The 72089-nt window shown below is 40.3% G+C and overlaps 1 protein-coding gene and 1 long non-coding RNA gene across 3 annotated transcripts; both read left to right on the forward strand.

The window, feature by feature from the left end:
* The first annotated feature begins 17726 nt into the window (after positions 1 to 17726).
* LOC130465869 (uncharacterized) lies at positions 17727 to 19965 on the forward strand. Of its 2 annotated transcripts, XR_008925885.1 has the most exons (6): positions 17727 to 17945; positions 18049 to 18193; positions 18361 to 18430; positions 18699 to 18781; positions 19172 to 19274; positions 19697 to 19965. It is a non-coding gene; the product is annotated as an uncharacterized lncRNA (long non-coding RNA). The 2 variants fall into 2 exon arrangements; XR_008925884.1 differs by lacking the exon at positions 18699 to 18781 and having other exon boundaries at positions 17735 to 17945.
* An 18283-nt stretch (positions 19966 to 38248) lies between these two features.
* On the forward strand, positions 38249 to 39745 carry LOC130465870 (uncharacterized; the record flags this gene model as incomplete). The annotated part of the gene is made up of 1 exon (XM_056834690.1): positions 38249 to 39745. A coding segment is annotated over exon 1 (1308 nt), but the record flags the coding sequence as incomplete, so codon positions are not given.
* Between the last annotated feature and the right edge of the window lie 32344 nt (positions 39746 to 72089).

Genomic DNA, 72089 nt, shown 5'->3' on the forward strand with positions numbered 1-72089 from the left:
TCACATACACACACATATTGGTTTATATTTTGTGGTGCTTGTATGTGATGTGATAAAATGCTTCAGAATGAAAATAAAGGAATATCACCTGCTTCAGAAAAAGAAGAAAACATACAAGTCTCTTGATGTCAATCCTAAGCTACCTGATGGGTCGAATGGGAAAAAAAATTGTCACTTTGCTTAATCCCCTGAAGGCAAATAAAGCTGTAACACTTGAGATCCCATACATAGTAACAAAATCTCTTGAGCCATTCCCATCGGAAATTAGCCAGTCAGAATCTCAGTTGGTTTATTATCGTGATAGTGCGATATCTTGTCGCCATATCACATTGAAAAACAGGCATTTTCTACAAGGACTGCAAGTACTAAAGTGGAATCATACACAAATTTGGAGCCCACTAACCGTGCTGGTCATGAGTTGAAACAAATTGATTATAAAAGCTGGCCCAAAGAAGATTTTATTCGACACGAAGTATCGTGAAGCTATGTAAGTCGGGGTTAACAAGCTTGCTGATGTTGTTTCAGTGACATTAGAACCCAAAGGTATATAAACAATACACCTTATACTTTACTTTTCGTTGCCTTAGATGTTAGACATGTTATCAGTTTGCTTCTTGTTAGTTCTTGGTAGCCGAATTAGATGAATCGTAGGTGTGTATTTGAATGTCGTTGATTGTGGGAAAGGTCAAGACGGGTGTTTATTTTTGAGAGACCGATATTACATTGTACAGAATAGGGTTGGTTAGTTCATGAATTGTTAATTATGCCATAGTAACTGAAATTTGATTGTGTAGAGGACAACCATTACTTCTTGTCCAAAAAGTAGTGAAGACAGTTAAGCTAAACATACTAGATGTTCTTATAGAAAGTATAAGAGTAAGTAGCTTAGTGAAAATGTGCGACCATGTCGTGTTTTCAATATATGTAGTATTTAACAACCTCTTGTTAGAACTAATGATGTGGCATATTCAATTTTGGATGTTAACTCTCATGCAATTGTAGAGTTTCGGTATCTGGAAGTAGATAGAGGGGAACATGTCATGGTTTCTCTTATTGTATTTATTACTACCAGTCTATGATTGCTACAAGATTTCCTGACTGTAAAGCTTTCTATGTGTAGACACCTACTTTTGTCCCCATTCCCGAAAGGGAAGGTTCGATGATGAAAGCATAAATCTCCACTTGACAACGCATCTCCTATAAAATAACGAATCTCGATCACCCCTTTTCATTTCACCCGAAACCTGCTATTTATAGAAACCTGATATTTATGGAAACCTGCTAAAAATAGTAACTGCCGTAATGGGTAGTTGTTAAAAGTGGCAAGTCATAAAAGATAGAAACCTGTCAGAATTAGGTGTTGCACTCCAACATAAATCCTAAATGAGATAGAAATTGCGAGAGAATCCTATTCCTAATATGATTCGAAAGTAAGAGTTACGTATTAATTAAAATCCTAACGAGCCTAGAGTTCGTAACGGGCCCAGACGCATTCCGTCACAAAAGTTAATACGCACTAAAAGACTCGATTAAGTCTCAAACACTCCGGATTCTAGGAATCCGAATCTGACTAAGAAAACAACCCAGATCATATTTTCAACGCCTGGCTCTGGGCGCCGAAATCTTCGGCGCCCAGGCCTGGGCGCTGAAATTACCTGGGACGTGTTCTTTCCTAATTCCCCGTGGATTAGAGCTCTACAATTCTATCTTTCCACGAACTCTTTTTTATAAATATAGCCCAAGTTCGACGTGAAAAAAGAACACACAATTGTTATTCTGAGTATTGACTCTAAACCCCTAAGCCTAAGCCTCACGCTGCAAAACTGATCACGCGTTCTGTCGCAATCGATCCATAAATCGAACAGAACGTATCCTGTCCCATAATTTGAGATTCGTTAAATAAAAGGAGAAATAGCAAAGTCAAAGTGGTTAGTTTTCTGAGAACCGTGACGCACCTCTCAAGGGTGCGTCGTAATGTGTCCCTTTTCTATGATTTAATTGCTTTCCTCGCCCTTTTATGAACTGTTAAACTAACTAAATCTGATTATTCGATCACGCCTAATAAATATGATATTTTTGGGAAATTGGATTATCAGATAATCGCGCTCGATCTAGTACTATATGTTGCATATTGTTCAAATTAACTCAGATTAGTTTAATAGTTAACACATGTCCCTTCAATTATTTATGCTGAGCTAGTAAGGATATCCTGCCTCTGGAGTTATCGAAGAGCGAGTACTCCTCTCGGTAGTTACAGTCCACCGAACCCTCAATCTCTACCTTGCGGGTGTATGTTGAGAGATCCCCACACCAGGGATCACAAGGGAACCTACGGCCGTCGTGGTCAAACATAATTGCACTCCCTTTATGTCACGATAACCGGGTTTTGTCGGTTTTTCTCATTGTCGTTAAAAACTGAATGGCGACTCCTATATTACTAGTCAATTGGGTGTAAACTCACAGGAAATCCAATTACACTTGATTTGACAAAAAGAAACGTCACACCCACGAGGGACAAGTTCACGCATTAGCCTCGTGCTTTTTCGAACCCCTCACACTATGATGTTGCCAATCCCCATTATCATCTACTTTTGTCAATTTATGCACATTTATGGCTAGTTCGATCCTAACATGTAATATTTTGTCTAAAATAGCCGTTATCGTTCCCAATTATCAACTAAAGAACTATAGTAGGAATTCTTAACCCTTTGCATGTTTAAAATACTTATTATTAGGTTTCCAATACCCATTCTCATCTAATTTGGTCAATTTATGCACATTTATGGCTCGTTCGATCCTTACATGTCATGTTTTGACTAAAATAACAGTTTTCCCTCCCAACTCTCAACTACATAACCAAAATATGAATTCTCAACCCTTTATATGTTTAAAATACTTAGTATTAGGTTGCCAATCCTCACTCTCATCTACTTTGTTCAATTTATGCACATTTAAGGCTCGTTCGATCCTTACATGTCATATTTTGACAAGAATAGCCGTTTTCGCTCCCCATTCTCAACTAAAGAACTAAAAGACGAATTCTTAATCCTTTACATGTTTAAAATACTTAGTATGAGGTTTCTAATCCCCATTATCATCTACTTTGGTCAATTTATACACATTCATGGCTCGTTCGATCCTTACATGTCATATTTTTACTAAAATAGCTGTTTTCACTCCCAACTCTCAACTAATGAACCAAAATAGGAATCCTTCACCCTTTATATGTTTAAAGTACTTAGTATTAGGTTTCCAATCCTCATTCTCATCTACTTTGGTCAATTTATGCACATTTATGGCTCATTCGATCCTTACATGTCATATTTTTACTAAAATAGCCGTTTTCACTGCCAACTTTCAACTAATGAACCAAAATAGGAATTCTTAACCCTTTACATGTTTAAAATAAGTAATATTAGGTTTCCAATCCTAATTCTCATCTACGTTGGTCAATTTATGCACATTTATGGCTCGTTCGATCCTTACATGTCATATTTTGACAAAAATAGCCGTTTTCACTCCAAATTCTCAACCAAAGAACCAAAATAGAAATTCTTAACCCTTTACATGTTTAAAATACGTATTATTAGGTTTCCAATCCTTATTCTCATCTAATTATGTCAATTCATGCACATTTAAGGCTAGTTCGATCCTTTCATGTCATATTTTGACTAAAATAGCCGTTTTCGCTCCCAACTCTCAAATAATGAACAAAAATAAGAATTATTAACCCTTTACATGTTAAAAATACTTAGTATTAGGTTTCCGATCCTCATTCTCATCTACTTTGGTCAATTTATGCACGGTTATGGCTCGTTTGATCGTTATATGTCTTATTTTGACTAAAATAGCTTTTTTTGCTCCCAACTCTCAACTTATAAACCAAAATAGGAATTCTAAACCCTGTGCATGTTTAATACACTTAGTATTAGGTTTTTAATCCTCCTTCTTGTCTACTTTGGTCAATTTATGCACATCTAAAGCTCGTTTGGGTCGTTATAGGTCATATGTAGCCTAAAATGGCATTTTCGCTCCCCACTTTCACAAAATGAACCTAAGAACTCATTATTAACCACTTATATGTTTAATATTATTAGTTTAAGGTTTTTGTTATCCATATATGACTATGAATGCACATCGAAAGCTCGTTTAAGGCGTTATAGGTCATATGTAGCCTAAAATTGCATTTTCGTTCCCAACTTTCAAAAACCTAACCTAAGTAAACATTCTTAACCATTTAAATGTTTAATATGATTAGTTTAAGGTTTATAATACTCATTACAAGCTATATATGTACATCTAAAGCTCGTTTGAGTCGTTATAGGTCATATGTAGCCTAAAATGGCATTTTTGCTCCCAACTTTCAAAAAACGAACCTAATTAAACATATTTTGACTAAAAAATCTGTTTTCACTCCCAACTCCCAACTCTCAACTAATATTATATTTAACTTAATTTAATTTATTAGTTTGCATGTTGTTCTATTAAAGGTTTTCAATACTCCAAGGGAGAAACCCTTTGCCAAAGAGGAGATGCATGAAGTTCGAGACAAGTGGGCTACTTACTTCACTGATTGTGAAATACCCTCGTTGTAAATAGAACAAGATAGTAGTTATCCATGACTCTAAAATTAATTTGTTATTTATTGATTTAATTAAATTTGAATTAATGTGGTAATATTATTGTAAACTTGGAATTTATCTAATTTTTGAGGAATGTCAACGTGATGTTTGGTGAAAGAGTCTGCTATAAATTAATATGTATTGGAGAACTTATTTAAAAAAAAAAAAAAAAATTGAAATTATATTGCAAAATTGTTTTTTTAAAAAATAAATAATCACAAAAGTGGCGCTAGCTTATACCTTTGAGCTTCACAAAGGTGGCGCTAGTTGGTAATAAGCGCCACCTTTGTGAATTGGCCAAATGTGACAATGCCATGTGATGCACTTGTAAAGTGCCACATATACCCATATTTTAAGAGTCACCTTTGATATTTTTTCTATAAGGTTATGAACAATATAAACAATATAATTCATGCGAAAAAACCATAAAGCCAGGAATCCAAATTCATTGCCACATTGTCAATTAGCATAATTTAGGGTACATACAATTTGATACATGCCTTCCCTAGCTGCTCCCGAACCGAACAAGAACAAGTCTTTATATATAGCTCCAAGTGTCGCCCCTCCGAAGATAGACCACATCACGTTTGGATCCGCCTTAGGTTCAACCAACTAGGTTATTATAGGGGGTTTTTTCGTACACATCTTTTTTGTATTTTCCCCTACGGAAAGGATATGTATGTTTTTGGATTTAGAAAGAGTCGCCACCAAACATTTTTAAGGGTCCCGTTTGGAAAGACCAAAGTTGATTCTTTAGTGGATAAGGCATTGAATCTTAGAAACGGATGGGTGAGATCCGGGCAAGGAAACAAAATGCTTATTCCGCGAGCTTTAAAAATTGTATTCGAGTGCATGGCAAAGAGCATTTTCGAATAACCCTAGTCATGACACTATGTGGGTTTGAACTATGAATTTAGCACATATAATTTCTACTTGTATTGTGACCACTTCGCTTTAAAGTTAATTTGAGGGAACCTAAGGCCGGTTTGTCCAAGAAATTATCTTTGTTAAGCGTGATGTAACTTTGCATTTTATTGTATTTAGCATGCGAGGTGATGAAAGCAATAAAAAAGTAAACGACCATCACAATAAATAAAGGAATTATTGAAAGTGCGTACAAAACCACATCATCTCAAAATGAGATGAGTAAAGAATGCGGAATTTAAATAGCAATAATAAAGGTGCAAAATTGAAGTGCAATATTGAAAGGTGTTATTGAAACTGCGGGTATTGAAGTGCATTATTGAAAAGGTGCGATATTGAAATTGAACTATTGTATTTGAGATCCGAACGCCAAACGACTACTTAATAATAAGTGCGTCTGACACGGATTCAAGTCTAAAAATCTCGACTTTAGGACAAGTTGCTCATCCAATAGTGTCTTAGATTTTGGACATAGAAATTGAACTTGAAATATTGAATCTTGAATATTGAACTTAGGAGTCTTGAATCTCAAAGATTAGACCTTTTAATGTTAAAAAGGTTTCACCTTTGATATGCTCCATAACTTGAAAATGATTCTAGTTTAAAGAAGTGATTACAAACAACCTTAAACATCATAGAATCTTGAAAATGAAACTTGTACTTGAATATTGAACTTAGGAGTCTTGAATCTCAAAGTTAGACCTTTAAATGTTGAAAAGGCCTCACCTTTGATTTGCTCCATAACTTGAAAATGATTCTAGTTTAAGGAAGTGATTACAAACAACCTTAAACATCATGGAATCCATAACTTTGTACTTGAATCATAGAAAGTGTAGATTTTGTAAAATATGTGATTGTTGTAAGTGACACTTTTGAGAGCAAAAGTGTCAACTTTACTAATCATTTTGGAAGAAAAATTGAATCTTGCATGGTTTAATTGAAATGGTGTCTTTGGACAATTATTTGGAGAGGGTTTTAAGTATGAAACCTCCCCAAAGATGACACCTTTGAATGGTTTTCCTATTTACCAAAGGTATGAACCCTAAATGGTAATCTCATGCGATTTTTGTATTAGAAATGTGGGAAAGTAAAACACATAGTAGATTTAGGTAGGGATTAGGAATTACCTAGTTAGGGTTAGGTTGGAATTCCTTTTAGATCTCCCAATTGCTTGAACACTTGAGATTGTATAGGAATTTGAAGATTGAATGTTGATTTTGGGTTTTGATTTTTGAGATTGAATTTCAGAATTATGACGTTCTGATTATAATTTGGTGCCCTAAAATGCTTATTTATCAGGGTTTAAATAGAAAATTAGATGGCTAAACGCCAAATGCCAGCTGCGCCCAGCGCAGAGGCTGGCATCTGGTGCCGCTTACGTGGCATAGGAAACGCCAAAGCAAGGACGATGACACCGTCCTTGCATTTGGCTTTAGTGAATGTACCTTTGCACGAAATGTACGGACTTTGGCATGTAGAATTTTCTTAATGGGTAAGGATTTTATTTTGCGGCTAAAAACTAGTCGTTTTCGGGTTTTTGAATTCAGTTTTACGGGACGAGGCCTGGCTTGCTCGGTTTTGGGGGTCAGCGCCTGAATTTGGATTGCTTAGTGTCATTTCGACTGGAAAAGGTCTTGTAAAACCAATGGAGAGGTCCATTGGGTGAGTTTGTATTTGTATTTTGAAATTGATTTTAGGAAATTGAATTTTGTACCGAGTTCCGTAATGGGAACGAGCTCGGGAATTGGACTTTGGATCTTGGACTTTGGAATCATCGTTTAGCAATAGGGACTTCTGCACGGAGTTGCACCAACCACCAAAAAGAATAATAGTATCGTCATCATCCCATAAGGGAGACACGATTTAGGTGTCTACAGAAGCCCCCACTTTGACTGAGCTTCTGGTTAGGAAAGCGCAAGTCAAAGTTTTCGAATAGGGACGGAGAATGGTCAAGATGTTCTGCAATCAAGACCATTCTTTGTACGCCGGTACTGAAGGAAATAATGCCCTTGGTCCAAGTATGCATTCTATGTTAAGTCTAATAAATGCGGTTCAGTATTAATTAACAAGTTAATAATTCAGTGAGATCAAGTGAGCTGAATGCCTAGCTAGAGGCCGCTTCAGTTCAAGTGGAATTAATGATATTAATCCACAGCTTACTCTTGACTGAACCCGTAGGGTCACACAAATAGTACGTAAACGGATCAAGTATTTAATGGCATTAGATACTCCATCTATGGATATTCGGAATCGACGGATCTTGGTTTCAGTGGGAGCTGAGATCGTCACAGGCAAGAAATGAATACTCCGGAAACGATGATATTGCCGGAAACGGAAATATGGATCGTATCGGAAATATAAATATTATCCAAGTCGTAGATGTTGCCGGAAACGGAAACATGGTACGTATCGGAAAATATTATCGGAAATGGAAATATTACCAGAATCGGAAATATTGCCGGAAACGGAAATATTGTCAGAATCGGAAATATTATCGGAATCGGAAAATAATTCCGGAAACGGAAATATTAAATATTTGTTCGAAACGGAAATTGATTCCGGAATCGGAAATATTAAATATTGTTCGTATCGGAAATGAATTCCGGAACCGGGAATTTAATCGGAATCGTATCGTACGAATTAGCATCGGACGAGGCCTGCCGGACGAAGGCCCAGCACGAAGTCGGGCCATCGCCCAGCAAGCCAAACGCGCGCCATAAGCCCAGCCAAGGCAGCGCCCAGGCCTACCGCAAGGCAGGCCCAGCGCGCGCCAAGGCCACGACTGCGTGGGCCTCGCTGCGTGGGCTGCTGCTCGCACGCACGCGCATGGGCGGCCCTTGTGGCTGCCGTGTGTGTGTGAGTTTGTGTTCATGCATGATTCCTAAAACTATTAGAATTAGTACATGATTAAATTCCTATTCCTAAAAGGATAAATTAATTAATTAGAGTTCTTGTAGGATTCTAAGTTTAATTAATTCGTATCCTACTAGGATTCCAATTCCCTTTCCATAACTCTATAAATACGTGCCTAGGGTCACATATTTTAGAAGATTAATTCAAGTATTCAAAGTGAGTTTTGAGAGAAAAATTCAGCCATATTTCTTACCTAAGAGTGCCGAAAATTCTAGTACCTTAAGGGCGATTCTAGTTGGTCAATCTTAAGGCGGATCCGGACGTGCTGTGGACTATCTACGGAGGGACGACACTTGGAGTCCTGAAGACTTGTTCTTGTTCGGTTCGGGCGCAGCTAGGGAAGGCACGCAACAAAGAGTATGCATCTAAATTATGCTATATGATTATGTGTAAATAATATGTATTCCTGGCTTAATGGTTGTTTCCGCATGATTTATGTATTATCATATGTATCATAACCTAACAGTGGTATCACGAGCCCCTTATTATTTTCATAATCTAAATTGCTAAACATGGTTAAATATTACAAATTTGCAAGAATTAAAAGGGGTGATTAATTTTCGTAATTGTTAATTAATTGCAAATTGCGTTTATTTAATTATACGTGCGCAGTTTTTCGGCAGTTTCTTCGTTACTCATCCAAATCGAGTGATTTTTGTGTCAATTCCGCATGTAAAAGGCATTCTAAAATTTTGACAAAAATAATATTTTTCATAATTAATTATAATTTAATTAGAAACCTATGATTAAAAACCACCATAAAAATTGTAAATTTATGATAAATTTTAAATTTTTATGACCTAGGCTTGAATCCATAATAATCGGAAATCAATTAAATAATAAATTTTCGATTTTTCGCCCTAAAATTATGAAATTAATATTATTTATTAATTTGTCATTAATTTTAAAATATAAATTTTAAATTTTTATGCGATTCGTTCATATAACTTGCACGCACAAAGCAATGGACGCTTCGTGTTATCCTTAAGGGGTGTTGTATAATGCGGGCATGCGACGACGAGCAAGGGAGCTCGTCGCCCGTGCGGCACGAATGCAATGAGCAAGGGCATGGTGCACGAGCACAAGGCAGCAGCCCTGCCTTGTGTCGTGGGCCACGAGCTATGAACAAATGGGCATGGGCGAAAGGCAAGCCAAGGCAGTCGCGTGTGGGCAGCAAGCGAGCTGCGCCACAACGCGCACTGCCTCGCGCAAGCGCGCGCAGCCTCGCGCGCAGCGAGCGCAAGCTCGCGTGCCACGAGCGCTGCGCCCAGCGTTAAACGCGCGCAATTGCTCGCGCACAGCGAGCGATGGCTCGCGCGCACAGCGAGCAATGGCTCGCGCGCACAGCGAGCAATGGCTCGCGCGCACAGCGAGCGATGGAGCGCGCGCAGCGTGCGCTGGCGAGCGCGCACAGCGAGCGATGGCTCGCGTGCGTCGAGCGCTGGCGCGCGCGCAGCAAGCACCACAGCGTGCGATGGCTTGCGATGGAGATGCAGCAGCTATGCGACGAGCGCATGGGCTGCGCGCACATGGCCAGCGATGGTTGTGTGCGTGCGGCTCATGGGAGTGCGATGCGTAGGGTGTTTGCGTTGCGATTAGATCGTTTTGAAAGTTTAATCTGAAATTTTTCAGTTTACGTAATTTTAATTAATTTTAAAATTAATAATTTAAATTATTTTCTTGGATTTTGATTTTGAATATTGTAATTATAATAAATTTTATTTATTCTAATTATTTTACTAAAATTAAAATCATGAATTAATTTAAATACGACTGAAATTAAATTAAACTTTTGGATTCAATTATAAATTTATATGAGCTTTAAATTTTAATTAAATTTGTATGTTTCCGGTTAGACTAGAAATACATTTTTATGTTTAAAATTTGTAAAGCACATGAATTTATTGGTTTAAGTGGGAGCCCTTTTAGTCATAAACTCTTGATTAGGTCTACAAATCCTTAAGGTTAAAACAACTTGATTAGAATTAGTAAGGACTGAATAATTGGTAGATTATTGGTGCCCTTGATTAATTGCTGCAAATGTTTACGTGATGCATAATGTGTTTTACTAACCAGCTATGTGGGCCATTCATGATAATGAATGGGTGAATGGTATATATTGTATATGTACTGTTTTGCAGGCTATGAAGTGACTAGTATGGCCCAAATAGGATAGAAAATATGGTCTGCGTACCATTAATTTGAATGTAATTGGTCTAAAGTACCAAAGTTATTTTTCAATTCAAATATGGTCTGCGTACCATCAAATAGTTGTAATTAGTTATAGCTTATCCTATTTGAAGAAAATGGTGCCTCCCACGGAGATTTTCAAGGCGGACTTTGAAGTCAAAGCTTCAAGATGAAGTCGGGCCATACTAGATCACATTTATCTTATGCATGTTTTAAGTTATTTATTGCTTTTAAATATGTCTTAAAATGCATGAGATCAAAAGCTTGATTATGTTGCATGATTAAGGATTTTAGTTCACTTAAAATCTAACCAACATAGTAAGAGCCTTAAGTTCCAAACTTAAAAATTGAGTTAAAAGGTGCCATGCCAAAATATACACTTGCTTGGATATCCTTTACATCAATCTAGTAATAGTTTTCGCTCAGCGAGGTGTTACTTATTGGTCCTAAAGGGGCAAGGTACACAAATAATTGTGAGTACATGTTAGTTTTGGTGAAACTCAACGATATAAGTAAGGAGTCCTTTTATGTCGTGGCAAAATCGATAGGTTTACCTAATAAGTTCTTAGACGTACCTATCAACCAAGAATAGTTTCTAGACTATTAGCAAAAGGCTTTTGCTTACCTAAGATGTTCTAGGATTAAGTCGACAAACTGTGCTTAGTTCTTCAATGATTTTAGGATCTTGGAATCATTTTATTCACATCTGCCGGAACACATAACTTGAATAAAATGCTTAATAAACATTGAATTATGCATGTATGCTAGAATTTAAGTTTATTAAGAGAAACTGTGAATGGTTATTTATCTGTTTATTCTTTTCAATTGTAGTTTTTAATATGGCAAACAACAATTCATTCAACATTCGATCAATTCTCGAAAAGGAGAAGTTGAACGGGAAAAACTTCCTTGACTGGCAAAGGAACTTGCAAATAGTTCTTATGCAGGAAGAAAAGGAGTATGTCCTAGATGAGGCGATGCCCGAAGCTGCAGGCGACGGGGTCACTCAGGTAGCCCTCAATCGTTGGATTGATGCCAACAAGGATGTGAAATGTCTAATGCTCGCCACCATGAGTGCGGATCTGCAGAAAACGTTCATCAACTCAGATGCTTTCACAATCATCAGTGAGTTGAAGAACATGTTCCAAGATCTGGCTCGAGTCAAAAGATTCGAGACTCATAGGCAAATTCTTGAGACCAAGCTTAAGAAAGGCGAGCCCGTAAGTCCACATGTTCTCAAAATGATTGGACTCATTGAGAATATGAGTCGGCTGGATCAGCAATTTTCTCAGGAAATGGCTATAGACACCATCCTCCATTCTCTTCATAGCGGGTATGATCAGTTCAAACTGAACTACAGTATGAATAGTCTGGACAAAACGCTCACTGAGCTTCACGGTATGCTGAAGACCGCTGAAAAGACGCTCAAAAGTGATAAGCAGGATGTGCTTATGGTGCGTGGGGGCAAGTTCAAGAAATCTGGAAAGAAGAGGAATGCTAAGAAAGGTGGCAACAAGGCCAGCCCAACTAAGCAAACTGGCGCCAAATCTGTAAAGAGGAAGGTCAGTCAACCCACTTCTGAATCCGAGTGCTTCTACTGCAAGAAGAAGGGGCATTGGAAGAGAGATTGCTTGAAGCTAAAGGAAGATCAGAAGAACGGAACAGTCGTTCCATCTTCAGGTATTTTCGTTATAGACTGTATACTTGCTAATTCAACTTCTTGGGTATTAGATACAGGTTGTGGCTCACACTTATGTTCCAATCCACAGGGACTAAGAAGAAGTAGAAAGTTAAGCAAGGGTGAAGTCGACCTACGTGTGGGAAATGGAGCACGGATTGCTGCATTAGCTGTAGGAACTTACTATTTGTCGTTGCCCTCCGGGCTAGTTTGGAACTGGAAGAATGTTTCCATGTTCCAAGTCTTACTAAAAACATCATTTCAGTTTCTTGCTTAGATGCTAAGGGATTTTCCTTTTTAATAAAAGACAATAGTTGTTCGTTTTATTTTAAAGAGATGTTTTATGGATCTGCTAGATTAGTCAATGGACTTTATTTATTAGATCACGACAAACAAGTATATAACATAAATACCAAAAAGGCCAAAAAGGATGATTCAGATCTCACCTATCTGTGGCATTGTCGATTAGGCCATATAAACTTGAAACGCTTAGAAAGACTTCAAAAGGAAGGAATTCTAGAACCATTTGACTTAGAGGATTATGGTAAATGCGAATCATGTTTACTTGGCAAAATGACAAAGCAACCTTTCTCTAAAGTTGGAGAAAGAGCAAATGAACTATTGGGTTTAATCCATACAGATGTATGTGGACCAATGAGTATAAATGCTAGAGGTGGTTTCAGCTACTTTATCACTTTCACTGATGACTTCAGTAGGTATGGTTATGTCTACCTAATGAAGCATAAGTCTGAATCCTTTGACAAATTCAAGGAATTTCAGACTGAAGTAGAGAATCAATTAGGCAAGAAGATTAAGGCACTGCGGTCTGATAGAGGCGGTGAATATCTGAGCTATGAATTTGATGACCATCTGAAAGAATGTGGAATTCTATCAGAATTGACTCCTTCTGGAACACCACAATGGAACGGTGTGTCAGAACGGAGGAACAGAACCTTGCTAGACATGGTCAGGTCAATGATGGGTCAGGCCGAACTTCCATTAGAATTTTGGGGACATGCACTAAATACAGCTGCACTCACTATAAATAGAGCTCCATCTAAAGCTGTCGAAAAGACTCCATACGAATTATGGTTTGGAAAGCCTCCAAATATGTCTTTTCTTAAGATTTGGGGATGTGAAGTATACGTCAAACGATTAATTTCACACAAACTTCATCCAAAATCTGACAAATGTTTCCTTGTGGGCTATCCAAAGGAAACAAAGGGGTATTACTTCTACAATACATCTGAGAACAAAGTGTTTGTTGCTCGAGATGGTGTCTTTTTGGAGAAAGATCACATTTCCAAAATGACAAGTGGGAGAAAAGTAGACCTCGAAGAAATTCGAGTCGAACAACAAACTCTAGAGAATGCTCAAGATGACATTCAGGATGAAACTCAGAGATCTTTAGAAGAATCTGGTGAGAATCATGGTCAATCTAGAAATGTTACCCCGCGTAGATCGCAAAGATATAGATCTCAACCGGAAAGGTACTTAGGTATTTTGACGAACGAGAGCTATGACGTTCTATTACTTGAAAGTGATGAACCTGCGACTTACAAACAAGCTATGACGAGCCCTAGCTCCAAGCAATGGCAAGAAGCCATGCAATCTGAATTAGACTCCATGTCTGAAAACCAAGTATGGGATTTGGTCGATTTGCCAGATGGCTACCAAGCCATTGAAAGCAAATGGGTTTTCAAACTGAAAAAGGACAAGGATGGGAAACTTGAAGTTTTCAAAGCTAGATTGGTTGCAAAAGGTTACAGGCAAGTCCACGGTGTGGATTATGATGAAACCTTTTCACCAGTTGCAATGCTAAAGTCTATTCGGATAATGTTAGCAATCGCTGCATATTACGATTACGAAATATGGCAGATGGATGTCAAAACTGCTTTCTTAAACGGCGTTTTAACAGAAACTGTGTTTATGACACAGCCTGAAGGTTTTGAGGATCCAAAGAATGCTAAAAAGGTATGCAAGCTAAAGAAATCAATCTACGGATTGAAGCAGGCATCCAGGAGCTGGAATATACGTTTTGATGAAGCAGTCAGTGACTTTGGTTTCATCAAGAACGCAGACAAATCTTGTGTATACAAGAAGGTCAGTGGGAGAAAAATTGCTTTCCTAGTATTATATGTCGACGACATATTACTTATCGGAAATGACATTCCTATATTGAACTCTGTCAAGATTTGGCTTGGGAAATGTTTTTCGATGAAGGATCTAGGAGAAGCACAGTACATATTGGGCATCAAGATTTACAGAGATAGATCTAAAAGGATAATTGGACTTAGTCAAAGCACTTATATCAATAAGGTGCTTGATAGGTTCAAGATGGCGGACTCCAAGCGAGGCTACCTACCCATGTCTCATGGAATGACTCTAAGCAAGACTCAGTGCCCAAAAACACTTGATGAGCGTAGACGAATGAATGGGATTCCATATGCATCATTGATTGGTTCAATAATGTATGCTATGATATGTACACGCCCGGATGTTGCGTACGCACTCAGTGCTACGAGCAGATACCAGTCAGACCCAGGAGAGGCGCATTGGACTGCTGCCAAGAACATTCTGAAGTACCTGAAAAGGCACAAAGATGACTTCTTGGTCTATGGTGGAGATGATGAATTAATTGTTAAAGGCTATACGGACGCAAGTTTCCAAACCGACAAAGATGATTTCAGATCATAGTCTGGATTTGTCTTCTGCCTCAACGGAGGAGCAGTAAGCTGAAAAGTGCTAAGCAAAGCACCATTGCGGATTCTACAACTGAAGCGGAGTACATTGCTGCACATGAAGCAGCAAAGGAAGCTATATGGCTAAGGAAGTTCATAGGTGAACTTGGTGTAGTCCCCTCCATTAAAGGACCAATAGCCCTGTATTGTGACAATAACGGAGCTATTGCACAGGCAAAGGAGCCTAGACACCACCAGAGAGTCAAGCATGTACTTCGTAGATTTCACCTTCTACGAGAGTTCGTTGAAAGAAAAGAAGTCGAGATAAGCAAAATTGGAACTGATGACAACATATCAGATCCATTGACTAAACCTCTGCCGCAGGCGAAGCACAACTCGCACACTGCAGCTATGGGAATCAAGCATATTGGAGAATGGCTTTGATGTCTCTGTTTAATGTTTTAAAGTTTTAGAGTTTAAATCTTTGTAAAACATTATTGGTTAATCATTCACAATAAATGAAAAGAATTCATTTTTCCATTTAATTTGTGGTTTATTAAATGATGAGTCCCTTCAATTTGACGATATATTCAAGATAGACTGTCAGGACCAGTCCTGTGACTAAGAAATCTCTATCAAGTGAACTTGAATGTCAAAGGTTGAAAATGGTCCCTAGTCGGAGTTTTCTATAAAATTGGACGCATAGAAAACGTTAGACGATTAGAATGCAAGATGACTAGTAGTTCTGTTTCTTGAACTATGTGGACATGGCAATGTCATAATCATTTGCATAGATACTTACTTTGGGAAGACTAGTATCGGACAAGACCTATGAAACTTTACTGTAAGAGATGAGAATCTGTCATAAGTAAATTTCATTAAATTATTAGACACTAAATCCTCAATACCTGAGTGATTTGAGATTACTTGTTTGAGAACTGGTTGCTTTGACGTTGACCAACCGTCGCACCGTAAAAGGAGGCTATAAAGGCAACGCTCAGGTAATCACCTATCAAACGAAGTCTAATCTCAAGATCGCAAGATTGGGATTGTCCTCCCATAAATCGGGATGAGATGCTTAAAAGTTGTACAAGGCCACTCGGAGAGCTAGAAACTGTGAAATGCATGGCCGTGCTCGAATGAATCATAGGCTATGATTATCTGTTTATTTGATCAGTTGAACTCTGAAACCGAGGAACACCTCTGGACATAATAAGGATGACAACTCTTACCTTATGTTCAAGAGCAAGCATCGAGCGACAAAGGAATTAGGAAATGCACACTTGTCCCTAAGGACAAGTGGGAGACTGAAGGAAATAATGCCCTTGGTCCAAGTATGCATTCTATGTTAAGTCTAATAAATGCGGTTCAGTATTAATTAACAAGTTAATAATTTAGTGAGATCAAGTGAGCTGAATGCCTAGCTAGAGGCCGCTTCAGTTCAAGTGGAATTAATGATATTAATCCACAGCTTACTCTTGACTGAACCCGTAGGGTCACACAAATAGTACGTAAACGGATCAAGTATTTAATGGCATTAGATACTCCATCTATGGATATTCGGAATCGACGGATCTTGGTTTCAGTGGGAGCTGAGATCGTCACAGGCAAGAAATGAATACTCCGGAAACGATGATATTGCCGGAAACGGAAATATGGATCGTATCGGAAATATAAATATTATCCAAGTCGTAGATGTTGCCGGAAACGGAAACATGGTACGTATCGGAAAATATTATCGGAAATGGAAATATTACCAGAATCGGAAATATTGCCGGAAACGGAAATATTGTCAGAATCGGAAATATTATCGGAATCGGAAAATAATTCCGGAAACGGAAATATTAAATATTTGTTCGAAACGGAAATTGATTCCGGAATCGGAAATATTAAATATTGTTCGTATCGGAAATGAATTCCGGAACCGGGAATTTAATCGGAATCGTATCGTACGAATTAGCATCGGACGAGGCCTGCCGGACGAAGGCCCAGCACGAAGTCGGGCCATCGCCCAGCAAGCCAAACGCCACTACTACAAAAATGGGCAAAGAGACCCTTAAGAAAAGACCCATTGGTTGAGATAACGGGTCTCTTTAATATAAGAGACCCAATATTAGAGGTAACAGGTCTCTAATTACTGAAATGACCCACAATTTATCTGCGAAAAATAAGATGGAAAAAAACAAGAGACCCCTTATTTTAGATAACGGGTCTCTAATTTATCAAAGGGCCCACATTTTTCGTGCTGAAAATCAGAAGGGGAAAATGTGAGACCCGTTAGTTTAGATAACGTGTCTCTTGTGTACCCTGGACCCACAAAGCCAAATTTACGAGAAAAGCAGGAGACCCTTATTTGATACAGGGTCTCTTTCATTTCCTTCTTTCTCATCTTCCAACAACCTTGTTCCATTGAAAAAAAAAATTAAACCAAGAGCTTTTCCTTCCATCTCCTCCTCCGCACTGCCCCTCTAATCTAGAAACCCTATTGAGAAAATAATCTGCGATAATGGCGCCTCATTAGTTGAAAGAACCTAGAAGCGAGCATCCAGAGTTCAGCAAGCTACACTCTCGCAGATCCAAACTGGAAGAACCTTTTCCAGGCCTGTAATTTTTTTGTTTCAATCTCTGATTTTGTGATGTTTTGTTCATTTCATTTGAATTAACTTCATGTTGATTTAGTTGCAATTATGTTGCATTTTTTTCTTATTTGTTCTGGATTTCACGGAATTTAGGGGTTTTTACTTGCACGGTTATGTTTTGTGAGATTAGGGTTTTTACGGATCGTTCTTCGGGAGGATTTGAGGGGAATTAGGATTTCAGATTGGTTAAAATTTTTGTGGGTGTAAAGGCAATCTAGGTAATAATCGGAATATGAAGCATTGCGACATTTGGGTTAACAATGGGAAGCAGTTCACAAGCTTCTGATGACATTTTCAGGTGAATCCCTCTTATCAATTTATTACTGCATCAATTATCAAATATAAGGCCATGTTAACAAGTTAGGCTTTATAGTAGCTTATCTAGCTTCTTCTTATTACAGGAATTGAAGAGTGATTAATTGCAGTGATTAATTACAGGAATTGAAGAGTGATACACGTATCATTCTGTACAATAGATGGTTTTGTGTTGAAAGTGGAAGTACTGATAATCCTTCAGTCGTGCTCATTCATGGTTTCCCATCACAGGTGTGTTTTATGTCAATTACATTGATTTAGAATAATTTCTCAACACAAACACTCAAAATATGGCATTTAATTTAATTTCTTGCAGCTGCATTCTGTTTTACGTGATGAATCTTCTCTTGTAGTTCTGAATAACCATATGTAATTGATCGAGTGCATGATTTTAACAGGCTTACTCATATCGCAAAGTTATTCCAATACTTTCCAAGAACTATCATGTCATTGCTTTTGATTGGTTAGGTAATAATCTCTTTTTCAATCTTACATCACTTACACTTTTCAGCCTTTTCTATCATGTGGTAAATTTTGTTCTGCACATATTAAGAGATATTTAACTTTTGAGATAAAATAAGGGGAGTAATATTGTTTGTGTTTCTCTGCCACTCCTTTGCAGAATGTGGATTTTGTGTGTTTCTTTTGCGAAATTAGTATTGCGTGAATGAAAGAACTATTGTTATTATGTGATTAGTGATGTTTTATTTTGTGAGTTTCTTTGTTTGATTTGCAGTCTACTATTTCCATATTGCTATCGGTTCTGCAAATGCTGGATTTTGCCGAGCTTGAGTCAAATGGAATTGTCTCGTTGAATTGGTCAGTCTCTAATGGTTTAATGAGTTTGAGTGTTATAGTAATAAAGAAATTGGTAGTCTGTTCAGCTATTCTAGGTTCAATCATGCGCCGATCTTATGGTTTGATCACCTGTAACTCAAGTTTCTGGGAATCATATACATCATCTATTGCCATCTTTGAATTTAGAGTGACACCAGATTCTATATGCTCACGTTTTGGAGGTTCCTCTCAAGATGTCCATTCCAGATTCTGTAATTGTTCCTAAAAAGTTGATGTCTTTGCCAATTGATTCCTGCGTGTCTGGATTTTGGAGTGTTGATGACTAGTGGGTCTGTTGATGTATTTGTTGCCTAAGGTATCTCATTGTCAGAATTTAAAATATCTGAACACCACATCCCCTTTTCTCTGCAGAATGAATTTATGCTAGGAGGTGTAGCAAGAAATATTGCTGAGTGCCTGTTAAAGCTAGGAACAAAATCATTCATGATCAGTGCTCTGGGATGTGACCTGCCAGGTGCTTTATTGCTTTGCTTGATAATTTGCATCTTGATTATTTCAAATGTGCTTGAACCTGATGTCATTTCTTGAATTATGCTAAATAACTGTATGGAGCTGGTTATGATTTCCACTAAGTGCAAGTTTCAGCAAAGTTCTGGCTCTACCAAAATCTCATACTATTGACTATTGACTATTGACTATTGACTGTATATGATGTCTAGTTGTCTTTAAAGAACATGGATAAATATAGATATTAGTTCCAATGCAACTTTTATTAGTCAAATCAAATAGATTCTAGCTTGTGGATATGTTAATTGCCCATTATTTTCCGACAAATTAATCAGTCTCTATATGGTAGTTTATTCCACATATGTCTTGTGTTTTGTTTTTTGTTTTTTTCTTTATATACTAATTCCTCTACATATGTCTACCTTACAGATTCAAGGATCACAAGCATTGCTCGTGGTTGTCCCGGCCTTGAAATGATTAGCATATCATACCGATGAAGATGCAAGGTTTCAATGAGGCTATTTTTGTTTTTAGTGTGATGCAAAGCAAGAACAAAAATAAGGCTATATGGAGTTGTATATATTTCTTGTAATTGTACAACTTTTTGATATATATGTAAAAATGTTGGATTTATGTTCACGATAGACCATGAACGTATTTGTAGAAGATTTTGGTGAAATATTAATAGTTGGTGCTTTATTAAAGTTGGTTTGTATTATTACGTTTAAGCAATGATTCTGGTGTTCAAGAAAAAAAAATTATTTAAAAAATTGGCAAAGAGACCCCATATCTTAGGTGATGGGTCTTTTTTTATATATATTAAAAAATGACAAAGAGACCCTTTATGTTAGATATGAGGTCTAAATTTGCATCATAAAATAATATTAAAATTTTCAAAGAGACCCCCTATCTTAAATAAGGGGTCTAATTTTTTTTTATAAACAAACCCTATATCTCTAATAAGGGGTCTCTCCCCTTTCTAATTTATTTTTCGTATTGTTTACATAAGAGACCCCTTTTCTTAAATAATGGGTCTCTTGTTTTTAACAAACAGACCTCCTCTAGATGAGGGGGTCTCTTTTATAAAGAGACCCCCCCATCTAGAGACCTCCTCTAAGAGGGTCTCTTAGGCTATTTTTGATGGGTCTCTTTGCCCATTTTTGTAGTAGTGCGCGCGCCACAAGCCCAGACAAGGCAGCGCCCAGGCCTACCGCAAGGCAGGCCCAGCGCGCGCCAAGGCCACGGCTGCGTGGGCCTCGCTGCGTGGGCTGCTGCTCGCACGCACGCGCATGGGCGGCCCTTGTGGCTGCCGTGTGTGTGTGAGTTTGTGTTCATGCATGATTCCTAAAACTATTAGAATTAGTACATGATTAAATTCCTATTCCTAAAAGGATAAATTAATTAATTAGAGTTCTTGTAGGATTCTAAGTTTAATTAATTCGTATCCTACTAGGATTCCAATTCCCTTTCCATAACTCTATAAATACGTGCCTAGGGTCACATATTTTAGAAGATTAATTCAAGTATTCAAAGTGAGTTTTGAGAGAAAAATTCAGCCATATTTCTTACCTAAGAGTGCCGAAAATTCTAGTACCTTAAGGGCGATTCTAGTTGGTCAATCTTAAGGCGGATCCGGACGTGCTGTGGACTATCTACGGAGGGACGACACTTGGAGTCCTAAAGACTTGTTCTTGTTCGGTTCGGGCGCAGCTAGGGAAGGCACGCAACAAAGAGTATGCATCTAAATTATGCTATATGATTATGTGTAAATAATATGTATTCCTTGCTTAATGGTTGTTTCCGCATGATTTATGTATTATCATGTGTATCATAACCTAACAGGTACCTGCACAAGACAAGCGTTAGAAAAAAAAAAAAGGTAGAGTCTACCTCCGTGCGGTTGTGACGACTCTGATTTGTACTTGTACTGCTTTTCTGCCTTTGGTTTAGAACGGAACTTGGCATCAAAAATTTTGAATTTTGAATACCCGGGGCTGATCCGCTGGGGATATGTCCACTAGGGAGAAGAGTTTTTTATTGACTCTTAAAATCTTAAAATTTCGGCTGACTTTGGGTCCGTCTCGAGTCGAACGCCTGAATTCTTGTATATTTCGGACTTTGCATTCTTGAAATATTTATCTGTTGATGTTGGAGAAACAGATATATACCAGCATTTTCGGAAGGTAGCATGATTCGATGTTTGATGCCTGGTGCAGAAAACCGTTGCAGCAATCAGCACAGAGGACTGCGTGGGGAAGATTCCGCACATGCAGAGGCGCGGCGCCCGGCGCAGGGGTCGGCGTTCGGCGCTGGGCTGGGTTATAAATACCCCCCTTGTCGTGCCTTTAGAAGAGCAACTTCACTTGTTTTTCTTGCTTTTCTCTCTCTCAAAGGTCAACTACTCTCCCCTTGATCTTGTTGTTCTTGCCTTGTCCATGTAAGTATTTCATGTTTTGTTAATGAAATAACCTCTAGGATTGCATGTAGTTACAATTTTTGTACTTTGAAATGCTTGTTGATATGATGCTTGTATGATAGTAGGCTTCTTGAATCTTGTAGGAAAAAATTGTTTGGTAGCCACTTGAACTTGAACTGTTGGAACTTGTAGAATTTTGAACTGTTGAAACGTGTAGAATTTTGAACTTTTCCTTGAATTTTGTACTTGGTATTCGTAGATAGTGACCCCACTGGTGATCTTGTTGGGTCTTGTAGGAGAGTAGGCTAGGATGGCCTAGATGTTGTTGTAGAATTTTTGAATATTGGCTTCGGCATGGATAGCCTATGCGTCGGTGTAGAGCTTGTATACCTGCTTCGGCATGGATAGCCTAGGCGTTGGTGTAAAACTTGTATACCTGCTTCGGCATTGATAGCCTAGGCGTTGGTGTAGAACTTGTATTCCTGCTTCGGCATGGATAGCCTAGGCATTGGTGTAGAATTCTCTTTTGAAGTAGAGGTCCCTAGCTAAACTTGTATGGCCATTGGGGATTTTTTGAACTTTGATATTTATATGGGCTAGTATAAGATATCCCCCAGGCTTGAATGTTGATTTTTTTGTATTTCAAATGCTTTAGCATGCTTCGTCATACCCGGAGGAAGCTCGCCGAACATTCGACAGCTCGAGCGACTATGGAGGACGCTTCGGATAATGAAGCGGCTGCGACGGACGTGGCGGGGCCGGGCATGGTACCACAGGCAGTACCTACCTTCGAGGGCACTGGATGGCGGCCCTCGGACCTTGCATTTCGACCAGAGTTTTATCTGTCCCGGAGGCCACGCGCTGGCTTGGTGAGTTTTGTACTGTGTTTGGAACTTGTTTCTTGAACTTGTATAGATCTTGAATTGATCCACCCATTTGTAGGCTGACGGGGAGACGATGCGCACCTTCTGGTCTTTGAGGGATCTTTGTACTGTTTTCCTGACTGTCTATGACGACGAGGAGGCTCGAGCGGTCTGGACGCAGACGGGTCTGGTTCCTTTCTGGAATGCTTCGAGAGGCGTCAAAGGGAAGACGGGCGTCAAAGCCCGACTGTAGGCCCTGGTGGAGCGGTGGTGGAATACCACCAACACTTTTCATATGGTCTAGGGGGAGATCACCATTACGCCTTTTGAGTTTTCCATGATCACAAGCCTCCCCTTTTCTGAGAGGGAGGTGATTTTCGATCTCAAATTGACATGGCATTGGGATGGTGTCAGGGATTTGATTGGCCCTGTTGTTGATTTGACCACGGAGGACACCCGTGCTCCTGTGACAATGATTATGGCTGGGATCCGCAGGACGGACATATCTGCGGAGTAAAGGGTTTGGCTCTTCCTCCCGGCCCTTGTGAGTAGAGTGATGGCCCCGGGCAGGAGTAGCCGGGTGCCGGTTGGCTTCCTGGGGTCTTTGAGTGATTTGAGGGCTGTTTCAGACCTCAACTGGGGTGGTCTGGCGTACAACCACCTTTTGTATGAAATGGAGAATGCCTCTCGGACTGCGCCGGAGAGCAAGGCGAGTGTTGCTGCTTTGTGGAGCGTGCTGGAGGTATTTGGGACCCCTTGTATTTTGTATTTTGTGCTTGCATGTTTGTATCCTGAACTTTGTACACATGGGATTTTACTGATGCTTTTGCTTGTTTTTGAAGATATGGGCGTACAAGCTTTTTCCGACCTTGGCGCCAACTCGCCCTGGGGGTGCGGCTTATCCGTATGCTGCCTCTTGGGAAGGAGCGGTGCGTAGTGATGTGTTTTTGGCGACCTTCCGTAGAGCTTTGCGGGTTTTTCCTGTTGGACAGGCATGCCTTTGTACTCTTCCGGGTCTTTGTATTTGTTGTACTTGTATACTTGCCTGAGTTGTCTGTCTTGATGGTGCGCCTACACCCGCTTCGGCCATGCGTGCCTACTACTTATCTTGACGGCGGGTCCTACTCCCTGGGGTGTATCGCCATATGTGGTATCTAGGGGAGCGAGTGTCTCTTCAACATAGTACGAGAGGTAGGCTTGTACCTAAGGATCCTCTAGAGACCATGTTGGCGAAGATTGAGGATTTTTCCCAGCTCTATTTGGACGCCATGGAGGCTGGAGGCGAGTCCATTTGTCTCCCCTGGGAAAATTTTGTAGATATGAGGGGCAGTCATGATGGCCTTTTGGCGAGGCTCGCTCCACCTGTACGCTTTGTGCTGCCGGTGAGCTTTTGGATTTTAATCTTGTATTCTTGTATTTTTGTATAATCTAATCATTGTATGAGTGCTTGTAGGAGGAGGAGATCGACCTAGAGGATGTTCCATATGCTGACAGGGTTATCCGCTATGTTGACTCGGACGGAGAGCAGGTGAAGGTTACTGTTCTGGTGGCTTTTCCTCCACATCGGAGGGCGTATGATGCCGTACCGGAGCATTATGCAGCTGTAAGTATCTTTGTATTTTCTTGAAATTGGTTGTAATCATGTATCTGGAAATTGATTTTGAATCTTGTATGCAGGCGCCTCGCGTGAGAGTGCGTCGCTGGATGCTTGTGATTGACTCCCTGAAGAGGCATTGCGTCAATCTGACCTAGAAGCTTACTGGTCGGGATAGAGAGGTGCGTTCTGTGACTGTGAGGTTTTATATTCTTGAAACTTGTACATGGATATCTGATTCTTGAGTTTTGAATTTTGTATAGGAGCGCTGTCGAGGTCGCAGAGGTTCTGTGGACAGGGGTTCCCCGGTGGATACTTCGAGAGAGCAGGCCGGGCGGAGCTTAGGTTAGGGCCCGGTTCCTAGTACTAGTGCCCGTCAGAGGCATTCTGATGTTCATAGGGGAGTTGTTCCCTTTACATATGCTGAGCCTACTAGGCATTCTGATGGAGGTATGGGCAGCTAGATGCCTTTTACACCTCCCCCTGGTACTTATTTAGGAGCGAGTAGCTCTCAGCCTCGGAGTGCAGAGTCTTGGGCTTATTGGTATGAGGTGGAACGGATGCGCCAGGCCCATGATTTTGAGATGCAGTGCCGGTTCATGGCGATTCCGCAGCCTTATCAGTATCCTCCCTATCAGCAGGGAACTCATCGGCCTCCCGGTGTCCTCCGCATTTCGGAGCAGGAGCATGTTACCCCTGGGACGAAGCTAGAATTGGATCCGTAGCGCTATATGAGCCGAAACAGGAACAAGGAGCCCGTGATTGACATTGCGGTTGATGATGATTCAGATTGATCCTGCATGGTAGCGAGTTCCAGCTTGCCTCGATTGGTCTTTTGTATGAGGATTTTTGTATGGATTTTTGTAGCTTGTATTTTGGATTTGTATTTGTATGGTTTGTACTTGGATTTTGTATGGTTTGGAATTTTGGATTTTGTGTGGCTTGAATTTTTTTTTGGTATGTTCGGAAATTTGGTTTTTGTATGGTTTGAATTTTGTATGTGTCTTTGCATGGTTTGAATTTCGTACGCGTTGTGTGTGCTTTTGAAATTTGTAGCTATATGTATGCATGCAAAATGAAAAAAATTTACCCATTTTTTCGAGTGTACATACCAACTATAAGCCCCCACTTTGACTGAGGTTTTTTGGTTAGAAAAAGCACAAGTCAAAGTATATTCAACTCTTGGTAATGCACATGCAAACTCTAGAAAAAAGTTTGCCCATTTTTTCGGGTGTACATAACCACTATAACCCCCCACTTTGACTGAGGTTTTTTGGTTAGAAAAAACGCAAGTCAAAGTATATTTAACTCTTGCTTATGCACATGCAAACTCTAAAAAAAAGTTGCCCATTTTTCCAGGTGTACATACCCACTATAAGCCCCCACTTTTACTTAGGTTTTTTTGGTTAGAAAAAGCGCAAGTCAAAGTATATTCAACTCTTGCTTATGCATATGCAGACTCGGCTTAGGACGCCGATCTAGAACTAGAATGCTTGAATTTTGAACGGATTGACTCGAAATCGACCCGGAGTGCTGATTCGGACTGCTTGAATTTGCGCGGCTTGCGGCTTTTGGAACCTTCAGCAAGAATTCTTGGGGCTGCACTAGCTGTCTAAAGCTATAAAGAATGCGTACTTGGAGTCATAAAGGGGACGTTGAGGTCGTCCTTGTTGCAGGCCCTGCGCCCGACGCAGGCTCTGGGGCCCAGCGCAGGTGTGCCACCATAAATGCCGGTTTTTGTATAAATAGGGAGCTTTCTAGATCATATTCTTGCACCAATCCTTCCCTACTCTGATGGCTATCTCTTTTGAAAACGCCTTGAACTCTTGGCTTGGTTCGTTAGGCAAATAGGAGAAAAGGGAGTTTGACGGCATGCATCTTGGGGTGCTCGCCTCTTTCCGGTTTGTGAAACTTGACATGAATTTCCTTCTTGCTGCTTTGGAGGCTTGGGATTCGATTCACCATGTTTTTCGCTTTGGAAACAACGAGGTATGTTCCCTCCCTGAAGAGTTTAGTGCTAAATTGGGGTGGCCCCTTATGATAGAGCCTTGCATGCCTAGTGTTGAAGAACACTTTTTCTTAGATTTTGAAAGGTATTTGGGCTTGAAGCCCCCACTTTTGAGTGATGTTGTATATGGCCGAGGGGTGGATTGGTCCCTCCTTGTCACATACTTTGCTGGGCTTGAAATCCCCAAGGTTTTCCGCTTGAGGGCCTTGAGTTTTTCTATCTTTGCTCGCTTCCTCTTTTCGAAGCAGGGGTTTGGCAATGGCGATGCCTCCCTAATAGAGATTGTGGAGCAGTTTGCTAGTGGTAGGGACCCAATGCCGCTTGTAATTGGCGAGACATTGATGGGCCTTGATATGCTGAAGTTGGACCCCTCTTCCTTGCCATCGGGAAGTCCGATACTACTCCAAGTAAGGATATGGAGCTTTCTTGTATATTGAAATTGTACTTGTATTTTGAATGTTGAATTTTGAATTACTCTTGTATTTTCTCCAAGGTCTGGCTTATGCAGAGACTCATATTGGTGGCACCACCAGAGAACATGGAAAGCTATAATAGGAAATGATTCATTGTGCGGCCCATGATGTATAGCCGGCTTTCATTGGATGAGTAGCGCTGCGCACTCTCGGGGGTTGAATCTTGTATCAGGTGGGTAGTTCTATGGTGGGGAATTTCTGCTATGAGATATGCACCTGGCTCTACTGCTTTGAGGGTGCCTAGCCTTACAATGTTTGTCTTCTACTCTCCTGCTCGAGTGATGAGTCAATATGGCTTGAAGCAAGAAATCCCGGATTGTGCTGAGGAGCATCCGAAACTCGTTGTACTGAATGCTAATCGTCTTGAAGTTTGGAGGCGGTAATGGGTTGCCAAACCATTTTTGAATATTCAATTCCCACCTGAGCCTGTTACTCTGTCTGCGGGGTATATTGTATGGATGGAAGGTCCAAGCCAAAGGGACATTTCTCTCTCCGGATCAGCGGGAGCTCGAGGTCCTAGAGCTAGACACCCTACATCAACTGATTATGAAGAAAGTGACGGGAGTGTGGCCCGTCCGGTGCTTAATCGCTGTGGGTCCAAAGGAGGTTCGTCATCCTCCCATCTAGGAAGACTAGCAAGTTCCTTCTCCCGCCGCTTGGGCAAGGGGAAGATTGATGAATGATTGTGGGAAGAGCCAGGGGATAGTACTCAAGGTGCCATGACTCAAGAGCATAGTCGCCCGACTCCAGATCTTCGTAGGCTTAATGTGTTTGAAGTTGTATTAGCAAGAAGTGTGTTTGAGAGTGTGTTTAGAAGATGTGTTTTAGGAATTATGTTTAGTGGAAGTAAAAAGGCTTTGAACTTTGCTTAACATGATTCCAACCTTGTACTTTGAATTAGCTTTGATGGAGGCTTTAGAGCCAAATAAAGGTTATTGTGTTAATTCCTGCTTGAACATGCTTTGCTTTTTCAATTCACACATTTGGAATAAGAACAACAATAATTGAATTTCGAAATTTGATTTGATTTTTAGGATGCCCTTAATTGAGGAAACTTTGAATTTGTTTTTGTATTATAGTGGTCGGGCCTCGGAATGAGGTTGCCTACGTGTCTCATTAAGGAATCAGGCCGAACGTAGTTCTAATTTACAGAACTTTTTGATTTGACTTTGAATTTTGAATTTAGAACTTAGACGTAGAACTTCTTGAGCTGATCGAGGTTTGTCAAGGAACGGAACTCTGTCCCATCGACATATGTTAATTCGACTGCTTCCCCAGAGAGGATTTTCTTGACAATGTCTGGCCCTGCCAAGTTGGGTTTGAATTTTCCCCTTGGGTCCATGACGCTCTGGCGAAGGGCTTTCAGGACAAGCTCGCCTTCCTTGATGTTTCGGGTTCTGACCCTCATGTTGAAATGTCTGGCCACTCGGCGCTGATAGACTTGTAAATGGTGAGCGGCTTGAAGCCGACGCTCATCGAGCATGACTAGCTCGTCATATCTTGCTTGTACCCATACAGCTTCTGGGATTTTTATTTCGAGGACTATCCTTAGAGAAGGTATATCCAACTCAATAGGTTGTACGTACTGCTTCCATTCCATTGACCAATGAAAATGGGTTGCGCCCGTTGAAATGCGGATTGAAGTTCAATGCAAAGTGTAACTTTTGGGGCCAGTCTTTATAATTAGTTGTCATTTTCATGATGATGGATTTGACATTCTTGTTTGCTGCTTCGACTGCCCCATTAGTTTGCGGGCGATAAGGCGAAGAACGGTGATGTGAATTTTGTATTCGGTGAATAAATCTTCACACCCTCCTTAAAATGGGTTCCCTGGTCACTAATGAACTCGTGAGGAACGTCGTATCTGCATATGATGTTTTCTTGTATGAACTGGGCCACTTGCTTGGAACTCAACACTTTGAATGACCTGGCTTCTACCCACTTAGTGAAATAATCGATTGCGACCAGTATGAACTCATGACCCCCAGTGCCTGTTGGAGTGACTTTGCCGATGACGTCGATACCCCAAGCTGAGAATGGCCATGGTGATGATTGAGAATATAGCAAGGATGGGGGAATTTGCTTCAGGTTCGCACACTTTTGATAGGTAGGACATTTCTTGACAAAGAAGTAACAATCTTGTTCGAGGGTGGTCCAGTAATACCGAGCCCTGATGACTTTGAGGGCCAACATCTTCCCATTCATGTGGGTAACACAGACTCCGGTATGCACGGTGTCCATGACTCTTTGTGCCACGTGCTTGTCAACACATCAGAGATTGGGGCCGCTAGGGGACCTCTTCTATAGAATGCCGCCTTATATGACGAATTGGCTGATTGCAGGCGTAAAGCTCTTTGACTCCTGCTCGTAAAGTGTGGGGGATACTCAGAGTTTTGTAGGTACCTTTGAATGTATGTAAACCAAGGCTCATCTTTGTCAGGATCGACGTCGTCAATAGCATGGCCATATGCTGCTTCTTGATGCGTCTCAATTGTAAGTGGTATTCCAGCCATGCCATTTGGAATGTTGATCATTGATGCCAGTTTTGCTAGTGCGTCGGCGAATTGATTCTCCTCTCTTGGGAGGTATGTGTAACAAAGCTCTTCTACTTGTTCGGACAACTTCTCAAGATAGGACTGGTATGAGGCCAAGCTTTCGCTTCTAATTTTCCATTTGCCGGAAATTTGATTGATGATTAGGGAGGAATCCCCGTATACTCGAAGTTTCTGGACGCCCAATGCTAAGGCGGCTTCCAAGCCCATAATGCATACTTCATATTCGGCCGCATTGTTTGTGACATTGAATTGTAATTTTGCTGACATGGGAATATGAGTGCCATCCGTTCTGATTTGAGGCATCGTCAAAGTGCAACGACCAACTGTCATCGCTTGTAATTAGAATTTGCTCATCGAGTAAGTCATAGTCCTGCTCATTTGCCTCGATGGGACAGTCGGCTAGGAAGTCTGAGACCGCCGAACCCTTGATAGATTTTTGAGGAATATAATTAAGATCGAATTGCGCTAGCATGACCAACCATCTGGACAACCGTCCGTTGAGAGCCGGCTTTTCAATTAGGTACTTAAGAGGATCTGCTTTGCAAATTACATACACTGTGTGGGAGAGCATGTAGTGTTGTAGTTTCTTTGTGGCCCAAACCAAGGCAATGCTGAGCCTTTCGAGTTGAGTATTTCTGGTTTCGTACTCGAGCAGCTTCTTGCTTATATAGTATACTACACGTTCTTTTCCTTCAATCTCCTGGGCAAGCATGGCCCCTACTGCTGAATTAGTCGTTGTAAGGTAAAGCCTGAGGGGAGCCCCCGGTACTGCCGGCTTTAACACTGGCGGATTCGAAAGGTAATCTTTGATGGTGTCAAACGCATGTTGACAGTCTTCGTCCCATACCTTGGGCTCACTCTTGCAGAGTTTTCGAAATACTAGCTCACAGATCATAGTGAGCTTTAAGATGAATCTACTGATGTATTGCAACTTCCCAAGGAACCCCCGAATTTCTTTCTCATTCGCTGGCGGTTTCATATCTAGAATGCCCTTGATTTTTGAAGGATCAGCCTCGATGCCCCGAGAACTGATAACATACCAGAGCAACTTGCCTGACGTTACCCCGAATGCACATTTTTGAGGATTGAGCCTCATATTGTATTGCCTGAGCCTATTGAAGAATTATCGAAGTATTGTTGTATGCTCATGTCACTCTTTGGACTTGACGATCATGTCGTCGACATATACTTGAATTTCTCTGTGAATCATGTCGCTCATAATGGATGTGCCTGTTCGTAGCCCCCGCGGTCTTCAGTCCAAACGGCATAACTGCTTAGCAATATGTACCCCACTCAGTGATGAAGGTTTCCTTCTCCATATCTTCCTCTGCCATGGGAATATGATTGTAGCCTGCGTACCCGTCCATAAAAGAGAGTAAGGCATGATTTGCTGTGTTGTCGACCAAGATATCAATGTGAGGCAATGGAAAACCGTCTTTAGGGCTAGCCCTGTTAAGATCTCTGTAATCAACGCACATTATTACTTTGCCGTATTTCTTTGGAACCGGGACGACATTTGCAATCCATTTTGAATACTTGGCTTCTCGAATAAACCCGGCCTCTAACTGCTTAGAGACTTCTTCTTGAATTTTGAGGGAAACGTCCGGTTTCATGCGACGGAGTTTCTGCTTGATGGGCATTGAACCTGGAATGAGGGGAATTGTATGTTGACCGATGCTTGGATCAACCCCTGGCATATCATGATAGGACCATGCGAAGACGTCTATGTACTCTGAAAGTATCTTGATAAGATCATCCCACTCTGCTTGAGATAGAGTCAAACCAATCTGAACTAGTTTTGGATCACTGCTGTTAGAAAGGTTAACTTTTTCTGTTTCCTCAATTATGGGCTTCCTGTTTTCATGATTTTCAATCGCTTTTAAGATTTCGAGGTCAGTTTCTTGTGAAGCAAAGTTGTTTGGATTAGGAGTGTGTTTTGAATTTCGACTTGAAGAGTAGGAGGAAATTGAAGTATTATTGAAATTAGCAATCATTACATCGACAACTTTAACTTGATGTTCGGCCTTTAGAGGCTCTTGATTGATGCAAGACTCTAGCCCTAGACTCTTAGACTCATCAATAGAATCGAATCCAGACTCATCCTCTGACTCGGACTCGCTCATCATAGATCCTTCGCCCACAGTAATCTTAACATTTTTCCATTTGGAGCAGTGATCTTGAGGGACTTCCTCCAGCCATTGACCATCTTCTCACTGGGAGTAATAAGCTTAGACGGGTCAAAATCTTCGATTTGAGTAATCATTTGAACCATAGTATCTTCAAAGATGATTGGTGTTACTTCTTGGCCGAACAAGAGACCAAAAGCTGATGAATCAAGGCATTCAGGGGTAACCTTGTTTTGTACCGAAGGGGAATCCTCGAGGAAGTGACAGTCTTGAAAGATCTCGAACCCATGGTAGAGGACCCCTTTCTAAGTATCATAGAAAGCCTCTGGAAAGTCAAAGTACATGTCATCCTCTCCTTCTTCTACTACAAAATAGGCTTATAGTAACGGCAATAAACCGTTACCATAGACCAATTAACCGTTGTCATAGGCCTATAGCAACAGTTTAAAAACCGTTACCAATAGGGTGCGTTGCTATAAGTCTATGGCAATATATAGTTTCCCAAATTTAAGAAACAGTTATGGTAAACCGTTGCCATAATTAACTATGGCAACGCTTTTTATAGGCAACACTTTTAACATATGGCAACAGTTATTCAACAACTTAAGCCAATATTTACACATGTAAGACAACAGTTTTCGCCAACTTAAGGCAACACTTATTAGTTTATTGTTGGAAGAAGTTGAAAACTAAGGTAACGCTTTCTTATACTTATGGTAACACATCCAATTGTATTTATAGAGACGCTTTCTATTGGCAACACTTTTGGTTTTAATTACGACAACAATTAAAATTGAGTTTATGGCAACGCTTTCATTTTAGTTTATAAGCACGCTTTCAATTAGTCTAAAACTACGTTCGCAAATGGGTTTAGTTATCCATATACATGTTATAAATTTGAACTCCGTATCGTAAAATTTTCATAATAAATAAGTTCAAAAAATGTATACATTTCAAATAACTGAAGTTCATAAGCATAACATTTATCACAATTGTCTGAATAGTAAAAAAAATACTGGTTCTTAAACTACATCCATTAAAAAAAATCTTGCAATCACGGTCCTATAACCTTCACATATTTAAAGTAGCTTGTAATTCTTGAATATATGCACCATCGTGCACAATAAAAAATCAAGTGTAAAATTTTCATAAGAAACTTATTATCAATGAATAAAATCCAAATACGTAAGAAAAAAGAAGCTGAAAATGAATGACTAAAGTTAAATCTTAATAATGGGTAAATGAAAACTTTTTTCAATACCCAATGATTCACTCATAATTAAGAAAAGAGATAATTATGGCGACTTGTATTGACAGTGCTCTGTTAAGATATGTTAAGATATTAGATATTATTCTGTGAATATTCTGTAGAGTCCTAACTATGGTAAGTTACCTAATGTGTACCTAGGGTTTAGGTAACTGAGTTGTACTATATATACGTGTGTTATTAATGAGAATGATACGAGATTACACAATATTTGACATGGTATCATGAGCCTAGGTTAAAAACCCTAGATTTTTTTTTTCCGCAAGAAATTTGAGAGAGTGTAGCCGAGTATTGAGAACAGCGACTTTCTTCGCTTGTTGAGTATTGAGATCAGGAGTTAACAATTCCTTAAGTATCACCATGAGTTCCGATGAGGAGGCACCACCAAAGGTCATCGCCGCCGCCGTCGACCTAGACTACTATCTCGGGTCAGGCGACGGCCCCGGTATTGTTATCACCCCTGTGAAACTAAGAGGAGCATCGAACTACGATGAATGGGCCAAAGCCGTTCGTCGCTCGATGATTTCAAAATTCAAATTTGGATTTCTTGACGGTTCTGTGAAGGAACCCATTATGGACGAGACGAAGATGAAACATTGGATTGCGGTCAATTCGATGGTGGTGTCTTGGATCACAAACACCATTGACGAGAGTTTGCGTTCGAATCTGGAGGACTTTGATATTGCTCACGAGTTGTGGAGTCATTTGAGGACGCGGTACTGCGTCGTGTCGGGCACCAGGGTCTGCCATATTAAGATGGCTCTGAGTGGTTGCAAGCAGGGCACGTCTGAGGGCGTCATGGAGTACTATGGCCGCTTGTCGAAGGTATGGAAGGAGTACGTACAGTATGCACGAGTTCCCAGGTGTGTATGTGCGGGTTGTACGTGTAATATAGCGAAGCAGGTGGGGGACATTCACGATGAAGATCGTCTGCACTATTTCCTAATTGGCCTGGATGATCACTATGAAGCCATTCGTGCACAACTGTTAGCACGATCGCCGTTGTCAGGACTCGACGAGGCGTACCAGACGGTTATGAATACCGAGACCATGCGCGCCAAGGCTGCGAGAGGTCCGGAGAGTGTCATGGCGTTCAAGGTCGAGACTAAGGCTCGGTCGAGGTCGGGAGATGTCAGTGGCAAATTTTGTGGTCATTGCAATCGTGAGGGTCATGAGGAAGAAACTTGTTATCAGCTGATTGGATTTCCTGAATGGTGGGATGAGAAGAAACGAGGTGGACGAGGGCCTGGTCGAGGAGGCAGGACGTCGATTAGAGGAGGCAGAGTAGCTCGTGGGGCAGCGTCGTCGACCAGTGGTGTCGCTCGTGCCAATGCCGTGAGCAATGCCACAGGAGGGGCGAAAACCACTGTGACGAGTGGAGACGGATCGCAGGGTGCAGTGACGACAACCAATCATGAGCTTGTTGGGGTGACGAAGGAGCAAGTCCAGCAAATAGTTGACATCTTGTCACGACCTTCAAACAAGTTGCAAGGTAATCTTGATTTATGATGGATTGTTGACAGTGGGGCATCACGTCATGTGACGGGTGATATTTCAATCCTGAGAAATATCAAGACATCAAGAAATCAACAGGTTGTGTTGCCGGACGGTCAACCTGCAAATTCAAACCAATATGGTTCGGTGGTCTTGGAGGATGGTTTCGTGCTTGATAATGTTCTATTTGTGCCTAAATTGAACTGCAATTTAATTTCTGTAACTCAATTAAGTGACGAATTACATTATGCTGCTCAATTTACTAACAAAATGTGTGTTCTTCAGGACCGCTCGACGAGGATGGTGATTGGCGTAGGTGATCGACAGGAAGGACTATATTTTTTCCGTGGGGCTCCAATGGTTCGTGTGCTAGCAGTGGAGTGTGTGGTCGACTTGTGGCATCAACGGATGGGGCATCCGTCGGAAAAAGTGTTGCAGTTACTTCCTCAAGTGAGTCATAAGATTAGGAAGAATAAAACAATTTGTGATGTATGTCCGCGGGCGAGACAATGTAGGGAGAGTTTTCCAGTTAGTGTTAGTCGTGCTAGTCGCACATTTGAATTGGTTCATCTTGATTTATGGGGACCCTACAAGACTCCCTCGCCTTGTGGGGCAAAGTATTTTTTTACCATTGTTGACGATTATTCTAGAGGTGTGTGGATTTATTTACTGAGTAATAAAATGGAAGTTGCATCGACATTTCTTAATTTTGTTGCCATGATTAAGTGTCAGTTTAATAGATCCCTTCGAGTAGTACGCAGTGATAATGGTACTGAATTCAATTGCTTACAAAATTATTTTCGTCAACATGGGATTCTGTTTGAGTCGTCGTGTGTTGGGACGCCTAAACAAAATGGGAGAGTCGAGAGAAAACACCAACATATTTTGAATGTTGGGAGGGCGTTACGTTTTCAAGGAAATCTTCCAATAAAATTTTGGGGGGAATGTATTTTGGCCGCCTGTTACTTGATAAACCGTACACCTACCCCGATCCTTGACAATAAAACACCTTATGAGATGTTGTTTGGTAAACCACCATCGTATGTGCCTATCCGCGTGTTTGGGTGTCTGTGTTATGCATATAATCTCCGGTGTAAAGGGGATAAGTTTGAGTCTCGGAGTCGCCGATGTGTGTTTTTGGGTTATCCGTTTGGCAGGAAGGGATGGCAACTTTATGATCTAGAGACACATGAGTTCTTCGTCTCACGGGATGTCAAGTTTCATGAAGGGACGTTTCCTTTTGTAGATGAATCGGATGTGTTGCCACTGGTGCATGATGGTCATGGGGGGCTTGACCATTGGAGTTTGGATGAGAGTGGGACTACGGGTCCTGAGACCGTGTCGTCGCGTGCAGGTGATATTGCTGGGGTGTCGCCGCCTACAGGTGATACTGAGGGAGTATTGTCGCATCCGGGAGCTGATGAGGGGGTGTCATTGACCAGTGGCGACGACAGGGGAGTGTCGTCGCCTGGGAGGGAGGAACAACAACATGAAACTCCTAGTCGAGTGGATTCAGACGTCGTCTCCTCACAGACAGGTGTAGAGGAGACGACGGGTAGTGACGAGAGTGAGACAAGGCAGTGTGTGGAGGATACGGAGTTAGGAAGGGGGAAGCGTGCGAAGTTTCCGTCGACAAAGCTAAAATAACTTCTCCTCAATTAGCTGGTTCATTAGAGGGGAGGGAAAGACGGAATGCGCAAGCTTTTTACTTACTTGCAGTGTAATATCATAAGTATAAAGCATAGGCCATGCTTTCCTAGATAGCATAATGACTTAATGAGTTATTTTGATCCTCCATATTCTACTGTGTTTGTTCATGTGCATATGTAGGCATGTAATTTTAGGGTCTTCCTTTATCATGCAAATGAAAATGAACATGTTATCTGTAGTTCTTTTTGTCTACTTGAGGATGAGGGTGAGTTTATTTTACTGGCCATCACGCTTCATAATCTATTGTTGACGCGTCATATATGGAATAGTCAATATGCTTGTTTGATAAGAGCTTATTTGGTCGTTGGCTGAAAGTCTGTAATGTTGTTTGGGCTCCCAATTGATTCTCAATTGGGCCACTAAGTCCAAAGCCCAATGGCTCTAAACAAACAGCATCAAACCTACCAATGGCTAGTCAGCCATCTATCAAGGCCCAAGGCCCAAAAGCAATAAATGACCTATGGGCATTTACTATGCAAACACTATAAATAGGCCGCCAAGGCTCACACCTCAAGGTACGTCCAATTTTATCGCCTTAAGACTACTCTTCTAGAGAACTTCTCTCTAGAATCCGAGCATCGTTCTTACTTAGGCATCGGAGGGGCTTTCCTCGGAAACACCCCCGAGGCCAGTGACTCTGCTCTTGTGCAGGTGAATTCGGACTCTACTCATTCAAACAAGCAAGATCTTCAACACATACAAAAGGGCCTTCATTCGAAGCCCATTGTTTCCATCTTTACAACACCGGAACAATTTGGCGCCGTCTGTGGGGAAGAACACTTCAAAGCCTTTGAAAGACATCAATCACCTCTTTCCGCGAAAATGGTTAATGAGGTTGTTAACAACAATGACGACGATATGATGGTGCGGTCAGATTCAGAATCTGACCAAGAGGAGCACCCTCAATCGATGGCAAGGTCACAGCCAAGCAGAGCTACGACCGCCACAAACGCAGGACCTCCGATTCCGACTAGGGAAGAGCTCACTGCGGCCATGACCATCATGCAAAACTTCCTCTTCAATGAGAAGCAGCAAGGATTGGCAAAGGACCGCAGAGAAGAGAGGAGGACTAGGCGAAGGCTGAACGAGCCACCCAGTGTAGAAGTGTCCAGACCCGAACGAGAACTCCTTCCCTTGACAGGTACACACTTGACGTCGAGATGGATGGAAAGCACGTGGGACACCCATAAAAGGGCACAACAGCAACCAGATTGGTTTGCGAGACCATCGCCTACTCCAACAGCTCTCCAAAGCGAATCGACTACTCGTAACACTCGGATCCGAAGCTCGGTGCTCAGCAGGTTGAGGCCCTCGGTCCACTCAAGGTTAAGACCTTCGATCCATACGAGACTCGGGGTAGGTGAGTCGAGCAGATCTGGCGAACGACCCGAGGTCAGTAGCCGAGAAAGAAGAAGAGACAGGAGGCATGATCGAACCCCTAGCCCCCATCGTACGCCCGAACGTTCTAATCACAGAACCTCGGCAAACGAAGGCATCAGGGCTAGACTCGGGAAAAGAATCATGACTCCCACGTCATCCCCTTTCTCGGACGAGCTGATCATGGAAGAAATACCGAAGGTAAGACTGCCAGCGCACCTAACCTACAGCGGAATCACAGATCCGAGGGATCATGTCATCTCCTACGAGCAGCAAATGTTCTTGAGTCCCTACTCCGAAGCATGTTGGTGTAAATATTTCCCAACCACGCTAACCGGAGTGGCGGGAGAGTGGTTCAGATCGCTGCCGAAGGGATCGATCAAGAGCTGGAAAAAGCTGAAAAAGAGATTCTGCACACAGTTCGTGAGCAACAATCGCCCCGAGCGAACCACAGCAGAACTAACCTCAATCCAACAAGAAAGAGACGAAAGTCTAAGAGAATTCATGGCCAGATTCATGAAGGAATCAACAAACATACCAAACTTGCAGCCAGACGTGGCCATCTTCGCTTTGAAGCACGCGCTCCAGGAAGGGAAGTTCCGTGACGAACTCTCAATGAAGAACCCCTCCAGAATAGCTGACGTGCTCCAAATGGCCGATGCGTTCATCAGAACCGAAGAGTTCAACAAGGCCGCTGCAAGATTGAAAGGATCGTCGGATCCGAGAGACACAAAGAATACCCAGAGCAAGCCCGAGGGCAGCTCAAGGAAGGGGAAGGAGAAAGTAGGAGCTAGAGAGATGAGCCCGAAGAAAGACGGGAGAAGGGGTGAACTTCAACCCAAATACACTAACTACACTCCACTAGCTCTGCCCCGAAAGGAGATCTTTAGCCTTAACAGAAATGACGAAAAGTGGAAACTACCAGGGAAGCTCAAGTCCAACCCAGCTCGGAGAAACAAGAACAAGTGGTGCGAGTTTCATGATGACTTCGGTCACCACACCGAGGAATGCAACTCGCTGAAAGACAACATTGAGGACCTCGTTCGTCGAGGCTACCTGAAACAATATTTGTTAGACCGAAGGGAGGAAAAAGAAAAAGCCGCCAGTGGCAAACAACATGAGCAACCCCAGAAGAGGGTCTACGAAGCAACGGGACACAAGAAAAACGACATCCTAGTGGTGTTCGGGGGACAGAAGTCTGGCCAGGCCAGCAAGAAACACCTAAGAGCCCTCTCCCATCGGGTCAACTTCAGCGCGGTGGGAGACAACCAGCCACATCCCCCGAACATGACCTTCACTGCTGATGATTGCTTCGGAGTCCAGTACAAACATGACGATCCACTAGTCATTTCCATGGACCTCAATAACCACAACGTACATCGAGTGTTAGTCGACGGAGGAAGTGCCGTCAATATCATCTTCCGAAACTGCTTCGAGCAGCTGATCCTCGAAGAGCCAGAGGAAGCACTGACGAAAGTCAGTTATCCTCTGATCGGATTCAACGGATCCGCAGCTATCCCTCGAGGAAAAATCACCCTGCCAGTCACGGTGGGTGAAGGCCAAGCAGCAAAAACCCTTCGGGACGAATTTCTGGTGATGGACTGCGACTCCGTATACAACGTGATCATGGGAAGAACCATGATCCACAAGATGCAAGCAGTCCCCTCCACATACCATCAGCTGATGATATACGTCTCGGATGCAGGATTCGCCGAACGAATCAGAGGTGATCAAGAAGTGGCGAGAAGAACCTGCCACACGGCTGTCCGAAAGCCCAAACTAGGGGACGGCCCCGAGGAAGAAAAAGGAGCTACGGGAGAGGAAAGCGAGGCAAAAAGGAGAAGAGCAAGCACGAGCAGCTTGTCTCCCGCAGAAGTTGATGCCCGCCCCGAAACCCTGTCTCCCGAACCAGATCAAGAAATGGAGGATATCTTCCTCGAAGAGGATTCAGACAGGAGCGTCCGAATAGGCAAGGGCCTAAGCTCGGGGCTCCGAATCGATTTGATCCGACTACTCAGGGATCACAAAGACATCTTTGCATGGTCAGCAGCAGATATGCCAGGGATAAATCCGAAGCTGATTTGTCACAAGCTGGATGTCAACGCTGAAGCTCGGCCAATAAAGCAAAAAAAGAGAAATTACTCCTCGGAGAAAAACAAAGCCATCGCCGAGGAGGTAAAAAAGTTGCAAGAGGCCGGATTCATCGAACCATGCATGTATCCGAAGTGGCTGGCCAACGTGGTGATGGTCAAAAAAGCGAACGGCTCATGGCGAATGTGCGTAGATTTCACAGACCTGAACCGAGCCTGCCCCAAAGACTGCTATCCCCTGCCAAGGATAGATCAATTGGTTGACTCCACCAGCGGCCATGCACTGCTCAGCTTCATGGATGCCTTTTCAGGTTACCACCAAGTATTCATGCACCCCGATGACAGGGCAAAGACAGCGTTCATCACAAGCGCAGGAGTGTTCAACTACAAAATGATGCCTTTCGGCTTGAAAAATGCCGGAGCCACCTACCAGAGGCTAGTTGATCACATCTTCGCCGACCAGAAAGGGAGGAATGTGGAGGTCTATGTGGATGACTCCATCGTAAAAAGCATCAAGGAGGAAGACCATGTCAAAGATTTGGCAGAGACCTTCGGAAATCTGCGGAAATACAGCATGAAGCTGAACCCAAAAAAGTGCGTCTTCGGGGTGAAGTCAGGGAAGTTCCTCGGATTCATGGTGTGCGAAAGAGGAATCGATGCGAACCCAGACAAAGTCCAAGCGGCATTGGATTTACCCGAGCCGAAGACCAAGAGAGATGTGCAGAGGCTAACCGGCAGGTTAGCCGCACTGACAAGGTTCATATCAAAAGCCTCGGACAAGGGAGCCCCCTTCTTCAAAGCACTGAAACCAAAGAACCTCCCCGGGGGAGAAGCAGAACCAGTCAAGAAAAAGGGGGTCCCGAGGAAAGTGGATCCCGAACTGATATGGGAACAGGAGCAAAAAGAAGCTTTTCAGCAACTCAGAGCCCACCTAGCTCAACTGCCGACACTGGCCAGACCAAAGGAGGGGGAAACCCTGTACCTATATGTCGCAGTTAGCCCTGGAACCGTCAGCGCAGTGCTTCTTCGAGAAGAAGAAAAGAAGCAACAGCCAATCTACTTCACCAGCCGAACACTCACATGGGCCGAAACCCGGTACCCGCTCATCGAGAAAGTCGCATATGCAGTAGTGGTAGCTGCACGAAAGCTGAGGCCATACTTCGACTCCCACCAGATCACATTGCTAACTGACCAACCGCTCGAGAAAGTACTCGACAAAATAGAGAGGTCAGGAAGATTGGCTGCCTGGGCCTTCGAACTATCAGAGTTCGGCATCAAATATCAGCCGAGGACAGCAATCAAAGCACAAGCATTAGCAGACTTCTTGGCCGAGTGCTCATACCAGGAAATGCTGGATGATACGAAAAGCACTTGGGAGGTCTTCACTGACGGATCTTCCACAATAAACGGCTCAGGAGCAGGAGTTGTATTAATCCCCCCGACGGGGAAAAGCATAGAGTATGCATTGAAGTTCGGCTTCAAAGCAACTAACAACGAGGCCGAATATGAGGCCGCAATCGCAGGAATAGAGCTTTGCTTATCCCTGGAGGCCGAGCATGTTCGCCTCAAAACTGATTCCCAGCTTGTAGCCAACCAGATCCGAGGGGAGTATGAGGCCAAATGGCCCAGCATGACAGCCTATTTAGCAAAAATTAAATCCTTAACGTCAAAGTTAAGATCCTTTGAAGTCATCCTCATCCCCCGAGGACAAAACACGCAAGCAGACGCACTGTCAAAACTCGCAAGCTCAACACTCATCGACCTAAACAGGTCGGTCCACGTGGAAGTTCACCAAGAGAGAAGCATTGACTTGCTACCCACCACAGTATACAGCTTACGTACCGAACCCAGCTGGATGGACGCAGTAGTTGCATACAAAGAAAGGGGAGAACTTCCCGAAGATAAGCTGCAAGCGAGAAAACTGAAAAGATTCAACAAATGGTTCATCATCAGCGCCGAAGGAGAACTCATGAGGAAATCATTCTCTGCTCCGCTGCTAAAATGTGTGGGTCCAACAGACGCTGACTACATCCTAAGGGAAATCCACCTCGGGATATGCGGAAATCACGTCGGAGGTAGGACATTGGCACATAAAGCCCTTCGGGCTGGGTACTGGTGGCCCACTATGGTTTCCGAGGCAAAGCAGATGGCAAGGAAATGCGAGAAATGCCAAAAGTTTGCACCAGCCATCCATCAACCAGCTCAAACCCTACAATCAACACTGTATCCCTTACCATTCGCACAGTGGGGGTTAGACATCATCGGTCCCTTCCCCTCAGCGACGAACCAGAAGAAGTGGTTGATTGTAGGAGTCGACTATTTTAGCAAATGGATCGAAGCCGAAGCTGTCTCCTCCATCACCGAACCTCAGGTCCGCAAGTTCATATGGCAGAACATCATCACAAGGTTCGGCATACCAAGACTGATGGTCTTCGACCACGGGAAACAGTTCGACAACACCCCGTTGCAAAAGTGGTGCAAACAGTTCGGCATACACCTAGCTTACTCGGCAGTCTGTCACCCACAAAGCAACGGACAAGCCGAAGCTGCTAACAAACTCATCCTCAATGCACTCAAGAAAAGAGTCAAGGATGACAAAAACAAATGGTTAGAAGAGCTACCCGGAACGCTATGGTCCCTTCGGACCACTGAGAAAGAAGCTACCGGGCAAACACCGTTCCACCTTGTATACGGATCCGAAACTGTAATCCCTGTGGAAATCGGAACAGAAAGCCTGAGGATCCAGGCATACAACAGGTATGATGGGCTCCAAGGAGAAAGCAACAACCAACTTCTATCCGAAGCTCTCGATCTACTGGACGAAGCTCGGAACGATGCAAGGACACTCAACGCAGCCTATTTGCAGAGGGTCAACAAGCATTACAACCGAAGAGTCAACGCCAGACCCCTAAAAGTCGGTGATCTAGTACTCAGAAACGCCGCCTCGGTTCAGAAAGGACGGATCCATGGCAAACTCTCAGCCACTTGGGAAGGACCATACATCATCCATTCCGAAAAAAGGCCAGGCACCTTTATGCTGAAACAGTTAGATGGAACACTATGTATGGGTATTTAGTTGCTAATTGATGGAACTAGCAGTTTTAGTCAAGCTCTTATACCAAAAAAATAGAACATGTTTCAAGGATGAGCCTGCACATAGATGTCTAAATTTGCAGGATAGTAATATAACATTATGAAGCCATGTAAGAGGGAGTTAAAACCAAGTTTGTTAACATAGGATTTTATTTTGTGTAACGATCAACAATTATTTTAAAGACTCTACTCTCTTATAGTTGTTACAAACACTTTGACTTTTTACTATTTATAATCCCACTATTTAGCTCTATTTATTTGTTTAGCTCTTACGACCAAGTCCCATGTAATTGTTACAACTCCAAAAGAACAAATACTGTAATAGTATGGATCAGAAAACATACCAGTAGGCATGAAACCTATATGTTATGCACCATTTGTAGCAGTTGACACCATACATTTTGCAATCATTTCCGGGGTCAAGCTAGGGCCTTTTTGGCGTAGTTGTGCAAGTGACGAAGCTATCACATCAAGAGTAATATTCTCTTGTTAGACATTCAAATTCCCTTCGTATCTCTTGTATTTTTATGGCCTTTAATTCAAGTTCCTTTGACTTTCTTTGCATTTCAGTAGTTTCTGTAGCAACATATGCAACATGGACTTCCTTTTGCAGCATTCTTTTCTATGGTCATGAACCTTACTTTCTCATATGGTGCTAATGCATGTGGTTGACCTTCTTTTAGATTATTTTTTCTATTATTTGCCATTTTCTACTTCAATAATGCAAACAAAAACATAAAAGATGAGCTACCGGTTTGAAGATCCATAACACAATTCAAAACAAACAGTTGAGAACATTTCTCTAAAATAAATCACAATTTATGTTTACTTTCATCATGTGGGGTGGTAGGGGGGAAGCAAAGCACATTGAATAGCATAAACTGTACGAAGTCAAATGTCTCAAAAGTTTCTTGCAAACAGAACTTTTAAGTTAATACAAAGCTAATAATCTTGCAAAGAATAAACACAAAATTCAACAACACTACTATGTACCATAAAAATGAAAAATAAAAATAAACGTACACATACATCAAGGTTAGGGCCCTCTCCTGATGTTAGGATCTTACTGATCAAAATCAATTCAGTGCATTTGCTCATTAAGACACAATGAGCAAAAGTTTTGAATATTAACAAATCCTAACTTTAAGATTTAAAAAATGAGCAAAAATATTTTCTCATTTGTGTAACCTATAAAAAATATAATATTTTCCACAGGACCTTTCCTTTTCTTTCAAGTAGTTGGCGCCAGGTGAGCTTATATTGTCCAAATTTCTAGAAACTTGACTTTCTGTTGATAATTAGCTACCCTGAAGAAATTCCAACTTAAACCTCAAATGATTATAGTTAGATGTACCAATCCTATGAGATATGGCGTCATCAATCTCTATGCTAGTTTTCTTCATGGTTTCTATGAGAGCCCACATATATTCCATGTCATTCTCTAAAATCTCTCCATGCCTCTATTCCTCATTCAGTTGTTTATCCGGCTCATGTTGTACTTGTTCCTTCTCAGATAAAGTAGCTTCTTGCATGGCTTCTCTCTGGTATCTAACATTAAGTTCATTCTGCAACTACTCAACCAACTTCTCATATTATAATTTCCTTGAGCTTGCATCAATGTCAGCATAATCAGATTCGTAATGGGCCTCTTTTGTTGAACTCAGCTCTCCAATCAACTTAGCATTCTGATATGACAGCCTAGTTACTTCTCCAATCAGATGTTGAAGCTCAACTGTTGCAGCTGCAGACAATTCTTTTGCATACGAAGCCTCTCTTGCCAACTTTTGGTTGTGAATTTCCCGTCCAACCTTTTTTGTAGCTAACATTTCATTCTCTTGCTTTAGATTCTCTATTTTGGAAGCCTAAAAGGTAAAACAACAAATCTAAGAGGTCATTTTCACAAAAAAAATAATTAGAACCTCTCTTCTTTATTTTTTGGATAGGAAAAGTAGTTCTCTTTGATACTTATAGTGAATAGCAATTGAGAAAAATCAGTAAGATGAGCTTACACATCAAGAAAACAAAAAAGAATAATCAGCATAATTACCTATAAGTTCGAATTTGTAGCATTTTTGCAATCTTTTGAATCATCCTGAGCAAAGATCTAATTCAAACTTATCACACTAGTAGGTGTAGTTTCATCAAGAGGTGAACCCCTCCCTCCCTTGTTTTTCTCATCTGATTTATAGGATTATAATTGAGCATATCAGACCGACTTTGTTCTTCTGGACAGACAGAACATATATCTGACAATGTGCTAACTTGCTTCCTAAGTAGGAGAATGGTCTCTTGAATCTCAACATTTTCTGACATCTGAAAAATTGTGGAAATTATTCAGTGTAGACGCCTACATTTGTCCCTAGGTCCGACACGGTGTGTTCGATGATGAAACCAAACACCGCTTGACTAAGCTTTCCAGAATATGCCACGAACAATCCATAACTAACTGATGATCCCGTAAACCATATTTCCATTTTTAGAAACTACTATTTATTGGAAGTGTTATGCCCGAACGCTGCTCAGAATAGCAACCTAGTGTTTAAGTCGCATTACAATTTATCATTGGATAAAGGCTAAGAGTTGCATTCCAACTCGTACTCCTAAGGTTAGAAACCGTGAGTGAGATTCGGGTAAAAACCGATAAGACTGGAAAAGTGAAGTAAAACACCAGGGCTAGAAAATTCTAGCGTTGGCAATCCAAGTCACTATTTTCCAGCGCACAAACCCTGAGCGGTGTTTTATTCCAGCAACGCAGTTTGCTTCCCACACAATCACGCAAAGATATAACTAATCCAGCTGGCACCAGAACAGATCTGGCGCACAAATTCCAAGCGCTAGAAATAAATAGCGCTCTTGATCCAAGCGCTGGAATTTTCTAGGGCTGAACAGATCTTAGTTTACGCGCAAATTACTTGTGATTTGCGTCGGAATGCTGAACGTTTGAGTGCACAAGCGCTCTAACCAACGGCATATTTTGGTAAAATTCAAGCCACGGAACAAAACTGACTAAAAGAGAAAAACGACACAAATACCTGTAGGCGCTGGAATTTTCCAGCACACAACAGGCCAGCGCATAAAAATTCCAACGCTCAAAATTTGAGCGCTGGAATTTTCCGGCGCAGCTGGCTTCAATCTCGACAATTTTTGTACTCTGGCTTAGACTAAATAAACTATTTGTAAAGTAATTATTGGCTCACCAATGATACTTATGAACGGCATGACCCCCTTCAAGCTAAAAATAATCTATCTAATATTTCGGTGTTCACCTGAGTTAAGTCTTTGTAAAAAAAACTACCCTTACCCAAGAAATTGAACCATTCCGAGTCAGTGTCGAATTTGTATCCAATAGTAAACCAATCCATCATCCTAAATAGTGGTCTTATAACATAGGGTTGGTTCCGCTACTTGGCGCCGAACTGAAGATCAGAGATTAGCACGTCTTGAGTCTTCCACCCCAATTGCCAGTCCGATTGCAGAAATAGTAACTCATGTCTCCACCCGTCGTTCCCCTTTTCCAGGATCTCCTGTCTTCTGAACCCAGTTCTCCTCTGCACCAAATAGCAACATGTCGCTCGAAGATTTGGCCGCACATGTCCAGCTAATGGCCACTGCTATGGAACAGCTCCGCATGGAAAATCAAAAACTAACGGCTACTCAGGCCCAAAATGAGAAGGATAATGCGAGGAAGATCGAGATCGAAAATGGTCCTCCAACAGACCATTGGAAGTAAATTCACCTCGGTCGACCCTAAACCTCTTGCTGGAAACTTACCAGACCAGTTCGATTCATCCGACTTGCCAAAGTTCAAGGTGATAGATAATCACAGGAATCACTTATTGAGCTTTGTGGGCGCGATGAAACTTAAAGGCGTGGATAGATCCATGTATCTTCCAGCCTTCCCTTTGTCCTTGAAATCAACTGCACTCCAGTGGTTCTATGAACTGGACCCTAAGACTTTCCCCACTTGGGAGGACTTTACTAACATTTTCTTGAAACAGTACTCGTCGAACATGGACTTTCAAGTAACCATGCGCGAGCTAGAAGTCCTCTCGCAGAAAAAGAACGAGGGGTTCACAACTTACATCAGCCGATGGAGAGCGCAAGCCGCTCAGATAATACAGAGGCCTCCTGAACCAGAGCTAGTCCAAAAGTTCATTGACAACTTGGACCCAGCTTACAAACAGGTAGTTCGGTACCTCGGTCTGGATTCCTTTAAGAGAATCTATGACGTGGGAATCAAAATATATTGAAGATGATCTCTTCAAGAACACCCAGAATGCTGCGGGCAAAACCACAATACGCGCCTCGAAACAACACTTATAAGAAAGGTGAACAATCTCAGGCCCAAGAAGTCCACGCCGTCGAAAGCAGTCCACCAAGGACCAAACGCTGGATCAGGGGCCAAAAGTTCACCCCACTAGGATCAACTTTAAAAGGAGCATACGATCGACTCCATGCTCAAGGAAAATTGGTCCCACTAGAACCAATACTTGACCCTACAGTCAAGAACAAATACTAGGATGACTCTGCCTACTGCAAGTACCACGGGGTCAAAGTCCACGATATCGAAAGTTGATGGTTCCTTAAGAACACGATATAGGATATGATAGAGGACAACGTCATTCCCCTGTCCAACGTGCAAAAACCAAGCAACAACACCAGCCCTCTAGGAGCCTGATGCATAACACTCGATCACCCAGAGTGCACAACTATCAACCCCTTGAGCTACATAACACCTCAAGGTGAACCGTTGGCCCAATTACCAGCAAACCATGAATATGGTGACATCTGCGGCATCTGGGACGACAACGCCGATGATGTCTACCTTTTCCAAGCTGAGACCACATGCCAGAATTACTTCACCGAAGACTGGCACGCGGTAGCTTCACCTACCCTCCAGAAATCGTGGTCAACAACTTAACCTGGTCTTGAAGAGTATATCAACCGGGTATTAGCCCGCCACCCACGAGCGATATCCCGGTCCGGCAAAACACCGAACAAAACCGGCCCAACACCATAGCCGGGGTTATCGAAGATCCTTATCTGAGGCAGTGAAAGAAGACTAAGGCAGAAATCACCATCTGGGATCTCATGTGCACCTCGAAAGTGCACAGTGACAAAGTAATCAGGTCCCTTGACCTCGTTTCAGTCACCACGGATATCACTCCGGATTCGCTAGTAAACCAAGTCAGTGGGGACTTAAAATATCGGGCAATAGTCTTTACTGAAAAAGACTTACCCAAAGAAGGGAGCGCCCATAACAAAGCGTTGTACTTAGTAGTCGAATGAAAAGGCCCAAACATCCCACTCGGACTGGTAGACAACGGCTCAGCTGTAAACGTTTACCTGCTCCGCACAACTCGATTCATGGGCCTGAAAGGCACTGATCTCCAGCCGTCTAATCAACGAAAAAGAACTTACCATAACTCCAAGCGAGCAGTGTATGACAAGATTAAACACACCGTAAACACCGGGCCCATATCAAGAACTACGGAGTTCCAAGTGGTGGAAATCAAGCCCACGTTCAACCTTCTCCTGGGGCGCCCATGGCTACATGACCTAGGAGGCGTAGCTCCCACTCTGCAACAAATGGTAAAGTTGAACCATAACGGAGTAACAATAGCCATCAAAGCCCTACCTCTCGACGTCAGCTGTTCCATGACGAAAGTAACGAGTGAACGAGAAGACCTATAAGGCTTTCAGATAGACGAGACCATCTCAGATGTTGAGGCATATGATCCAAAATTCTTGGATCCACGAGAATCATAAGTTATACCAAAAATGATGCTATCCCATAGATACTTTCTAGGGATGCCCATGGGCATAAGGGGAAGAGACATGACTTATCTCCCCTTACCCATGTTCTCCCCGTTGTTCGATTTAGGCTACAAACCACGACAGGGAGAGGCTGACTTACGCAGAAGCCAAATGCGCATAGAAAGGATACGATCCGAAAGCTGGGGCGGCCAAGAGAAGCCCACCCTGCAACCGTACCAGCTAACCTTGAACGGTATGTTCGTACGAGAAGGGGAGGACTACCCGTGTTACAGCTTTCCTGAACCATTTGTTAGTAATGGCATCTAGAAACATGGCGTAGAGATTTTCGATGACTGCAACCTCTAAGGCGAGGCACTATACCTCGCCCTAGACAGACCTGAATATGAGCTATACATAGAAGAGCAAGCCTTGCAATCACTGTTCGACGAGCTAAAGCCGTTCAAAGAAGAACCCTACCTTATCACCGTGGCTCTGCAAGATGAAAACTCCGATCCAATTCTGTTAATTGCTTCGTCACCCTACACTACCACAGGAAACAAAGAGGGCTGGCACCGGACTATCAAGTGGACTAGGTCCAAGGGAATCAGCTTTGAGTTGACGGTCAGACAAGAACGAGAATCCTTCGCGAACGAACCCGCCACCGCACTAGAACCTTAGGGTCCAATCTGAGTCTTAAGTAGCTATCACCTAGACCGTTTAAGTTGATTCCAATAAATCCCGGATGATGTTTCCCCAAAAGCTTTAGTTAGACATACTCTTTACTTTTCCCAATGTGTTTTAAAAAATTTATTTTCCTTTTTAATAAAGTTAGCGACACCGTTAAATGCTCTACACTATCGGTCTGATAATTTAAAGAACTTTGCGAAAAAAATAATGGCCCACTCTAGGCCCAATAAAAGGAAACTCATTCAGTCAATCCGTAAGTGACTTAAGACAATTAATTATAAACCGAACATCCAATTGGTACAAATGGGCAACCGGCAAAATAAATAAATACAAATGATCCTGCAGAAATATGGATCACGCAATCACGGAGCACTTACACATAAATATCCGCATTTTTCCCATGTGAGCATCACTCACAAAACTGTCTTGAGTCACGAATGCAGAACGAAATGCTAAATCATTAAGTGTTTCACGTACTAGACCCAGAAACGTCGCAAAGCATGCTTAAACATGGTTTAGAACCCTTTAGTACGTGCATGACCTAATCTTGGAAAAAAAACAATACACAGAAAACGAAACGAAAGTACGCGCAAAAACCTCAAAGCCTTGGAAAATTCCAGCGCACCAAATTAAAGCGCTGGAATATTCTGGCGCTCTAAATCAAAGCCCTGGAATTTTCCAGCGCTCCGAACAAAGTGTTCGAATTATATCTGCACTTTCACACAAAAAAAAAAATTGAACAATTGGGGGGCACATAAACGCGTAAATCCATACCGATTTTCTCGTGCAAACTCAACGTATCTAAGTGATTCACAATGCAAAATATTTTCTCACTCATATTTATTTCGTTTGACCCTTAACTAGAACTACATGATTCTAAACTAAGTTAACTAAGTTGGCTTGGGGCGGATACGTAGGCAATCTAAAAACGGATTCGGTCCAAATAATTTGCAAGCATATATTGATTGCTAAAATAAAATACACTTTATTGAATGTAGAAATAACGAACACTCGCATCCCGAGTCCAAAATAATAAACCAAACACACCGAAAAAAAGGGAAACAAAAGGTAAAGACATTATGCAAATAAAAAAAAAGGGGGCACAAGCCACCCCGGACTATCCTAGAGCATTCACTCTAACTCATCAGAATCATCAAGCAACGCCTTCTTGAAAGTTGCATGCACTTGGGATGTCGTAGCTAAGCCCTTCATCGCTACCACATCAACATCCATAGATGCTAAAGCCTCGCTCACCTTATCAACACTTGCATCCATCACGTCCTCAACAGGAATTGCTAGAGAAACATGCGCAATAATACTGTGGGCTTTAACTATTGCACTTGTAGGGGTGGAAGTTTTCCTGGTCCACGCCGATTTCTTGCTTTTATCACGACGACGACTCTTACTAGGCGCCAATTCAACATTCTTCACGGGCGCAGTAGTAACACGCCCAGTTAGATTATGCCTAGACCGATGATCAACATAGTGATGCTCGGCCCCGCGTTACCTATCCGGCTGCCTCATCTGGGTTCTAGTGGCGGCATCTCGAGACCTCAATAAAACTTCCCGATCATACTTGGGCATATTCCGTGATTGTAGTATCTCAGCAGATTCAGCACTACGAGCTAGGGCTCTCTCTGCAACATCATCTTAACTCATCCAAAGCTTGTAATTTTCAGATAAAGGAATATTTCCCTCTGTAGTAACATTCCAGCGGGGCAAGCAATCATAACCTACCGCCCACCCCAAGAGACGCTAACGAGAAAAAGAACTGATATTAGGTGGGGCGGTATCCGCAAAGGGGATAACATGTCGATGACCATACTGCCTCATAGCGCGGTACGGGAACAAATAGGTGGGACGCACTAGCCCTGCAAGTAACGTAAAAGCAACGCGTCTCGTCCCACCTGTCATAGACTGCAGACCCCACCACGGGATCACCCAATTGAGAGAATAGATGCCATGGGTAAGATACGAAGTCCACTCGGCTTCATTCTCTCCTTGGTGTAGATACTTCCTACTGCCAAGAGGCCGAGGAAAATAGGTCCTAAGATCAGACGAAGCCTCTAGGATCCTAAGTCGTTCCATCAGCCAGATCTAAAAATATACTGAAAGAAACAGTAATCTGTTACCAAAGTTTGCATCAATTTCAAAATAAAACGAATCAAAAAATTAAAATAAAACAATCGCAGCGCCAGAAAATAGCAGCGCGAAAAATCCAAGCGCTGGAATATTCCAGCGCTGAATATTAAAGAGCTGGAATTTTCCAGCGATGCCATTGATCGAAGGGAAAATCACACAATTCCAGTCCAGATTCAAAAAATAAAAAGAATCGCAAAAACAAACGAATTTTATAACAGATTATTTGCAACAAGAAGGGGCTACCTCCGACAGCTCCGCACGTCACATCCTTTTTCAAAGAATCCGCCAAAGAATAGTCTCGGCAACCACCATGGGCATCATAGAATACCGACTCTCCATCAAACTGATAATTGGCATCAGTCCCAGGTCTCCAAGCATACTGTCATTGTTAGGGAATAATTAGCAGTTTAATAGGAAAAAACACAAGGCCCTAATACTACGTTTCTGTTTAGTTATATTGACACTAGAGACCCTAAAGTAACTAATTAGCACAGAAAGGTCGGCGACATCCCCTACCAGCATCTCATTGACCTTACTTTCAGACAAACCCACGAACTCCCCCATCATCTTTTTCCCCTCATCAGCAGTACTAGGGGTCGTAGAAAGCGCAGTAACAGGATAACCTAAGATAGCATCAAATTCCTCGGGCAGGGGAACAATCTCATTATTACGAAAAACAAATACATGGTGATCTGAATCCCAAAAACCCAAGGCAGCATAGATGAAACTAAAATCAATTTTTATTTGATGTAATCCTAAAATGGCATCTAAAGCATATTCTTTTAGTAACATCTTATCAGTTGGGGTAAGCGAACGAAGCCATTTGCTAACAACTAGTTTCAAAGACACAGGGGGAACGGGAGTACCCAAGCAATTAGATAATGAATCCAAGGGTGAAAAACTATGAACGTCGCAATCCCTATTTATGGCCACGCCAAACAAGCATTCAAGTTTAACTAAAACGGATATACGAATCTGTAATTTCGCTGAAAAAGAAACCAGCGGTGGAAAATTCCAGCGCTCAAATTCAAGCAATGGAATATTTCAGCTATGCCAAGTCAAGCGCTGGAAGTTTCTAACGCTGGCAAGACAGTTCGCGCAAACTCATCCAGTCACGTAGATTTCGATTTTGAAGCTTAATTGAAGTTCCTATCTCGCATAAACTCTGTTATAAAGTCAGTTATTCTAGGACAACCAGGATTCCATTCCGAAAAAACCATGTACTCAAACTCGATTTTCAAATAAAAATTTACTTTGACTCAAATTTTGATAAGCATCGTTAACCCTAAAACTTAAAGCGCATCATTTCATGTTATTTGTTTTCGTGTTTCTTTTTTGTATATGTGAGTCGGTATACCTCCGACTAAGGCAAGATACAGAAAACTGAAAAATGGCCTATTTTTTGCAAAAATCATTGCACGCACAGACGAACAAAATAAGCTAAGTACAAAATGTAGCAATATATACAAAGTCTGTAGCATGATACGTAAGATAATACATGTCCAAACTAACAAAAGCATGTATACGGCCTATTGAGGCTCCTCCTCATCATCGTCCGCATCACCCGCACCTCTGCTCGTGCCAACACCCTGCGAACCGTGCATACCATCAAACAGGGTCTCGAACTGAGATGAGTCACAACTCTGCGTCTGCGGCGCATGCACCCATCCAGCACGAAAAGGCTGCTGAAATGACCGAGGCTGCCAACCAGTCTGGAATGGCTGAAACGAAGGAGCCTGCCAACTCATCTGAGACTGTGGCACCCCGAACGAGCCAGCATGGCTCCTCCTAGGCCCAGTCGGCGCCTGCACAGGCCTCTGACCCGAGCCAGCATCCAAAAAGCGCGGCCTAGCATGTGACCAGGAGGCACCACGATAGCCCTCAAAAGAATATCGATCCCTCCTAGGAGTCCGCATCGTCTCCGGCATACGGGCCTGCGGGACACCAGTCTTCAAAATTAAGACACAAGTCAGCACATACATAACCAACTGGGAAACTAAGAGTAAAATCGTCAGGCACCACACCTGAATAGTGTTTCGATTGCTACAAGAAAGAGCAGCCCGAGCTGAGGACACGCCTTTAGTCGGTTGACCACGCGCAGTACCTGGTCGACCATCCTAACAGGAACCTGAACAACAAAATGTCAGCAATTCTATACAGAAGAATCAAAAAATATACAATTAGTAGATGGCCAAGTGAACAAACACCATACCACGCGAACATCCGCAAGAACCCATGGATGAGATCCCTCCTCATTAGGGATCACATACACCTCCTCCACGATCTTAGACCCGCCTGTTGTGGTATAACTGATCGTGCAATCAGGCGGCACCCAATCTCCGAGATCAGTAGGCTCAGGCTGCAACATAGAAAAATAACAAGTCAAAACACAGCAAAAGAGTAAAAGAAAGAACACATATGCATATAAAAAAAGTCCTAAGATTACACGCACCTCGACGACCGGAGGAAGCAAAATCCGAAGCCGCACAAACTCAGGATAGCTATGGTCGAGCATCACAAACTAGCCTGCATACATACCTCGTCGCAACACCGCCGACTAACAAGGAAGCCCGTAGGGCGCAACATGCTAGAAGGCGGCGATTGGGGAACCCGGGTAAGCTCCGAACTCTGCCGGAGTAGCCGCTCCCCCAAGAACCAGGCATGAACCTCTAGGACCCTGGTATAAAATCCGACACCGGGACTGACGCAGGGCCTTCGCCAATACCCCCGTCTCCTCTGTACCGGCCCAGCAAAACCAGCTCACCTATTTGCAAAACCCAAAAATAGACAGGTCAAGTAACTCGCATCAAACGGGATTAAGTAAACAAGGAAACTAATGATGCTTACCATATCCGAGTCGTGATCATATGTATGAAATTCTTCATAGGTGGGCGTCTCTTCAGCTTCCCAGCCTAACCCCACCAGTAAGCCGCAGGGTAACCCCCGGCCACTCAACCGGACCTGGGGGAAAAGAATGGTAGGTGCTCAAAAGCTCACAACTGCAGGAAAACAGTAAAGGTGATAAGTAAAGTACACAACTCGGTTAGCACTCCGAAATGATAATATCAAGTACATACCTCAAGGAGTCGTGGAACGTCACATAGAGAAATGGGTCGCATGGGCCTGTCTAAATCGTCTATGATCCGCACAACAACACCATATGGCTGATCAGGTTCGCAAAGGCTGCCTCGCCCCAGCAGAACGAACCTAACTCAGACAAATCCCGCACCAACGGGATCGACCAAGGATCCACTCTCTCGGAACGGTTCGACAAGATCGTCGAACTCAAGAACAGTAAGTAAAAAACGCGAGTATACATCCTCGCAGAAGCACCAGAAAGGCGGCCCTCTGCCAAAAAGTCCACGAACAAGGAGTAAGGCATCCTCTTCCTCTTGTACTTGGCCACCTCTATGGCCAACTCCTCCCCAATACACTCCCTAACCGTCTTCGGCGACGGCATAACTGTTTCCCGGAAAATATAAACTGGGGTACCCGTAAAGGAAAGACCCGTGAGGGCAGTGTAGTCCTCGGGAGTAGTAGTCATATCCCCCCACGAGAAATGAAGAGTGTTGGTGGTATTCCACCACCACTCCAGAAGCAGGAGAATTAACCGCCTAGACACGTTAGGGCCCACGATCTCCCTGAAGACGCACACCGTCGGATACAAGGGGCACGCCTCCACTACTGCGCTCGCGAGTCCGCTCGTCCAGCTTGTCCAAGCGCTCCACGGAAACAGACACGCCGTAAGGTCGACAAGTTGTGTCCAACTCGACCCTGCAGGTACAAAATCGAGACACCACATGATGCTCCAGATCGTGATGGAGGTCGACCCCGTCATACTCCAACGAGCCCAACCAAGTCGGCTCGTCCTCAGGGCCAGGTTCCCCTCCAGACTCCAACGGAGGAGACAATGAGTCATTCCTCGCCCTCCGAGAACCCCCGAGCTGACCGATAAGTACCCTCTCGCCTCATCGGGCGAGAAGAAACTATCTGCGGTTGCATAACATAACCAGAAGTCTCCCCCTCTGTAGAAGACGAACTGCCGCATGACATATTACATTTTACAAGAGTACGAAAAAGCGTAAGGCATCACACCTTGAGCCCAACAACACAAGAAATTTATTTCTAAAAATCCAAACGCAACAAGCTAGTAGCATCAAACAATTTCGTTCCCTAAGTGATTATTTTGCTAAGTTCGCAATTAGTAACGGGGTTCATGCATACGAAATTAACCACAAACTATACCAAACATCAAAATCATGCATTTTCTATCATCCATAGACCATGTAGGCTACAAGCAAAGCACCAAAAACACCTACATTGCATTCCAATATCAATTCGTAGGCACACTTGGGGGCTAACTTTAAGCAAGTTCAAATTTGGGAAAAGTCAACATACTTGTAGAAATTAACATGCTTCGGCACTCATACATGTCATAAACATCACATACAAGCAAACAATTGCAAGAACTTAATGCAAAGAATCAAAAACCCCAATTCAATTTGGGCATGAAATATCATACGAATTTCTACTCCAAATTAAGCTAAAACTCAAGTTAAACTCGAAATTACTTACATATATGTGATTTAGATCAACTTGTTAGCAATTTTGGTGAAATAATCGTGCAAAACCAAGCCAAAATGATGAAGGATGAATGAGAGAGAGCACCAAAATTGCGAATAAGCAACAGCATAAATGGCGAACTGCTACTGCGCTGTTCGCATTTAAAGAAGACGTGCAATGGAACTTTCCAGCGCTCAAATTCAAGTGCCGGAAAATTTCAGCGCTCAAATTCAAGCGCTGGGATTTTCCAGTGCACAATTATTCCATTTCGACAAAATGTTGGGCCATTCAGCCCCATTTCTTATCACATAACCGCATAACCTTGTTCCGCTTTGCTTCCCGTGGAAAATTAACGGTATTTCAAAAAAATTATATTCTGGCGGCCCACTGACAGGCAACTGCGTTCCGGAATCGCCGAAACCTATTTAGGTACGGTTATTTTAATTTTTATTAAAAAAATAGAGAAAATTTCAAAAACTTGTTTTCAAACAAAATTATCTATTCTGAAAAATGAGGTTTTCTGAAAAATTTTGTATTCCGTATTCCGGATTCCGTTTCGAGGTTTATTCATTTCTTGCTTAAAAATGTCGCTATTTTGTATTCCGTATTCCGGATTCCGTTTCGAGGTTTATTAATTCCTTGCTTAAAAATGTCACTATTTTGTATTCCGTATCCCGGATTCCGTTTAGGTTTATTCATTCCTTGCTTAAAAATGTCACTATTTTGTATTCCTTTTTTCGGATTCCTTTTAGATTTATTCATTCCTTGCTTAAAAGTATCACTATTTCGTATTCCGTATTCCGTATTCTGTATTCTGTCATTCCGTATTTCGTATTCAGTATTCTATATTTCGTATTCTATCATTCCGTACTCCGTATTCAGTGGTCTGTATTCCGTTCCGTATCTTGTATTCCGCCCTCAAAAAGTCAAGTTACGTTTCCGTTTTCGAAAAACTTTGTTCTAGCAGTTGAACGTCTTCAATGACTCTGTGAGAAGTCAATTCAAGTCAATAGATTCCCAATGACTCTTGAGGGAGCTATTGACATTTCCAGTGATGACCCTTCAGTCAAATGTTATCACTCGGGGGCTTGCGAGACCCTCGTTCGGACTTAGTTTTAACCAAGCTAGGTCCTAGACGCATTCCGTCTACCAATACTTTGATTGTCGTCTTACTCAGACTCAATCAAAGTGGGGGCTAACTGTAGACGCCTACATTTATCCCTAGGCTCGACACAGTGTGTTCGATGATGAAACAAAACACCGCTTGACTAAGCATTCCAGAATATGCCATGAATGATCCATGACTAACTGATGATCTTATAAACCAAATTTCCATTTTTCGAAACGACTATTTATAGTAACTGTTATGCCCGAACGCTTCCCAAAATAGCATCCGTATAAGATAAAATATCTAAGTCTTTAAGTCGCATTACGATTTATCGTTGGATAATGGCTAAGAGTTGCATCCTAACTCGTACTCCTAAGGATAGAAACCGTGAGTGAGATTTGGGTAAAAACCGATAAGACTGGAAAAGTGAAGTAAAACACCAGCGCTAGAAAGTTCTAGCGATGGAAATCCAAGCGTCACTATTTTCTAGCGCACAAACCCTAAGAGTTGTTTTATTCCAGCGCTGCAGTTTGCTTCCCACACAATCACGCAAAGATAGAATTAATCCAGCTGGAACCAGAACAGATCTGGTGCACAAATTCCAAGCGCTATAAATTAACAGCGCTCTTGATCCAAGCGCTGTAATTCTCTAGCGTTGAACAGATCTCAAGTGGGAAATTCACATTTTGAAGATTTATCTTATTCTAGCCTATTTTACTTTAATAGGGTCTCTGAAAACCGAAAAATAACACACATTCCTAACCCTAAACCCTTAAGCTTGAATATTGACCGAAGCTTTTCTCTATCCCGTATTGGTGTGTCTGCCGCATTTAACACACTGTTAAGCAGACCCTGCCCATACGACCGCCAGATTGTCGGAACACTGTCGAAGTGCTGCTAAAACCTAAGCACAATCCCTAAGCCTAAAATACTCAAAACTCTGGATGAATCCCGTCCCGCAGTTAGTCAGTCATCGGAAAGTTCTAAAACCAAACGAAAAGCTAGCAAAGTCAAGTGGTAGGTGTTCCTGAGAACCGCAGTAAAGCATACGCTTTGCTGTAACTTCAATCTATATTTTATTGCTTCCGTCACCATATAAATCTGCAAACTTTAATCTGTTATATTGTTAATGCCAAAATCAGATAACTACTGGACAAATCAGTTTATTTCTAAGTACCTTGAATCAACCTAAATTATCATTTTTACATCTGTTTAGTAATATGTGTGCATTAAAATCAATCCTGAGTAGTAATGTAGCATAACGCATGTCCCATCGTCGTCACAATTGAACAAGACTGCGTCGCGTGGACTAATATTGGGCATTCCGTACTAGTAAACGTTCCCCAAATTCTCAATCTCTGCTCCGCTGGATGTACGTTGAGGGATCTCCACACCAGGGATTACAAGGGAACCTATGGCCGTTGTGAGTCAAATGTGTTTGCACTCCAGGCATATCACGATAACCGCGTTTTGTCAGTTTTCTTAAACTGAATGGCGAATCCTAGAGACTAGTAAAAAGAGGCTAACGCCCACAGTTAGTTCCTATTTACTTAATATGCTTGCCACATTCAGAGGGGAAAAGTCGTGCAGGTCGTACACTCTTTCTAGAGCCCCCCCGTCGTGTTTTTCGACCCCCTCACACTCAGCAAGTTATCAAATTAAATTTCCAGAAGAGTATGGATATTGCACGCTAATATCTTCCTTTGTAATTGTTCCTGAAGAATTCTTTTATCCACTGAATTCCTTTGTAATTGTTTTTCTGTGGTGTTTAGAACTAGGGAAAATGCTTGGACATTTTAACTCTGGGGTTATACTGTTGTTGGAGGCTGTGTGAAAACATTGTTGAGAAATCTTCCGATTATCATCTGAAATTATTAAAATCAAGCGCTAAAGAATGAGACTTCTGCATGTTGTGCCTCGCTGTTGTGATCTGAGGTATGGAGGTCTACACTACATCTTCAGCATTTCATTTTCCAAATCAACTCTGTTTACGTCAAGTTATTTATTCTTTGATGAGGAATAATGGTGATTTATGTATCTTGCCTTCTTAATTAAGCACTAGGTTTGAGTTTCAACTTTCAAACTATTCTCTCTGGATATATGTTGAGCAACAAATGAAGAATTTGGTGAGAATATGTTTTTTGTTTCCAATTTCATCACCTTCTAACTTTGTCCTCTTTTATCATGCTAATTTAGAACTTGTTTTCACTCATTATATTCTAATTGCAATTTAGAAAACGAGAATATTAACCTGAGAAATTATACTTTGAAACTAAAGAAATAGTAAAAGAAAACTATTAAAAGTAAGACTAAAGACCCGACTCAAAATGATGAGAACAAACAGTAAAGATTGACATACGTGGGATTCCAACCCACATCTTTTGTGCATTTGCACAATGCTCTACCTATTGAGATAGTAGGCTAGTGTTTATAAATAGAATCAAATGAGAAAAATAAATTTACTCATTTGTGCAAACGAGCAAAATAAATTTACTCATTTGTGCAAATGAGCAAAATAAATGTACTAATTTGTTAAAATGAGCAAAATAAATGTACTCATTTGTGCAAATGAGTAAATTTTTTGCTCATTTGATTAGATGAGCAGAAAACTAAATATACATAAATGGTTGTTAAGTTATAACAGAACCAGAAATCTCTGTAGGAGCTACAAATTCCCCCCTAATCAAAATCTACCATAAACAACAATGCTAATAGTAATACGGTAATTTAGAGAGCTCCATAATCTCAAAAAGAGACGACTCAACAGCAAGATGACAACCACATTAGCGAGGATCCATATTCAAGTCCTAGCCTAACCTGCCCGGCTTCCATTCTCGGTCGCCTCCAATACTTTGTTGCTTATGTCACCTGCCACATAATCTATTCCCTTTGGTTCTTCAGTGGGTACCGGAGCAGCTGTTCCGTTGTCTTTTGAAATGTTATTCACATCAGCTTCATGCTTCACCTGCTCTGGCAAACCGTCTTGTTTCTCAACTTTAGAATTATCTTCTCCAACTGCGTTCTTTTCATGAGTAGTAGTTACTTGAGAAGGATCCCCTGCTTCCTTATCCTCAATACTGCTTGCATCTGCTAGCAATGTCGGTATCAACACGCAGGTTAGTAGTGTCGGTATCAACATGCATGTCAGCAATGTCGGTATCCTCGTTACACCGTCCTTAAATCATCATTTGTTCCATTTCTATCAACCTGCAATATAATGTAATAATCCACCCCACACTAGAAGAAAAAAGCTCAAGTGCGGGCTCATTTTAAGGGGTTAAGTGCGGGCTTTTACATGTGCAGCACATGGCTTGCCCGCACTTGATGTTTCTCAAGTGCTGCCAAAATATGGACAGCACTTGATACTTCAAGTGCTGCCAATTTACAAAATGAGTCCGCACTTGACAAATTTGGTGCTGCCAATTTTGCAATATGAGCCCGCACTTGACAAAGTTTGTGCTGCCAATTTTGAAAATGAGCCCGCACTTGATAAATTTTGTGCTGCCAATTTTGGAAATTAGCCCGCACTTGACATAAAAATGGGCAGCACAAGCATAAAAAAGAGCCGCACTTGATATATAAATGAGCCGCAATTGATCTAGAAATTTGTTATATAACTAGTATTCCTGCTACACATATTATACAATTAGACCACGCCCACTAGTTAACCTCAATACATCACATAAAAAAAGTATCCAATATAGATAATTAAATTGAATAGTATATAATTATAAATATAAAAATTGATTACGTTACAATCCTATGAAAAACTAGCATACATAATCTAAGATTCACTACAAGAAAATATCAAAGACAATAAATGGTAATGAACTTTGCCAACTTTTCTCGAACTTAATTTATCTACTCAATAGTAAAAGGCTGCTCTCTCGGATTGTTGAATACCTAAAGAAGATTGATCATCGAGAAAAAAAAACATGTTAGTTATGTTATAAATATTGTATGGTACATTAAAGTAAGACATAGTTTGCTCACAACAATGAAATAATGAACCTTATAATAATAAAAATGGCTTATTTCTCTCCTAACTTTCAACCAATGAACCTAAATAAGTATTTTAAACCTTTTGGATGTTTAATATACTTAGTTTTATGTTTCAAACACTCATTCTCACCTACTTTGGTCATGTTATGCACATTTAAGGCTCATTTGATCATTATATGTCACATTTTGACTAAAATGGCTTATTTTGGTCCTAACTTTTAACTAATGAACTTAAATAAGTATTTTAAACCTTTTACATGTCAAATATACTTAGTTTTAACTTTCAAATACTCATTCTCAACTACTTTGGTCAAGTTATACAAATTTGAGGCTCATTTGATCATTATAGGCCAATTTTCTTATTATGATTTGTTAAAAACCCAAATATATATTCTCATTTATAAATTTCTAATGAAATCAAATATGAACCACTGACAGAAAAGCTTATGAACCCATCCCCGTCCCCCAACTCTAACCTAAAAAGACAGTAAAGAAAAAGAGGAGGTATGTTTCTCTCTTAATTTAGAAGTACTATTACACCATACCTATAGCTAAAGGACCGACACTTTGATCATGGCTATAGATAAAACCACATTGCCACTCTTGCTAAAGGTTTTCAGTTACACTTATCAACAAACTAATATTAATGCTGAAAATTAAACAGTATACGGCTTTGACAGCATGTCGGTATCATATTGCACTACTTATGCAGCAGGGGCGGACCCAGAAATTAAAAAATGGGGGTCCCAAATTTTTTTACAACTTCATTGTACAAAAAATTTAAAAGTTACGTAACATTTCAAAAGCCACGTTCATAAGATACAATAAAACTAATGAAAATAATATTGTAAAAAAAGTTATAATTGTCCACTTCATTTTGCATTCTTTGAAACCGCTTCATAATATCATCATGAAGTTGGATAAATATGTCGCGCTCTATAAAGTTGAGTACATTAGCAAATAAGATCAATACAAACATCTTACCCATCAAATTACCACAAAGCCACAAAGATCGAGGTCAACCATAAACTAGAAATCTTACCCATAAACAAATTACTAATTAATTCAAGTACACAAATTACAAAATTGCAACCACTACAAGTACTCAATAACCAAAACATTAAATTAAATTAAATTAAATTCCATATTTCTATCAACTAATAGAGACAATTGAGACAATCCAAACACTAATCAAATACTCAATAACACAAACAGTCAAACACGAATCAACTAATCAATTAAATTCTAGATTTTTATCGACTAATCAAATACTCAATCAAAACACAGATCAACCAAACAAGATAATGTGCCTTTCCTTCGATTGTGGTCCTGGTAGCATGAATTACGGGGATTACATTGTGCTTTTTCTTCGAGCCTCAGTGATACATTCAAACAACGTAGCAAACATCAAGGCCTTCGCACGGAGGATGAATGTTTGGTAGGCTATAGTGAATAGCGTAGGTGCTTGAGTTATATGTAAAAAAAATATGTGCCTTTTCTCATACAGTGGCAAAACCAAACAACCATTCTTGTAACCATTTGAATATCTACCTCAATAAGAAATCCCCAAATTATTTTAAAAAAAAAAAAAACCAAACAAGATAAATGAAACACTAAATATTAATCAATTCTATGATTAATCACTTAAAGTTTAATTTACAAAAAACACAAAAGCTAATCAAAATTGAACCATTTATTCATTGAAAAAATTAAAATAAGATTTAATAAAATTAATTACTTTGTTGGGAGTTGAAGTTTCACGTGGCTTTTAAAAAGTAGGATTTATTTCCACTGTTTCACTTTCCAACAATTTACTTTATGAGCCTTGTTGTCCTATTCTTTATTGCTTTTAACATGGGGACCATATATATGATTTTTTAAAATTTAAATTGAATAAACTTCTGATTTTTTTCCAAAAATAATGGGGGCCTCTATGTACCCTATGAGGTCACTGTAGGTCCGCCCTTGTTATGTCAGTAGGTTGGAGATATGTAATGCATCTACAAGGCCCTCATCAATAAGCTCTATAAAACTCGTTTACAACAATGGAAGAAGATCCCAACAGGTAAAGATTCTACTAGCGCCTTTCTCTGCTATGGTGATTGTAATGGGAATACACATGATTTTAATGTAGAAAAAGCTTTTACTAAATTTAAATTTTGTTTCTTATGGCTGTGGCTTCTGGCATACGAGGTCTTATCAGTGTCTTTCCAAGTCTATCCACCTATGAAGAAATAGAAGCAGACATCTAATCTAGTGGAATAGGAAGACCAAAAATATGCAGCATTAATGTTTTTCGACAGCCTTTAAATGTATTGCATACATACTATTCTACAACACGCGAGTACATCAGCTTTACAGGCATTCTAATTTTTTCAAGTTCCCCTGCAAAACCTTTTAAAGTTATTAGTTCAAAGACAAATATTGAAGCTTCTAAAAATAGATTTGGTGAAATACCTAATCCTTATAATGATTAGGAAGGTTAGGCTCCACTTAGGAAGTACGAGCATAAAAACAACAAAAATTATAAAAGTCAGTCATTTTAAAGTGGAATTAATTAGTATTAAGAAACCAATTAGGATTAAGACTAAGACAAAGACAAAGACGGAGAAAGGAGAAAGGAGAAAGAATGAAAGAAGCATAAAAAGCCCTTCTACATTAATCAAATCAGTGAAGTGCAAGCAAGCACTGTAAGGTACTCCGAGAATAAGAACAAAGTCCATTAAGTGGTCTTTTGGTTGAACATACAAAATAAATTGACGAAAACATAAGAGTCAAGTTATTTCTCCCATGATTGTCTTTTTCGGAGAAAACTTTATTGACCCACTGGGTCAACTACCCACTGGGTCAACTACCCACCTTATATGGATGCTTACATGTCCGCTTACATGACATATCTTATTGCAAAATAAATATTAAATTGTACTTAAGGTCAACCTAGGAAAGAGGAGTTACTTAATGCTTTCTTGGGAACCTTTATTAGTATTACACTGTTAATTAGATCAATCAAACATCGAAAATAATAAGTCTTGCCATGATATTTTTTTTTTTTTTTTGCAACTAAGAGCCTTCAACAATGGTGTTAGTGACATTACTTTTTGTTTTTGATCTTGTAATTCATAAACAAATTAAACCTCGTAAGATCAACTTTAACAATTTAGCATAGTACATTAGTATGTATGTATATGAACAAAGAAATATTTTACATTCTTAATTAAAAAATAAAAAAGTAATTATCTACTACGAGTAATTAATATTTTTGCAAAGTAACCTTCAACGAATATTCAAATAAAGTGATATTTGTAAGTGCTATACGCAGATGAAAGCTCTTAACCGGAGCTTTTATATGTGTCTACTAATGAATGTGTTTTGAATTTTTGTAATGATTTTTATTTTAACTTTTTTTACGGGATTTTACTTTTTCTTATACTAATATCAAAGTATGTTATATAAGAAGAAGTACATTTTTTTCGGAAAATCATTTAAAAAGTACCTTATACGTTAATTTAGATATACTAATATCAAAGTGTTTGGTCTAATCAAATTAAGTTATGGGCCAATAATACGACGATGTTGGTCATTATTGACTATCATTAGCAATTGATTGGTTGGTCATTATTCACTAGTGGAAAAAACCCCTGTTGTAGCCCCCTTGTTGAGGGGGGCATACATAAGCGCGCCTCAATAGCTACTTAGTCAACGCGGGTCAAATATTTTACTAACAGGTTGAGGCGGGCTTTTGTGGTGTTCGCTTCTACAGAAGCTGTTGAAGGGGGCTTTCTTAGCCCGCCTCAATAGAAAGAAGCTGTTGAAGGGGGCTTTTAATTGCCCGCCTCAATAGGGTCTTTCTGTTGAAGGGGGCCTTCATTTGCCCGCCTCAATAGGCACACATTAAATTTAAATCAAAACCACCGCTCTTCCAAACTGGTCGTCGTACTTCACATCTCTAGCTTCCAACGCAAACTCATACTGTGACATTTTTGAAGCTGTTGAGAAGATCATCAAGAAAAGCGCCGGAAACTCAATCAAATTTCCGATCAACTCAAGCAATTTTCTTAAGTAAGCTTCAATTTCTTCTTAAATCTGTTTAACTTGTTTTCATTTTTTACAATTTTTGTTTGGATTTACTGTCAAATTTGCGAATCGATGACTAAATTTCTGTAGAAGTTTAGTGGAAATAGAATAGTTTCTTCATATTTGTTTGTAGAAATCTTGACAATTTTTTGATGCTGTTGTTTGAAATCTGCAATTGCGAAAAATTGGGGATTAGGGTTTTTCGGCAATATTTTTGTTCTGTCTATGTTCTTAGTTAGTATACGGTTCTTAGTAGTTGGCTTGGCTACTGGTTCTATCGTGTCTTGGTTTTGGGTCATCTAATTGCTTATCATATTATTACCTGATACATACTGTTTGACCTGCTGGTATGTCACTATGCCTCAACTTAAATTTCATTATTTGGAGATCACCATCAACCCGTGTGTAGTTGGAAAGGGAAGGGGCAGATCTCTAACTTATTTCATGTCTGATCTCATCATAATAGGTGAGTCAGGGATGTATTGTTCAAATTGTAAATCCTTGTAAGATACGTTTCTTTCATTCCTAAAAGTGTAATTTTCAGATATTTCTCACAAAGTTCTTCAACATTTTATGAAAATCTTTCCCTTTTTATCTGCGTGCCTGTGTGGTTAGTATATGATTCAGTGAATTTAGAATCTCTACCTATTTCTTGTTATGAGTTGATTTAAGTGGCCGAAATGGCTATGAAGTATTGAAGTGGCCTGCTCCATAAGAGATAATGGTAAGTCAAAGAAGGCACGGTCTCTCTCCACTGCTTTGGTGATGCCGAGAAGGTGATCCTGACAGTGTCACCTTAGGTGCGTGTTTTGCTTAATTGCTTTATATGTTCTAGAGAAAGCAAGAGCCATCCTAAAAGTTTCAGAACTAAGCTGAGATTTCTGTGATGGTGCTGACTTGTCTGTTGGTGCTGAGATGAAGGCCATTATACTCCAGTCTTAATGCTCTCGGTTCTTGAAACTGTCTAACTTCAACATCCAGAGACTGCAGGTAATTTTATTATATTTTGGTTAATTGTTGCTTTGCCTGCTGTTTATGTCATCAAACACAGCCCTGCCTCTTTGTTTGACATTTCCGCTCCCAACTTTGAACTAAAAAACCTAAGGACTCATTTGATTCTCATTACATGTCTAATATGCATAGTTTTAACTTTCTAAAACTCATTCGAATCTATTTATGCACATTTAAGGCTCATTAGGTCGTTATAGGTCATGTTTAGAGCTAAAATGACATTTCCGCTCCCAACTTTGAACTAAAGAACCTAAGGACTCATTTTATTCTTATTACATGACTAATATGCATAGTTAAAACTTTCTAAAACTCATTCGAATCTATTTATGCACATTTAAGGCTCATTAGGTCGTTATAGGTCATGTTTAGAGCTAAAATGACATTTCCGCTCCCAACTTTGAACTAAAGAACCTAAGGACTCATTTGATTCTTATTACATGATTAATATGCATAGTTTTAACTTTCTAAAACTCATTCGAATCTATTTATGCACATTTAAGGCTCATTAGGTCGTTATAGGTCATGTTTAGAGCTAAAATGACATTTCCGCTCCCAACTTTGAACTAAAGAACCTAAGGACTCATTTGATTCTTATTACATGACTAATATACATAGTTTTAACTTTCTAAAACTCATTCGAATCTATTTATGCACATTTAAGGCTCATTAGGTCGTTATAGGTCATGTTTAGAGCTAAAATGACATTTCCGCTCCCAACTTTGAACTAAAGAACCTAAGGACTCATTTGATTCTTATTACATGACTAATATACATAGCTTTAACTTTCTAAAACTCATTCTAATCTACGTATGCACATTTAAGGCTCATTGGGTCGTTATAGGTCAACAACGTACTTAATTATCTCTATAGTCTGCAACTATATCTTTTAATTTTATGCTTCAATGGAATGTAAAGACAATATCGTGAGTGTAAACTTTGGTACTCATATATATTTTCCTTCCATGCAACTTGCAGGCTAGGGATCGAGTCGATTGGAAGAAAGTCAACACGACCTTACTTAAGGTTTGTAATGCATGATCTAAAGGGACCTAAGTGGCTGGATTAGAGACATTTGTTAGATTAGCTCTCTAGCCTTTTGTCTTTAGTTGTTAATATAAGTTGTAATTTGTTAGACTAGCTAGGTGTTTAAAAATTGTAAACATACGTACTATATATACGCTTTGCTCTGTTGGGTTAATATAAATGAAGTTAATGTAATGATTTATTTATCAAAGATAAGCAGATTCATACCTTTGCTATTTTGGTGTTGATTGGGTACAGGTTTCAATACTCAATGGAGTATATATCTAGTTGTGGTTATTGCCGCCTATTTTAAAAGAATTTGGAAAAAAAAAAAATTAATGTTGTTGAAGGGGGCTTTTAATGTACGCCTCAACAACATATGAATTTTTGGCGCAAAAATAAGGACCTGTTGAGGGGGGCATTTAAGAAGTGAGCCTCAACAGAGGAGGCTGTTGAGGCGGGCTTCTTAAATGCCCCCCTCAACAGGTCCTTATTTTTCGCGTTTCTGTAGAGGTTGTTGAGGCGGGCTTTTGAAAGCCCCCCACAACAGATCACCTGTTGAGGCGAACAAAGCCCGCCTCAACAGATCACTGAGCTGTTGAAGCTACGTCTGTCGCAGCGGGCCTTGTTCGCCTCAATAAACCCAAAATGCCCCCCTCAACAGGTATTTTTTCCACTAGTGATTGACTCACATTATCATGCGATCTACATCACGATTTTAACATTTCAACTATTGAAAAATGAATTATTTATTTTTTATTATTATTATTATTATTATTATTATTATTATTATTATTATTATTATTATTATTATTATTATTATTATTATTACCGTGCTCGGGGATAATCTATCTATCGAGCTTTGTGACGACATTAAACAACTTAATAAAAGTTTACTAACTTGAAAGATAACTACAAGGCATGTGCTAAAAGGTGATAATTAGAGTTCGCAAATCGGGTTTGAGGCTGGTTATGGGATCGATCTTATCATTTAGGCTCATATGCTCATAACGGATAATGATATATGTGTGTTAATGGGTGCCTACAGATTGAAATGTACAAAAAAAAATCAAATCACGTACTACGCTTATCATCGGATTTCAGATATATCGGACCAGTTTTTTTTACATATGTAGTGATAGTTACAAGTCATGAGCTCATCATCATCATTACAATCATCGTAAGAAGACATATTACACCAATTTCTTTTTGCATGTCAATTAGATTGTTCATAATCTTACATAAATCCATTAGTTAATTACATGGAAATAACCTATGCATCCTTAAAATGTGTCAGTTAACAAGGAGAGGTTGATTTGGTGTTTCAGAATTCTAATAATTAAAAGGTACTAGGGGAACCTATGCATCCGTAGTAGTCATACTTTTCTTTGTTGACTTTTAAATTTTGAGTTTGGACGAGCTTTAAAGATCAAGAGAACATGAACGAGCTTATAAACGAACATGAATTTCTTATTCTTGAGCTTAACGGTCGAACATCAAGTTGTTCGAGCTAGTCTCATTTATTAATTAGCTTGAAATTGTCCATACTCGACCTTTGACAGAGCTTTAACCGAACTTATTCACAAGTTGCTCACAAATCTATTACTATATACTAAAAGAGACACCAGGAATGACACGTGTCAATTCCTGGTGTGATTTTTTCCCGCCAAAAATCACTTTCCCAAAAAAGTGTATCTCTTTTTTCTTTCTTTTTTTTCTTTCTTTTTTTATAAACTATTTATGTATGGAAACAAAATGTAGTTTATGAACTATAGCAATAATAGATACGACGTAATAATAATTATTCTAAATTTGTAATATTTTAGTCAAATCGCTATATTAATAATGAAAAATATATCACTCAATATTTTTCTCAAATTACCATATTAGCATTTTAAATATGCACATTAGATGAATAAATTTAAACGAGTATGTTAAAAATGTTATATTTATGCAGTAGTTTGGGAGATAATCCGTTAAATAATTTGTAAAAAAAATTATTAAATTCCGTGCGTGCATGGGATCTAATCTAGTGTATTGACTAATTGACACCCTAATAATATTTCCTGAGTTTTAAATAAAACACTACAAGGTAAAGCTGTATGTAAACCATATATTTTAAAACCAATGGCTCATATTAGTGGGAATGGAAAATCATGGGGTGGGATATTAATGAGAAAAAATAGGACGAATTTTGGAAAAATACTATATGAGCCATTGATTTATTATTCAATGATTGATATTACTCAAACCCTAACTTATAAAGTTATTTTAGAACTCTAGAAAATCCAAAACCATACCTCTTATATATACGTATTTCACCTTCCAAAATCCAAACCCATGGTCCACATTATATTTGTAGAGAAAGTGTATTATATTTGATGGATTGATGCATTAAAATGAATAATAATGGAAACCTTGAAGTGAAATGACTTTTCCCACATCGACACATAATGAAGGGAAGCAAGCGAAGAAGTTATATAAAATGATACTCCAAACTCTCTAATGTTTACATTAATATACACTCCGAAATCAAAATAGGTTTTGAGGAGTTGGAAATAATAGTTCTATAAGTATAGCTTATCTGTAATGGATCAACATTTAATCTCTTAATGCTTAAATTAAGATTGTTTTGACATGTATTTTCCGATCAAACTTTTGATGGACTTTTGTAGTACTCCCTTCGTTCTTGTTTATTAGTCCTCTTTTCGCATTGGATGTTTTTTTTTATTAGTGCAACATGAATACATGATACTATTAAAGCAATTTCAATGATGAGCTATAAGGTGATGTAGTTAAGTTTGGTACATCAGATTTCTATCTATAATTAATTTAAGGTACAAAATTTTACATTGGTTGTCTACAATACATTATAGCTCCCTATAATATTTAATTTATTTATTTGATCTAAAATAAATGATTCGATATCCAACAAGAATTTTGAGCTACCTGCTTAAAATAGTTACAAGATTTTGATAGCTACTTATGTCATTGATGTACCACCAATTGAGGTTGACATGAGTGGTTAAAGGCATTTTGCTCCATAACCAAGGTCTTGGGCTCGAGCCCATTGAGGTACCCGTGCAAACTCCCGCGGTAGATTAGTCCATTCGCCGAAGGCGGTGGAAACTCCTCGTACGTAGTATAACAAAAAAAAAATATATTGTCATTGATGTACCAACGGTTGACTACCTGCTCACGTATTTTTATTTTTTGTGAGCATAAAAACCTTTGGAGAAGCTCTTATAGGTAATTTTTTGAAAAAATATTTGTAACTTTATTTTTCTTTTTGTTGAAATGTTTTTTTCCCCCAAAATAACTTGCATTTTTTTTTCTAACTTTTCTCTTAGAGAATTTTTTTTTTTTTGTAAGAATATATTTCATCCCAAAAACTATTTATATGATCATGTTAATTAGAAAAAACAAAAGACAGTGGAAATACTAGCTGTTTTTTGACCAAAATCTTCCTATGATTATGTTAATTTCGTCAATGGAGATACAAACTGTTTATTTTTTACCTTGCTTCGTCTAACTTGCACACTTGCAAACTAGATTACTTGGAATTACGGAGTAGTAGATATGCAAAGAGTTCTTTTATATATAAAGCAATGTTAAAAGAATTTGATGTAATTAATTATCTCCAGTTTCTATGTGTTTAGTGAATTGAGCTTTCTCCCCATATTTATGGTGTTGTCTAGTTTTAATAACAAAGCAGCTAGTTTTTTGGGCATTGTATTAATGATAAAACATTGAACATATCTTCAACCCATTTATGTCTAGTTGGCTGTCCACGTGGATCTCCACCTCAGCTGGGTAGTTTACCCGGTGGGTAGATGTAGCCTTCCCCGTCTTTTTCCTGCTGAAGTATCAAAATCACATGAAAATTGTAAAAACTACAACAACTAATCAACCAAAAAGTTTTTTAAAATTTTTATGCTAGAAACTAGACAGCTTGAAATGGGTGTATAACACTATTGTCTCTAAAATCCATTATCAGTTTTCTGAATCCCAAGAACCCAGTAAAAATCAAACCAAGTTTTGCAAAGTTGTGAACTTTAAAATTGTTTGCTCATTTGAGTCAACGGTCTGAAATGAGCAAGAGTAGAGAAAATGATGTTCATTTGTAGTTTACTTTGATAATTAAATTAAACAGCACTGTAATCAACAATATATATCACCGGAAAACTTCATCAGGCATAACTTGATTCAAAGTGAGCAAAAAATTGAACAGAATAAGAAAAACATAAATCTTTATAATCACACACCTAAAAGCACTTTGAATTTACTATCCAATTCGAGGTAAACATAATTATTCAAACATACTACGAAAATCAATCACAACACCATTGCACCAAAATTTGAGAGAAAATTAAATAGAATTCGACCTAAGTTTACTCATTATCTACAATTTAAAGAAACAATTGGAGAGAGAAAGAACAATTGAACGAACAACAATAAATCATGAAATGAACATTAAATCTCAACTAAATTGCAATAAAACTCAAAATATAACCCTATAATTTACATAAATCAGCGACTAATCACTCAGCAGTTGAAACAGAGGAGACGACACATAGATGATGGCAGCGCGGTGGTTGCAACAAGTGAGGACATGGTGGCGCTGAGGAGAGAGAATCACAAAGGAAAGGGACAATGGAGCTCTTACAGCTTAGAGGAAGCACGAGGGGAGAGGAATAGAGCAATAGAGCAATAGAACAAAAATATTTGCTTTTTATTTTTTTGCAATATTTAAGATTTTGCCATTACTAAAACGCGAAAGGTAGTTTAGCTACATAAGTCTACGTTGGAGTTACTCATTTTTCCAGTTGATGGGCTCAACCATAAAACCTCCAAGTCACAAAGTACCAACTCCACCAACTTGTACATGATATTAACTAGCAATCTGACCCGTGCAATGCAAAAGAGCATTTTATAAAGTGTTAGCTCGACATACGATAATTTTTAGGTATTATGAAAATTTAAACTATTTATTTAATTCATAAATTTTTGTTTAGTATAAGACATAAAATAAATAACATTTAAGGTTTACTAAATTAATCTAAGTAACATTTAGAGGGAACCATCAACGACAATGATAATGTAACCTACAATATAATGTCAATATCGAAACAAATGACTATTAAAATAATTATAATAAACATTGACGAAAATTGAGACTTGTCCTAGAAAAAAAAAGGATAGATGAGACACATAAAATAATTAAAACATGTAAACATTACCTCTGAAAAATGTATGATGATATAAAGTTTTTTTTTTGGGTACAAAAAATTATGATATAGAGTGATACAATGAAATGGTTGGTAGTTAAATGTATTTGTAAGGAGTGCAAGAAAATTGAGAGGTTTATTAGTTATTTTGATGAAATGTT

Source organism: Spinacia oleracea, chromosome 1 (assembly GCF_020520425.1).
Source record: "Spinacia oleracea cultivar Varoflay chromosome 1, BTI_SOV_V1, whole genome shotgun sequence".
NCBI classification, from domain to species: Eukaryota; Viridiplantae; Streptophyta; class Magnoliopsida; order Caryophyllales; family Amaranthaceae; genus Spinacia; species Spinacia oleracea.